The sequence below is a fragment of the Astatotilapia calliptera genome, chromosome 18, assembly GCF_964374335.1.
Source record: "Astatotilapia calliptera chromosome 18, fAstCal68.1, whole genome shotgun sequence".
Taxonomy (NCBI): Eukaryota; Metazoa; Chordata; class Actinopteri; order Cichliformes; family Cichlidae; genus Astatotilapia; species Astatotilapia calliptera.
In genome coordinates, this window is record NC_137439.1 from 28,736,925 (window position 1) to 28,791,006 (window position 54,082).

General features: G+C 40.5%; 4 protein-coding genes across 11 annotated transcripts; 2 read left to right on the forward strand and 2 right to left on the reverse strand.

Annotated features, from left to right (window-relative positions):
• Positions 1–1,169: 1,169 nt before the first annotated feature.
• LOC113010698 (serine/threonine-protein kinase OSR1-like) lies at positions 1,170–11,993 on the reverse strand. The gene is made up of 17 exons (XM_026149888.2): positions 11,763–11,993; positions 10,758–10,870; positions 9,672–9,780; positions 8,676–8,817; positions 7,923–7,978; positions 7,711–7,820; positions 7,484–7,585; positions 7,156–7,289; positions 6,972–7,020; positions 6,802–6,867; positions 6,491–6,613; positions 5,977–6,012; positions 5,712–5,861; positions 5,181–5,283; positions 5,016–5,084; positions 4,306–4,370; positions 1,170–4,149 (listed from the first exon to the last, which is right to left on the reverse strand). Exons 1-17 carry the CDS (start codon positions 11,830–11,832, stop codon positions 4,075–4,077), a joined length of 1,572 nt encoding a protein of 523 aa, XP_026005673.1. The 5' UTR covers positions 11,833–11,993; the 3' UTR covers positions 1,170–4,074.
• Positions 11,994–14,128: 2,135 nt separating this feature from the next.
• Positions 14,129–24,530, forward strand: LOC113009934 (1-phosphatidylinositol 4,5-bisphosphate phosphodiesterase delta-1-like). 3 transcript variants are annotated; one of them, XM_026148615.2, is made up of 15 exons: positions 14,129–14,177; positions 17,422–17,580; positions 18,152–18,380; positions 18,939–19,068; positions 19,333–19,561; positions 20,751–20,952; positions 21,821–21,965; positions 22,088–22,240; positions 22,362–22,505; positions 22,586–22,739; positions 22,809–22,925; positions 23,022–23,200; positions 23,292–23,424; positions 23,505–23,654; positions 23,881–24,530. In XM_026148615.2, the coding sequence occupies exons 1-15, from the start codon at positions 14,144–14,146 to the stop codon at positions 23,970–23,972; spliced, it is 2,250 nt and encodes a 749-aa protein (XP_026004400.2). In that variant the 5' UTR covers positions 14,129–14,143; the 3' UTR covers positions 23,973–24,530. The 3 variants fall into 3 exon arrangements, with proteins under 3 accessions (XP_026004400.2, XP_026004399.2, XP_026004398.2); XM_026148614.2 differs by lacking the exon at positions 14,129–14,177 and adding an exon at positions 15,176–15,712; XM_026148613.2 differs by lacking the exon at positions 14,129–14,177 and adding an exon at positions 17,034–17,207.
• Positions 24,531–28,136: 3,606 nt separating this feature from the next.
• On the reverse strand, positions 28,137–41,846 carry ctdsplb (CTD (carboxy-terminal domain, RNA polymerase II, polypeptide A) small phosphatase-like b). 5 transcript variants are annotated; one of them, XM_026148620.2, is made up of 9 exons: positions 41,153–41,846; positions 35,129–35,286; positions 34,884–34,916; positions 33,122–33,223; positions 32,429–32,485; positions 30,366–30,458; positions 29,677–29,862; positions 28,407–28,528; positions 28,137–28,323 (listed from the first exon to the last, which is right to left on the reverse strand). In XM_026148620.2, the coding sequence occupies exons 1-9, from the start codon at positions 41,226–41,228 to the stop codon at positions 28,299–28,301; spliced, it is 852 nt and encodes a 283-aa protein (XP_026004405.1). In that variant the 5' UTR covers positions 41,229–41,846; the 3' UTR covers positions 28,137–28,298. The 5 variants fall into 5 exon arrangements, with proteins under 5 accessions (XP_026004405.1, XP_080149330.1, XP_080149331.1 ...); XM_080293204.1 differs by lacking the exon at positions 34,884–34,916; XM_080293205.1 differs by lacking the exon at positions 32,429–32,485.
• Positions 41,847–42,788: 942 nt separating this feature from the next.
• On the forward strand, positions 42,789–50,869 carry hhatla (hedgehog acyltransferase like, a). 2 transcript variants are annotated; one of them, XM_026148616.2, is made up of 13 exons: positions 42,789–42,957; positions 43,944–44,071; positions 45,490–45,557; positions 45,656–45,769; positions 46,199–46,219; positions 46,458–46,652; positions 47,505–47,714; positions 48,044–48,215; positions 48,511–48,655; positions 48,765–48,800; positions 48,892–49,093; positions 49,965–50,106; positions 50,374–50,869. In XM_026148616.2, the coding sequence occupies exons 2-13, from the start codon at positions 43,966–43,968 to the stop codon at positions 50,514–50,516; spliced, it is 1,554 nt and encodes a 517-aa protein (XP_026004401.2). In that variant the 5' UTR covers positions 42,789–42,957; positions 43,944–43,965; the 3' UTR covers positions 50,517–50,869. The 2 variants fall into 2 exon arrangements, with proteins under 2 accessions (XP_026004401.2, XP_026004402.2); XM_026148617.2 differs by lacking the exon at positions 46,199–46,219.
• Positions 50,870–54,082: the final 3,213 nt, after the last annotated feature.

The window sequence follows — 54,082 nt, forward strand, 5'->3', positions numbered from 1 at the left end:
TTACTATTAGGAAATGGCTGCTACCTCAGGACAGCAGCACACTGGTACTGATTGTAGTTTCTCTGGGTAATGTATGATTTTTATTCGTTTCTTCATGAGACCAGTTTCTAGAAACACCTGCAGTCAGGAAACAATTACTCAAAGAATCATTTATGAAACTCTTAAGTGTTCAAATTTTTCTAGTTCCAAGTTAGAAACGACAAAAACACCTAAAAACAAAAACAACAACAAAACAGCTTTTTAACGAGTTTGGGTTTTTTTTGTTTATGTAATGATATGTAAATATGTAATGATAATAATAATAATAATTATCATTATTATCACTAATGGTCTCTTTATATGATTAAAACATGGGAATCACAAAAAACACACTAAATTCATTGTTTTGTTATTAATTTTTTATATGAATGTGGATCACCTAATAATTACTTTATACAGATTTTTTTTTTTAATTTAGCAGTGTTTAATATTTTTGTTTCATTTCTATTTATCGTGTCTAAAGGTTTTGAACTGTGACAAGCTGCTGCATGAAGGAAATGCACCAAAGAGATAATAAAATATGAAAACGATAGAACACCTGCTGAAGGTCCCACCCTCACATCGAGCTGCTCCTCTGTCAGGTTACGACCCGCACTCAGGATCCAGTCTGTGCTGCAGTGTCTCTGGATCTGACTGGATAAAATGAAAACTACAATACAAAACTTCATGTAACCAAAAAGAGTAAGCGTTTGAAAGAGACCAGCTTTCACATTTAAAAAATTGAAGAAAAGAAAAGAAAAAAGCTGGAAAGGAAGAAAATTTTGTTTTACTTGAAAAAAAAATTTAAAAAAATAAAATAAAAAGTGCTGGGAGCTTTTCCAATCAGAATTAGGTGTCTGATGGCACGATTGTGCCAATCTCATTTTGCTTTTCCAAGACATGCTCTATAAATCTCTATAGGCTCTTGTTCATGTGTTTATCTGTTTATTTAATCATTTCCATTAGTGTTGTTTCAGTCATTACATTATATGAAACATAGTATAACATGGCAATGTCTAAGTTTCTGTGTGTAGGAACTCATCCCCTCCCCCCACTCATTAACAGTTCTACTTTGGTGGGTGTGAGTGTATGAAAACCCAGTGCTACTAAAAGACAGGACACTTTAAATAAAAGCATCAACACTCATTGAATACCATCATGTAACTTTATTCAACAACTAAAATAAAATAAAAACAAAAAACAATCAGCTTGCATGTGCTGAAATTTACTGACAATGTATCAAACTGGTAAATCACCATTGCATCTCATCACAAATACTCTTCAAACTAAGCATGGGTGGATATACACATTTTATGATTAAGCGTATTTTTTTTTTTTTAAATATAGGTACTGATCTGTAAAACAAAGTTCATACATACATGCCAATCAATTGATTAAAAATAATACTAATCACTGAGTGCCCTCATAAGAGGCAGAATGACTTTTTAAAAGTAAACGATAAGGAAGATGTTTAGAAAGTCTTTGATAAGCAACCATTTAATGACCAAATCACACATACACACACAGAGGGTAGGGTAACCTGTGCCGTTCATCGTCTAGTTAAAATTATCTATCAATCAGCCTGTAACTGGCTTCCATGAGGAAACACTACATATCATGACATCAACGCAGAGTGTGACTTCAAGCCCAATGTAATTAAAAAAAAAAAATGTGCATGTTAACATATGAACCAACTGAATAATCCACACATGATTAGTGATGCTCAGGCAAAGGCCAACAGTGGAAAACACTACAAAACAAACTGAATTCTGCGTGCTGAACATGAGTCTCAATCTGTTTGCCTTTAATCAATATTTACAAGTAATATGTTCCTTTAATCTGACATGTACACTTCAACAGTCAATGCAACGACATCATTACATACAAACCTCATGTCTGTGCGACAGTGCGTGGAGTTGCCATCATATGTACAGTTACAACATGTTAACATACACCATTTACATCAGTCCTTGAACTAAGAGCTGTGTCACAGCCCTCTGCACATGGTCCAAAACCACCACAGAGCTACACTGGGAGTGATGAGTGACTTGGTGTTCATAAAGCAAAGACACTACAGTACTGAAACAACTTGCCCAGTGACAACAAAAGCTTCCAATGATTTTTAAAAGGTTGCTAGCTTTAAAGAAATTTGTGGGGGGAAAAAAACAAAACAAAAACAAACCAAGATAATGCTGTCATTGATTTATTGTGTTTTGGCAAATGAGTAAGACTCAAAATACGAGTGTAGGGAAGTAGAAAGAATCTGCAAAATAACTGAGCAAAGCTGCAATTATTTACATCACAAGTGTGTATTTTTAAAACATTTTAAACATAGTCATTACCAGTATTATGGTGACACCTTCACCGCACATTCTAACATGTTTTTAACAAGTGTATCGACCATGCTCACCTTCTCAGTGTGTTTGTGATGAGTGTTCGTGTTAAAACATTAAGTACCAGACAAACTGAAATTTGGACCAGATAGTGAAAAAAGAGGAAAAGACCGGGAGCAAAGCGGACAAGGAGTCCTTAATACCTGTGCCAAATTTAGTGACAATCCAATGTATAGTGGTCTGAGATCATTTAAACAAAACAAGAATGCCGAGCAGCTGCTTTGTAAACTCTCGTGCCAATCGAGGCGATGCCAAAACATTTGACCAAGAAAATAAAAACTTTGAGGACCACCAGTGTGCACAGAATATATAAGTATACACATGTAGTAAATTTCATGCCAGCCACTGATGAAGCAGCAATGCCATCAATCAGTGCTTGAAAGCAGAATCCCATTCATCTCCATTGTACTGGGGTGGAGGCAAATAAGCCAATAGCTATCTGCATGGCTAGCTGTCTTCCCCTTCTAAGCTTCATATGAGTATGTGCACCTTTACAGAAGTTCATCAGCACTCAAAACCAGCATCTGGGAATTGTAAGAACTGTTAAATCAGCTATTGCGAGATTCGATGACAACTTAAAGGGGAATAAAAAAAAAGAAAAGAAAAAGAGAAGCAGTCATTACCCGTGTTTGTGGATATGAAAGTTAAATCTTACAATGGGCTCTTAGCGATGTCAGTTTGGCTGGTTGACTCGTTATGAACTCCTTATGAGGTACGAAAAAAGAAAGAAAATGTATCCAACACAAAGGAAATGATTAGTAACCAGTGACCACATACCGTGAAAAGAAAACAGCTATTGCATAGTACAAGAATATCAGGCATTCCCTCAACCTGTGAAAATAATGTGTCTTTAATACCTTGGGATAAATGCCAACTGACCGAGGGTGGCACTGTGGGACAGAGGGGCTACAGTTGATTTAAGCAGTGCAGTTAGAGCTTAAAATCCTTGGTTATGTTTTGACAAAACCACCACAGATGCTGCGGAGGAGAGAGCTGATCACACTGCCTCGGGCTGGATCCTTTTTGACATAATAGGTAAAAGTTCATCGGAATTTATGGACTTTCATAAAAAACAAAAACAAAAAGCCTATGCTACGACATATCTGTATCGATATTACGGGGATTTTCTTAGGCGTACATGTGAAATACACAGAGTACACAAACTACCACCAGTTACACTGGTAAGGTCTAAAGTAACTAAGGCTGAACTTGCTTTTTAATTTCAATGTATCATAAAGTGCCACACAAAGGTGGCCCGACACTTCAGAGTTTTGTGGCACAGTTAAATGTTTGCTTTTTTTTTTTTATAAAACAATAAAAGGCAATCGTTTCCAGTACTGGCAGGAGACGGCTTGGATTGTGCTTGTGTATGAAGACAAAGAATGGAAACCGGAAGAAAATAGGAACTGATATCTGATTGCATCTCTTCCCCCTCGTATAAGCGCACTGTAAACTTTTCAAGAGTGACTCCTGTGATGAACTGAACCCCCTCAATGTGGTCCTCGTGCATGCTGCAGTAGTGTTACACTCCTACCAGGCTTATGCCTCCTTCTCTTCATCATTTCCTCCTCCTCCCTTTGGCAGAAGTGGTTTTTGGAATTGACTACAATGCAGCTGTGCCATACCATTTATTTCTGTCCTTTGTATCTGGCTCTGGTTGGACTTAACTGATACTGAGCTGCGCAAATCCAATGAGTTTAATATCATCGGGAATTTCAGACTCTTCCACTCCAGACGCCTGGAAAAAGAAAAAACAAAACTAACTGTTGTTACTAAATATCTGAGAAGAAATACTGACCCATACACACAAACTGTGTTAATCAATGAATATGCGACATATCTGTACCAGAAAGTCACAGCATTACTTCATAAATAACTCGGTTTGTGTGCTCACCAGTTTAAAGGTCACATTTTTGTTACTGTGTGGATCGTCAACAATCTTTTGCAAATTGGCAGCAACTGTAAAGACAGGAAAGTTAGAAAGCTGTGAGCAGACTAAGGCTACATTCACTGCAGACCTCAGTGCTCAATTCTGATTTATTGCTCAGCTCAAATTTTCCTTGAGGATGTGGCTAATGTCCTTTACCCACGTGTGCAAAGGAACAGCAAAGACATCATACAGATCATTCTGCTGCATCGAAGGAAACACACGTGGGTCGCCGGAACCAGCTTTCACAATTTAATTTGGATGTGTAATAGAAGCCTATGAAGTTGTGAGAAGATGACAACGATGACGAGACACCCTACAAATGTTAACAGCATTTGTGATTAATAGAAGTAGTTAGATTGTTTCCTAAATGCTGATTTTATTGAAAAGACCCAAAAGGATGCGAGCAACCGATCTGGAACAATATGAAAAAACTCAACAGATTTGCATTCTGCACTGTGAACTTTGCATCCAGCTGCTGTGATGCCCAACACCTAAGCGGAGAACTCTGAACACTGAGGCTGCAACAAGCTTTACTGATGAGCATTAAAACGCTTTCAGTTAATTGCAAGACTTGATACCATGTTTAAAGAAAGAATTGAATGCAAAACAATCATTAATATTGACATATTATCTTAGCAATAATATCACAACATGTAGGGCTCTGTCGGACTCACCGATGACTAAGTCCCTTCCATCAACCAGACCAGCTGAGACCAACTCCTGAGAAACTCCATCAGCAGAGTCTGAGGACACGAGTGAAAAGATAAACCACAAACAGAGTTAAGAGACTGGAGTGGAAGAGCGTGAGAGAGAAGAAAGAGCTTTGGGAATATTTCTACCTCTGCCAGGCATGAACTCAAATCTGATGTCATTGAGCTCCTTCTTGGAATTCCTCAATCTCAGGACGAGACTGATGGGAACGCTGGATGAGGCAGCTGGATCCTATCGAAGGAAAATAGTAAAGGACTTACGTTTGGGAACACGTGTCTTTGTTCTCGAGTTATCGCATTCACAAGCTTGGGTGTCCACATCGCTCGCAGAGCAGGGTGACTACAATTCCCATCCACAACTGTGCTTAAAATGCATTTGGTCTGGAGAAAACTCCACCACGCATCTTTAAAACACATGTAATGCCAAACAAAATGGGATTTACGGTCACAAAACAAGATACCAGTGAAAATATCAAAAACAGCAGGGGTGAGTTGGGGGAAACAAAACAACCTATGCTTCTAACAGGGAACTTATTCTTGAGAATTTAAGTGTAATTACTTCATGAACGAGTATTGTTGTGGATGCCTTCCCCACAAATACGCCACCAAAAATTCATTTGTCCCAAAAGCTCTGTTTGTAACTTTTTAGGTAACTGTTACCTGAACAGCAGGCCCGTGTGAAGGGCTCGCTGTCTGAGCGGGAGCCTGTGGTGCCACGTGTTCTCCTGTTGGACCTGCATTCGCAGATCTCTCATGTGCCACGCCAGGTGGCTGCAGATGTGCACTGGAGCCATCTGCTGGTGGGAAAAGCTACAAGATACCAATTTCAAAATTAATCAGTAGTCAATTTTACATAAATGCAAATCAAAGGGGGGGGGGGGCATAAGACAGATTTGCAGGTCATGTCCACTACAAGAGGACTTACCTCCATATTCTGGGGCCCGTCCTTTACTCTTGGTGACTGCAGAATGGACATGACAGATTATCAGGATTAAACACATGCAATTCTCCAAAAATGCCCCATGGACACATGCCATTTAGCATGAATTGTGATATGCCAATTATAATTCCAGCTCCTTTTATTTTTATTTTTTTTAATTTGTCATTTTGGGGGTAAAAATCAGAATCAGTAATTAGATTTAAAAAACAAAACAACACAAACTACAGTTCTACACAATAATTGCATCTTTACTTGCTGAAACCCCCGCTATTCTTAGGTCGAATAAAGTTCTGAAATCTGGAGTTTCTGAGCTCTAATCTCAACATGAATTAAGTAAGCAGAGGAGCTCACTAGTACTGCATTCCTGCTTGGCTAAACATATGCTCAAACTAACAGTAAAGCAGCACCATCTGCTGGCCAAAGGACGCTGTGCACTGAGAAATAGCAGCCGTATAAAATAACCTGGACTATCAGATGGCGCAGGCATGCAGGGCCTTACCCGCAGAGCTGCTACAGCAGCTTTGCCCTCCTCGCTCTCCTCATCCAGCTCGTCATCGCTCCACTCCCAGCCACCATCCTCCGTTTTGTGGAGACGGCCGCTTGAGCCAGGCACACGACGCACCTACAAGGCGCAGTGAAGAGAAGCAACAGTGACTCATTCGTCCTCTCTAGGAATTTCCCAGCAATCATTAGGCAGAGCGTTAGGAAAACTGGGACACGCCCTGGACGAGACAGCACACCTTGTCTTGATAAGAGCAATGCACAGAAATACTGGTGAGCGTGGATTCAGTGCATGAGTAAATTATGTACCTTTTTAGATCGCTCTGTTATTGTTGGACCCTTATACAGGAGCTTCTCATGTAGGAACTCATTGTTCTGGAACACAAAGGCAACCATTTCTTACAGGATCTATAAATACTCTCTTTGAAACCTACAGCAATATTTTCAGCTTATTTTTATAGCCGTGATGCATGGCTCACCTTGGCTTTCGTGAAGAATTTGTGCTTCAGCAACTCGGCAGCAGTTGGCCTAAATAGGAAAGAAACACGAGGCTTTTCATTATATTTGTTCAGCAACAGGGGAATCTAATAAGCAGAAAAATTAGCACAAATTGGGTCTGGAAGTTTGCTCAAAAAAAGAAAGAAAAAGGTTTTGCAGAGTAACCTTTTTTCAGGATCTTTCTGTAAACACAGACACAGCATCTTCCTGAACGATTTTCCGTACTTCTTCACCATTTCCTTATCTGTAATACCCGTCTCCAGGCAGGGAGGGTCATTTTGCAAGGTCAGCATCAACACCTACAGACAGGCAGAGATCAGCCTGAGCTGGTGAACAGACTAAAAAGTGAAGATATCCTTACAATGGTGATGTTAAATGTCCTGCAGTTTACACAGAATCAAACCTCTCCACACTATAAATGGTCTGAGCTTTGAGCTTTTTACCGTGGAACAAAGAAGCTGTTTGGATCACTGTAAACTCTGCACATATTTACCTTCATTGGTGGGTATTTGTGATATGGTGCTGCCCCAGTGGCCAGTTCAATAGCAGTTATCCCAAAACTCCAGATGTCAGCTTTGAAGTCATAGCCACGGACCTGCAGATTGAAAACAGAGCCGAGTGAACAAAGCGCTCGAGTTGTCCTTTTATATCCAAGCTTGTAGCACTGCAGAGAAACTGGAGAGAGGGAAAGAAGAGGGATAAAGCAAGCGAGGCTTATACCTGCTCCATGACTTCTGGGGCCATCCAGCACGGCGTCCCCACAAACGTCTTCCGAACCTTGTTCCTCGTCATGTCTCCACCTGTTGCTAGAAAGGCACTCACACCAAAGTCTGGCGTTTTGAGTGCATGAAACACAACAAATAGGAGATGATGAAAAACTGCCTCAAATGCCACAAACCACAGTAAATGCAGACAAAGCAGAAACACTTTACCAGCTATCTGCACAGAGCCATCATCCCCGAGAAGAATATTTCCAGCCTTTAGATCACTGTGCATGAAGCAAAGGAGGATTAAACCACAGACTACAATTAGAAGCCCACAAAGAGTGGCTGTGCCCCGACACAGATGTGGCTCGGCTCCAGAAATGAACAACACTCCAAATATTTTACTATTCCACAGAAACACGATAAAGCCTCACCTTTGATCAGGTTCATTTTAATCCACCTGTTTTCTGTTTGTATGCTTTACACCGAGTGGAAATATGCGCAAACAACTTGAATGGGTCACCCTGAGCCCAGCCTGACTGAATAATCATTCACTCTTAAAATATCAGAAAATCTAATCTCTCATGATTATTATTATTAGATTTATCTAATTAAATACATAATAGATTGCTGGAAATGCTCCTTTGACATTATTTTTTTTGTGAATGGGACTGTTAATTTACAACAAGTACAGTTGTCACACATCCAGGATACAGAGGCCTTTCTTTTCACTGGTGGTCCACAGTGTTCCTGGGAGGAACTTTTATGTAAAACAAACCTCCTCAATTATGCAGCTTCACTGTATTAAATATTGAAGGAGTGAGGTCTAGTTCAAACCGCACACTCATATGCAGAGATGAAAGGCCCAGAGCCTGACTGAGTTGAGATGGCAGTGTACGATGGGACATGTGAGCTACAGAGAGTGCAAACACTGTGTACAGTAATCACTCAGCTGCTGCGCAATAAATCAGCACAACCTACCGATGAATCTGCCCGTTTTTGTGGAGGTACTCGAGCCCCTCCAAGACTTCTTTCAGAATGGTGGCAATGCAGGCCTCATCCAACACACCGGTCTTATGCTCACCGCGAGAGATGATGTGCTTGATGATGTCCAGCACCGAGCCTGAGAAAGAGCGAGCGAGTGAGTGAGGAAGAGGGAAAGACAGGCAGAGGCTTGTCACAAGATGTGCTCGCAGCACATGGAGAGAGTTTCCAAGATGGCAGTTGGTTAAAAGAACATCAAGTGGAATTCAACCTAGGCTTATACTGTAAACAAACCCTGCAGCTGTGCCCTGTTAACTAAACAAAATACAACCTGCCAGAACCCCGCAGAGTACAGCAGCAACATGCACAACAACCAGTGGAATAAAGTAGTGGCAAATTTGTTTCCACTTGGTGGAATAGATGTGCAAACATTTACATATGCAAAAGACAACAGTGGCAAAAACTGTAGACAGTAAATTCCCTGACAACATAGTGCAATATGAAATTATGAACTTGTACAAAAGAGGGCGTAACCTCGATGGGTAAACCATCAATCAGTCGGTTAAAGCTGGTTTTAGACTCCACACAGAAGCACATATTTTAGCAAAAATATGAACAAAATAAGACCGACAGCCGGTCTGCACACAGACTTACTCACCATTACTATCAACACAGTGTGGTATAACATTGCTACAATCTCCCTCTCTATGCTAAATGATGGAGCATGTATCCTGCAGAAAAGATGCAGAACACATTAAGGTTTAAACAGAGAGTGTTAAATCAGTAGTGGATTTATCACATAAGTGTGTTCTCACAGAAATGATCGTGAAATTAAAGAAGCCCATAAAATAAATCTCAAGAACTGGTTTTGTGGGAAGTTAATCTCAATATTCATTCCAAGTTCAAACTTGAGCTTATTAGTAGTACAAGAAGACAGGTTAGCCAAGAGCAGGTCAAATTAGGAACAGGTTTCATCAGTGTAACAACACTTACCACCACTGAGCAGCTTCATCACCAGCCACAGCTCATCCTTCACCACAAAGGAGGTATAATAAGACACAATGTTTGGATGGTGGCACTGGCTCATAGCTTGAATCTCTTTCTGCACACAGAAGAAAAATGTTGGATACAAGGTCACCCAGGAAGCATCAACTGTGGCCTATCAAGCCAAGCACAAACTGAATCTTTATGTTAAACTTAAAAAGACAAACTCGATCTCAGTCACAGGATTTGATCTTTTCGAATATTTAATAAGAGCTGGCTCAAGTGAGAGCGAAATGCAACAGCTTAATGTGTGCTCTTCCTCAAAGACAAAATCTCCCCTATTAAAAAAAGCAAAACCTGAAAACTTCAGCTTCAACATTATTACAAAGCCACCAAGCAAAGACATTTTTAACCCAGCATTTAGACATAAGAGGATTCAGGAGCTTGACATTATATAAGAACTGAGTAGGAAGATAGTGAAATCAAATAAAATATTTACAGCAGACAGCATACACTGCTATGATGGTCCTTAAGAAGAAATAATCAACTGGGGATAAAAATGAAAAGACTGCGGCAAAGCCAAGTAATCTCTGGTGTTTTACTCCAACATCTCGTGATTATGATCTTTAAGTTAAACAAAATAAATGCTCTAAAATACTTTAAAGTGGTTGACAAAGGTCCTAAGATGTATAATGTGTGACAGATCCAGCTGATAAAATGTTGAGAGTCTATTTAAGATCCTGGATGAATTCTTACTTTCAGGTAAGTGATTAATCCAACAAGCAAACCTGTTACATGGCACTAACAGCTTTTACTGGAGTTTGCACTACAGCTATTGATTCAGTAAATATAAATCAATAGCAATAGTGAGGTATTGACTTGTGACGTATTGAATTCACTGGATTAAACTAAAGCTAACTTTCACTGATTATTTTTGTCTATTATTCCTCCTTTCAAAGGAATGTTATTATATACATCTTTCCAACTTTTTCTCAGATAACTGCTTAATCAATCTCTTGTGCAGATTGTATGGAAAACATTCTCAGCAAAACACAAACATGAATTTCTGCACCACCTTCCGCTGTAGTTTCTTACCAGAAGCTCATCCATGCTAGTCTGACACTTTTCCAGGTTGATTCGTTTGATGGCCACCTTCTCCTTTCTCGGCTTGCAGTAAGCTGCCTGGACAACTGCAGTGGCTCCACTTCCTGAAGAGACCAATAAAAAAAAAGTCCAGCTATCCCACTGTGGAGCGGTCTCTGATACTCAGTCAGCATATGACCGCTGTACTGGGTCTTACAAGTACAGAGTAAAGACATGTTTCTCACACTGGAGACTAGTCTCTCTCTGTAGACTGTAGTCCTTGTTGCTCTTTAAAAAAAAGTAACGGACATAAGAAAGCTACATTCAGTGCACACGTTTTGGGAAACTTTTAATCGTTTTCTTAGTTATACTTAATTCACACTGTAAATATGTTTCTTTATCTTTGTTTTTTGTTTGGGTTGTTTGTTTTTTTTTGCAAATATTGATCTTTGTGTGTTCTTATTCATGTTCTTAACCGGGAACTGAGTGCAAATTTAGTTTCACCTCATGTGAATACATGCCAATAAAATCCTTGAATAAAGTCATTAACTGTAAGAAGCAGGATCAAGCCAAACTCAACAGCGTTGTGAAAATGACCCTAACTCTCTAACTCTTCTGATCAAAGTCATGTTCCAGTTATTTGAACTTGTGTAAAGTATGACTGATTCACTACATGCCATATCACACCTTGGGCAAAAGAGCACCACCCATTCTAACAACGGAAGAATCTGGACGTACTTAAAGCTAAACTGCTTTAGCTAGCCGTTTAGCTTCGTGCCGGATAGCAGGAATACAACCTTACTTTATGTCTCCTGCTAGCAGAGACAGTTAATCGGTTTGCCCTTCTACGGAAAAACTTCTGAGCTGTTAGCGTTACTGCAGTGTAGCTATGGGTCGTAATTGTACTTCTGCTAGCTGCAGACATACAATGCTACTTGGCTAATAGCAGCTGACAGCCGACGACAGTGTAAGCCAGGGAAGGCTACAATGCTAACATTAGCAAGCTAAGCTTCTCACCTATCACCTCATTGAGTTCATAGTCATCTTTGTCGATGGACCAGGGCTGAGAGGACTGGTCATCTGCCATGGTCGTGGTCTAAATGGTATAAACAGCACTTCTGAATTTAAAAAGAGACGCCTGTTTGATGTTAGCTTTGTGATTACTCCATTCGATGAAGCTTGCTACTGCTCCGCTGACAACTCCTGCTGCCGCTCCTGTCAACACAACTTTACGCGCTACTGACGAATGGCGTGACGTATGGAGAGAGAGGAGGGACGAAGAAGGCGCCATCTTGAGTGGGGCAAGCTATAAAACTTTAAGGACGTTTAGTTAAACAAAGGCAAAATGTATAGTTTTCTTTAATAGATTTTAAGTGAAAATGGGTTTAGTATGCTTACGGATATTATAGTTCTTTCAATCAATTTTACCCGCACATTCAGAATAGTTTTCAGTTATGGGCGGCAGGGGGTGCTAATGAGGGGAATGTGACTCACTCCCATTGTCACGATGAAGTCGCGATAAATAGCAGAACATAGGGTGTGTTTTGTTTTTTAGGTTACTTGAGTAATTTATGTTACTTCAATGAAATACAGTGCAGTAAAAAGTGTTTTTTTACTTTAAAAAGTTTTATCAAGTTGTTCCACCAAACTGTGCTAATAACTCCTAAAAACTGACCGTGTTTTTTCCTAAAACGCTGAACTGACTCAGCAAAAAGCCATTAAATAAACCCGCCAAAACACAATAACATCACAAATGACTCAAATGAATTTAAGCTGTTACTTGTGGAACGACTTTACATATCTTCTTTAAGTAAATTAAAAAGAATTTAGCATGCCACTGAACCTTGGTGAGAAGATAATCCCATCTCATAATTTATACAAAAACACCATTCTGTTAATGACGACAGTTTACTGTATGTGCTGTTTCCATTTCTATAACCTGCTATATTTTGAATTTTCAATAACAGCTCACAGTTAAAGTATCACACAACTGGAGAGGGAAAAAATGATTTACATAAGCCATGTAAATTCAGATTATTATTGTATTATCTTTTTACAAATATCTATTTGCGTATTGCCAACCTAGGATTATAATGCCTTTTTTAACTTCAGTTCACAGAAATCCTAAACAGAGAGGAGACAATGAGTTCATCTGGCTCATCTCTCTAGCAGTAAATTAATACTAATAGGATTTATTCCATTTTATTGGCTACATCTTTGTTTTTAATTTGACCTGCATCGAACAACACAGTAAGAGCACACTGGGTTGAAGTAAGACACACATTTTGTAGTCCATTGTCTCGATATTGTAGTCTAAACAAAGCACACATTCAAGTCAAGTTAAGTCAGCTTTATTTGTATAGCATGTTTACAGAGGCACAATGTAATCAAATAAAAGAAAAATTAAGATAAATGAGGTAAAAAAAAAAACCCATTACAAAACATCCATATGTATGCACACAAGCAAACAATTATACACATGTCTATACAAGTATATATGTATATACAACATAAACACACACACACAGGACATGAATACATGTATACATATACACATCATCAAATGAGATAAAAGACCAAAATAACTAAGACCGAATAAACGCAGTTTCAAAGAGATCCAAAGGCCTTTGAAAATAGGTTGGTCTTCAAATTTGATTTGAAGGTTTCCAAAGAAGAAGAGAATTTTATAAATGAGGGAAGATTGTTTGACATTCAGAGTCAGATTTTCTCTTACAGAGGTCTCCTTTCCTAAGTCCTTATTAATTCCCCTTCAAACCTTTCCTTGACCTTGTGATGTTTTCAACCAAGCTCAAGTCAAAGTGATTAAACAAAGGATGCAGCCATTTTAGATACTTTATCACGCGTTGGATGTCAGTGACATTCCACAGTCATATTTTTGTAAATGCCAAGTAAAGAATGACGTAGTGAGTGGCCAGGTGGCATTAATTTAAAGTGATTTGCAAAAAGCAGGGTTGTTCAGTTGACGTCAATGGGTTATCTTTGTAAACTCCTACATGTTAAATGTTGATTAAAAAATGTATAATTTTGGTCTAAAACCTTCTTGGAATAAAGTTGAAGTAAACTACTTTAAATTAATTACAGTTCTTATGTAGTTGTATAATCTAATAGCCAATACCGAACCCCAAAAATACCATAGACTGGGTTTAAAAGACAACCTGTTTGAGGTATTTAGCAGTTTATAACATTCATATGTTGAAACACTGCAGCGATAATGAGAACCAGGTGTACTGTGTGCTGTGCCGTGGAACTGTAAACAGATAAAGGTGACTTTTAAACTATGTACTGCAGGTAAAACATCAGACAAACATCTCTTTCTGTAGTTCTGTCATTCTTTCTTTCATACAAAATGTTTCCTGTCTGGATTCCTGCTGCTGACTATGTCCTCTGGTAACACCAGGCATTGCACAGTCTGTGAGTAAAGCAGCACCCGTACTGCACAGGGGGTGTTTTGGGGGAAAGCAAAACTATGGATGGTATCAATGGTATGTGAGGAAACAGCTGGGCCTGTTCCTGCTTGTTTTGCAAGCGCAGACACTAAGCAGAGACCGCTTGTACCACTGAAAGAAGCCTCATGATATCTGCTTCGTTTGTTTTTTTGTTGATTTTCATTATCTGGTTAAAGTGATTTTCTTGGAAAGTTTCATTTTCCTTTGTTTCACACTTGGTACTTTATCGCCCACCTTTGATGCAATGACTTAAGTTAAATATTAAAGTAAATGCTAAAGAACTCACTGTCTTGTCTTTTACAGGAATAGCAGTGTGGAGTTCATTAGTAACCATAAATCTTGACCTCTGCAAATCTAGTCACGGTTATTTATTTATTTAATTTTTATTTTTAATCTTGTCTCCTTTCCCCACACCGCCTGTTTTCCCGACCCCCGGTCCCTGCGTAGATTTTGGAGGTGTCATCCCCTCCCCTTGTGATGGTGCATGAAAGCTCACTCATCCTAATGCTGACAGTGCGTTGAGTCTAAGCCAGGCCTGAAAGGGAAGTGCTGAGAGCCACAGGAGCCCCAGCACACCAGTGATTGCAGGGCTTTTATCTCTCCAAAGGAAAGCTGTGCATGAACAGAAAAGGGCGAAAACTTTATCTGCCCCATTCAGTGCAACGAATATGCTCAAAGTTTGTTTGTTTTTTTTGTTTTTTAAAAAGGGAAAAGAAAGAAAAGAAAACTAGGCTATGCGTAGTGGCAGTTAGCCAAATTTGCTATTCAGCCCCTTGGTGGAGTTTCAAAAGAGGAACAGGTGTCCATAAAAAAGAGAAAAAAAAAACACTGCAAAGGGCTTTAGCAGAAGTTGATTGTATTTCCACGGGTTATCTAAGCTTGCATGCTTCTCAAATGAACGACCCCTCCCTGTTTATTCACATGCAGAATTACCTTTTGGTGAGGAATAGACTCCGAGGCTCAGGGAGTGGTAGCTTAAGTCTTGTGTACATACAACAGAATTAGAAAAGGTATGCGGGATTGTTTCCCCCAATTTTTGGCTGCAGGTGCGCGGAAACGTTTCAGCTAATGACGACGTAAGCTCTGCATGCTGGCTACAAGGTCACGCTAACCAGTCCCATCGATGCAGGATGGCAGAAGCTCACCTAAAGGTCTAACCTGCTGTGACATCAGCACCGCGGCTTGAATGGCAGGCTCGTCAAACCGGTGTTGAAGCCCGCGGGAGTCACTGACACCGTTCAGACTGCAAGGAGAAACCCACGCGTGTGCCCGCGTTCGCTCGCCTTGTACCCAAACTTGGCAGAAGCCTGTTTTTATAAAAAAAAAAAAAACCAACAGCAGCAACAAAAACAAAAACAGGTTTCCGTTCAGTGTATATGGGAGAAAGAAGCGGCAACTTTTCACGAGAAGCTGCATGAAGTGAGTGGAATATTGGGCTGCGTAAAGTGGAGTGAACTCAAGACGGGATGGAAACGAACGGGCTCGAAAATAAACTTAAAGGTAGGATGCATTTTGGATTAAGTCACCATGTTAAAATATACTGTGCCTTTCTTGGATTTGGCCAACTTCCACTGTTTTCCAAATCCGATAACCCCTAAGACAAAGATTACATGTCAGCAAAGGGGTTTTTTTTTTTATACCTTACATTTAAAAAATCTAATTTTCTGCGTTGAAATATATCGGTCCTATGTATATTTATTTTTACTCTTATTGTTATTTGTTTTTTGCCGCTTAATCTAGCGAAAAATCCCAAGACAATCAACTGTGTGCATTTAAACACTCAAAAAGGTGTGGCACCTCTCATTCAGCTCGGTTTCACCTTGCTGCAAGCTCAAGGAAATGTTACCAAACTAAGGCGGTGGACGTACTGCTTGTAGAGTCAAATCAGCCTTTCACATTCCACTATAGAGGCTAGGGACGAGGAAATATTACAGGAAAACTGCTTGTTGTCCTGTAATCGCAGGCCTGTTTGCTTGTTTTATTTTATTTTTAATAATGAGAAGTTTAGTAATGTGGCGTTAAATCACGGCGCTTAGCAGTACCGCCTTGTCACCACTAGATGGAGCCCATAAGATAACTAATGCAGAAGTCAACACTAGGCAGGCTCCAGTGCAGGTATCAAACCTGTGTTTGTAGTAATAATGATGATGATGTTATATTCTTGGACTCTGATATTACAAGCCTCCTATTAGTTCAGCTTAAAATAAATAAATAAATAAAAATCTCAGCCTATTTACAGCTTCCTAGCAGCAAGCCACTGACCACCTCAGGGAGAAGCAATAATAGCGCTGCAATTTCACAAGAAATATGCATCACATACAGTCCCATTTGAGCCTCGGGTGGTTCTGACCAACAACAAACAATATTTTCCTTTTAATTGTATGGAAGTACTTCAACCCCTCCAACAGCACCATAAAATGAAAGGCGGTGTGTATTATTGAAAAACACCAGTCATTAATGATGTCACTGCAGTTGTCACATTTTGCAAAGCCATCACGGTGGCCGGATTGAGGGCCGGAGCCGCATGTTTGACACCACTCCTCTGCTCAAAGTCAAATCTTTTGTAATGCAGGCATTTGACGCTAATTATGCCCTGTGGCTGCTTTTATTTGCTAGCAGGTAATTTACGCTAATTAAAACGTCTGAAGTTAACAGTGAGTATGGGAATGCTGATCAAATCCTGAAAAATGAACACAGGAGCAATATTCAAACAGACGAGTATGGAGTCGCTTCCTTTTCCGCGATAGTGTTCCTGCACGAGCAAGCTGTCAGCTGACTGTAAACTCAAGGGGACGTGACGGAGCTGAGTGAACTTTGAGTGGGAATGGTACACGCCCTTCTCCTCCACACAGTGCCTTGTGAACACAGACAGTGTCGGCAGCTCCGGGTGGCACCATGTCGTGCATACGAAAAGAACCCGAGAAAAGCAGGTCTGAGGAGTTACTCCAGTATGCCAGGGGCCAGAAGGTGATACAAATGAACGTAAAGCTCCTAGGTAGGCTGCGCTGCCAAGCGGACGAAACCAAACTGTTATCCAGGGTCAGACTGCTGCTACGTTGTTGTCACAGCGTAAAACCTTTTGTGTGCGCGTGTGTTTGCAAAGCCATGAACTTTTATGACTTTCTAATGATGGCCTGCTTGTGATTTCTGAGCGTTTGCACTTTTCCTGCAGTTTCTCTAAAGTGGTCTTCTGTTCCCTGCTTCCTCAGGTTTGGAGGGTGATCCCGACCTCCAGTTTCTCCTGAAGGGGGGAGACCTCCTGAAGGTCCTCTCCCCAAGCTGGAAGAAGACTCGTTACTTCAGGCTCCAGGAGGACTGCAAGACAATGTGGCGCGAATCCAAGAAGACCTTCAAGAAAAATGATACCTGTGAGTGCTGCCCTGTCTTCCCAGCAGAATATGTGTGACGAAAACCCACACATGTGCAAACCCCTGGCACACATCTGTCTAATCTCACACCGTCTCTTTACTTTACACTTTTTATTACTTTGCATTAGCAAACACTTTTGGAGTTCCTCTCCCGCCACAACCAAAACTTTGTGGATTATAAAAGGATTGGATTGATCACAAAGCTACACAAAGTCCTTGGTATTATCATACACATCTGGGTTGCTCCTGATAGCGGTGTGGGTGTGTTTGTAGAGATAGTGATTTATTTTATAGTGTGTTGTGGAGTGGGAGTGGTTAGAAATAACTCTTATTGTATTTTCTGCTTGGATGACACCCAGAAACTGCTGTCACATAGTCATGTACATCCAACATCTCCGCTCATTACTGACTTCAGTGGGAGGCAGGGGAAATTGCAAACATCAGGCTTGTACGTGTGCTTGAAAATAAAGTGTTGCTTTTCAGCAGTGTGCCACATGCTACATGTTTGAATGACAGGAAGTGGATTTTAAAAAAATAAATGAATGTTGCATAAAATTCGTTCTGTCTTCAGTTTCGCTTGATGACATCTCGGCGGTGCAAATGGGCCGTCAGTCGGAGGGCTTGAAGAAGAACACGGAGGAGCAGGTGGAGGACCGCTGCTTCTCCATCATTTTCAAGAGCCGCCGCAAGAACCTGGACCTCGTCTCCAGCTCGGAGGAGGAGGGAAAGCAGTGGGTTAAAAGCCTGCAGAAAGTGGTCTCCAACCTAAACAACCTGAGTCGAAAGCAGAAGACGGAGCAGTATCCTTTTACACGACAGTGGAAGCTGTACTGTGAGCAAGCTGAAGCTGAGCTCAAACAGGTGGCTGTTTGTTAATAACCTGTTATTAAGACTTCATTGGTCATCACCTATCGCATAAGATGTTCCTGCACCTTATTTTCACCTTTTGGCTCCACTAGAATGACTTTGCCTTATTGATAGTTTAATTAATTTATTATTTATTTATTTTGTGCAGAGCCGGCTAAAAGTTTGAAGCCGTTTTAGTGCCGCTCCCTTTAAGGCCACCTTCCATGTTTGCCGTCTTTTTTCTTCTTGAGCAGAGCCGTGGGAAAACAAATGCTCAAACGAGTGCTCAGAGATTATTTCACATATTCTGATTCATTATTTAAAACTGTGACCTTGTGTAATATGAGCATCTCATCCACCACTATAACAGTATATATGACAGAAAAAAGGACAAAAGCACTCCAGGTCCTCTTTAATCTATCCTGAGCTTAGCTAAGCAAAGGTGGTATAAGTAAATAAGTCACATTCAGTTGGTACCTGTTTATCTCCACCTTAAATCACAAACCTTCCAGCTGGATCTTCAGCTGCTTGAGGAAAGCAGACAAGAACAAAGATGATAACCTGAGTCCGTCAGAGGTCAAGAGTTTCATGCATCTGATCAACATCGAAGTGGATGATGAATACGTGGAAATGCTTTTCAAGGTTGTTTCCTCAGAGCTTCTTAATGTTTCCTAATGGCAGAAACTGTTTTAATGCATATTCTTGGAGCCTTCCTGGCTAAGCTGTAGTAATCCATTGAAACTCTAATGAAATGCTCCAAGAGGAAATCAGTGCTAACTTGATATTTTAGCCCACATATTTTTTTTCTTTATTGTTAATAGCAAATCCAGCTTTTAATAGTTTTATAGTGCATTATTTTCAACTTAAAATGTTGACTAATCTTTGTGTTACTTTCCCCCAATGCAGAAATGTGACAGGTCCAAGTCTGGAACCCTGGCAGGAGAGGAGATCAAACACTTTTATGATCTGTTGACCCAACGGGACGAAATTGATGTTATCTATGGGGAGTACGCCAAAACCACTGGCTTTATGAGCGCTCAGAACCTGGTGGATTTCCTGCTGAAAGAACAGAGGGAGAAAGCAACGCTGGCTGATGCGCACAGAATCATCGAGACGTATGAACCAGATGAAAACGGTCAGTACACAGCCCTCTTTCAGGTCTTCTCAGGACCGCAGCTCTGCTGGTTTTCTTCCTGTAAAAATCAGTGAGCTGTATCCCGTGAATGGTCTAACTGCATATGGTTACCAGGGTTAAAAACCACTGTTTTCAAGCTCGTGGTTTCCAGCTGTGTATTATTCTGCGTTCTGTTCCTCTGGAATTGCAGTCTATGGCAGCCCGAGTCTAAGGCTCCAACACACTGCGACCTTTTGCTAATCTTGTAAGTTCATTCATGTCAGGTCTTCCAATCTAATAAACTTGGAATATGCACAAACTTTGATGGACAAAGATTGAACATAGTGGCTGTTGAAAGAGATGCTATGATGTATGTTCCTCTGCTTCTCTCAAAGCTTTGTCTTCCTTGGTATGTTCCCCACAGCTGGTGGACTAGATTTTCTTCTTTGTTGGAATTTCAAACATTTCTTTTTTGCTATCTGGGTTTGTTTTGTCTTTTTCATGAGTGTCAGTGTATTACTGCTTCGTACCTTCATATCTGCATTCCCAGTAGATGTAGATATAGCTGCAATCATGCTGTGAGATGGCAATCATAAATTTCAGACTTTGGTCACATGACTACTACTACATAGTAATTGTACAGATTTTGGATTTCCAGAGGTTTTCTTCTGCAAAGCTGGTTTAGGAACAGGAAGTGTGAATATGCATCTAAGCAACAGTTTCATGTAATGTCAAACCTGGATTGTAGCCACAATATAAGCAGAAGTAACCTTCATTCATTTGATTAGTCTGTATTCTTCTCAATAAGGTAGTCTTACCTTCGACCTCAGTATGAAATATTAACAAGGGAAATATAATTTTCTCAAGCTGGTCTCACACCTGCAGGAACATCCTAAAACAAGTGTGCCAAACATAAGGTCCGAGAGCCTGAATTGGCCCAGTAAAGACACCAATCCAGCCCAGTGGATGGCTTTGGAAAATGTGAACTGTATTTTGTTGTTAGTATAGTTTCTCAGCATTTCTTTATCATGTAGAAAAACTCAGATCTATTATTGAAATTGCACTTCTTTCTGTCCAAGATGTCTCTGGGATTAAGAGTCTCATGGAGTTTGTCCACAGATAAATTACTGACCTCTTGTTGTTGTTGTTTTTTTTTTAAATGCACTGTAGACTGATCTGCTGCATTTGGTGTGTATGTGTGTCTTTTCAGCCAAGGAGAAGAAGCTGCTGTCCAAAGATGGCTTCCTCATGTACCTGAATCACCCAGATGCCATGATTCTGAATCCAGACCACAAGGATGTGTACCAGGATATGAGCCAGCCCCTCAACCACTACTTCATCTCCTCCTCTCACAACACCTACCTCATGGAGGATCAGCTCAAAGGCCCCAGCAGCACAGAGGCGTACATTAGGTAACACTTTCCATCCCGAGATTCAGTAATTTGTCCTTGATGAAAGTTTTTGGCTAGTTATTTATCCAAACTTGATCTTTAGTCATCTTCCTATCGGTGTGCAAAGGAACCACAGAGATGTAATCTCATTTTTCAACCCCAGATCAGCTAAAAAATAACTGTTGGAAGCACTCAGCTGCACCATCAAAACAAACAACCCAAAACATTAACTCACAGTGCAGTCACTAACATGAAATAGGCATGAAAAGACAGCAGCACTGTTTTTGTCAGTAGGAAGTCCATCACTTTTACTGACTTTAAATAGGACCTTTCATACTTGTTCTTGTTTTTTAGTTCTATAGTTGTTATTACAATGGTGGAAGCTCAGCATTAAACATGGCCAACACTTAAAATAACGAGAACAAAGGTCAGACATCAGATTTCTCTGATCTGTTGATATATATCTGTCTTAGAGAAGGGGTCTTCCAAATACCCCACCCATCTGTTCAAATCCTGCATTTGTGAGGGGCAGCCAATCAGAAGAAATTTACCTTAAATGGAAGGGAACTAAAATGGCTTGTTTCATTTAAGACAAAAAAAGCTCATTTTGAACTGCAAGTCATGCGAAGTTAGTCTACTAGAGTCAAAGACTAAAAATGATGATGTCCTTTAATGTCTTGGTTAATTGTGCTAAGCAGGCAGTGAGGGTAGTTTGTGTTTATGTGCCATATAATCTGTCAGTTCTTGAATCACTGAGACCAATTCATTACAACTTGGAATTTTAAATAGTTTCTTGTAACCATCTCTCGCCACGTTGCGCCGTTTCACTGATGGAACTGTTAGTCTAAACAGCATATTTGGTCACTAATGCTCACTCCAACACTCTCAGGGCTCTGCAGAAAGGCTGCCGCTGTGTGGAGCTGGACTGCTGGGACGGATCGGATAATGAGCCCGTGATCTACCACGGCTACACTCTCACCTCAAAGATCCTGTTTAAAGATGTGATCAAAGCCATCAGTGAGCATGCCTTCAAGGTATGTTTAGCATCTGTTGGTATCCAGCATGTCTTCACTCAACATCCAGCATGTCTTCACTCAACATCCAGCAACACACTTATATGTGTTTGTTTTGGGGGGGGTTGCCTGCTTTTCCTCAGACATCCCAATATCCAGTGATTCTCTCCTTGGAGAACCACTGCAGCGTGGAACAGCAGGAAGTCATGGCCCGCCACATGAGCTCCATCCTTGGCAGTGCACTCATCACCTCTCCTCTGGGTGATGGCATGCCCACAAATTTCCCATCTCCTGAGGTTAGCATCCGTTTCACTAGTTTTATCAGGATTGTCAAGGCTGAACCGATCATAGGAGATAAATGGTGTGTGTGTGTGTGTGTGTGTGTGTGTGTGTGTGTGTGTGTGTGGGGTCCCCCAGGAGCTAAAGGGGAAGTTCCTGATCAAAGGGAAACGTTTAAACAAACTGGAAGACACTTTTGCTGAGGCAGCTGCAGATGACAACGATGTGACGGAGGAGGAAGAGTCGAATGATGAGGATGCGCAAAAGGAGAAGAATACAAAGGTAGTCGAGCCCATGAAAATAAGCACATTACCACACACGTGATGTTTACTCACCCTTAAATTCTGCGCAATATTTCAAAGAAAAAGCTGAAGCTAGCGAAGGAGCTGTCCGACATGGTCATCTACTTTAAGAGCGTCCACTTCCACGGCTTCGAAGATGCCCAAAAAAACCTGAGCTTTTATGAAATGGCATCCTTCAAGGAGGGGAAGGCCATGAAGCTGGCAGAGGAGTCGGGTAAAGGAAGAGAAACCCACAAACTTTGATTAAGCACTGTCAATAAATCTTGTTTCCTCCCCCCCACAGCAAACGCCTACGTGCGCCATAATGTGGAAAAGTTTAGTCGCATCTATCCAGCTGGCTCCAGGACCGACTCCTCAAACTACAACCCGTTGCCTCTGTGGAACGCTGGCTGCCAAATTGGTAATGGCTAACAGAGGAATAACAAACACTGATAATTATACAGCAATGGCCAAGAGCTCATGTTCACTGTATTCTCTTTTTGTTTTGTTTTTTAAGTGGCCTTAAACTTCCAGACTCCCTGTACAGACATGGATATGAACCAGGGCAGATTCCTAGTTAATGGCAAAAGCGGCTACATCCTGAAACCAGCCTTCATGAGGGACGTAGCCACAGAGTTTGACCCCATCACCCTGACCCGAGGAGACTGGCTGACGCACAAGACCCTGCATGTCATGGTGAGGCCTTCATTGTGCAGACACACACTGGAGTTATTTGATTTCCTTTGAGTCCCGTTTAAAGTTGAGATCATTCTTCACCTGCCAATAGGTCATATCAGCTCAGCAGCTTCCCAAAGTGAACCAGAAGAAGTCCTCCATAGTAGACCCGCTGGTTAAAGTGGAAATCTATGGAGTGCCAGCTGATGTCGCAGAGAAAGAGACCAAACCTTTTGATAACAACGGTACCTCACGTTCACGTCCTTTGTTTTATTTTAATGTGTCCGCAATGAATCAAGACAATACAAAATTTTCTGTTTTGAAGGCTTTAACCCTTCCTGGAATGAGAACTTCCAGTTTGACGTGTATGTGCCGGAACTAGCATTGGTCCGCTTCAGCATCGAAGACTATGACTCCAGTTCTGATAATGACCTTGTCGGGCAGTACACGCTTCCCTTCAACAGCTTGAAAATGGGTGAGTTTTGCTGTATTTGTCAAGTCTTTTTTTTTCTCCTTACTATAATCCAGTGATGTGAAACCACTGATAGTCAGTTATTCATTTATGAAGTGTGAAAACAGAGATGGGGAAGTGTCCCTTCTCTGTGGTGTGACATAGAGAACCCAATTCATCCGCTCCACAAGGAGCACTTCATGTTGTCCTGTGCCATCACTGACCGCAGCCCCTTTGTGCTCCCACACAGGATACAGACACGTGCCGCTGTTCAATAAGAACGGAGACCTACTCCCCTCAGCCGGACTTTTTGTACACATTATGGTCCTGGATGCCGAATAAGAAGTCTCCAACTCTAGGACCTCCTCTCTACAGCCATGTTTTAAAATTTTCTTTCATTTTGGCTTCACAGTTTTAGCTCATGATTAACTTATTACTTTAATTCTAATCAAAGTCGAATTGCGACTTTTCTCTCTTCAGTCTAGAGATTCTGATTTGCAGCTGAATGTTGGTTGTATTGGGAGGTGGGTACACATGCACACACTCTAGGGCTCCCTAGACTTTATAACACTCCATGTATATATGACACTTCACTTTTACAAATTGGATTAATTCGTACAAGCAGCACTCACTACATACCAACTTCAGTTTGCATTAGGATGAAACTTTTTAAACTGCTTGTCCCTTATTTTTAGTCTGTTCAATGTCTTTTTTTTTTCTTTTTTAAACCTTTTCATCCAAATGACAATTTTGACTTTTAGAGAAGCACAGGCCAATGTGAAAGCTATAGTCTGTTTTCATCAGTAATTTTAGTCATCCATTATGATCATTTCTCATGTAACATCTTGACTTTGCCTCTTTTTGTAAATCAATATGAACACATAAAAATGTTAAACACAATCATCATCAAGCACTGTATTCATCTATGACTTAACAGTCCTCATCCAGTGGAGCCACAATGAATGATGCAGCATTATAGTCCTTATAAACCTCCCCAATCTCCCGACTCTGTGACAGCGACGATACCTGTATATACCAGTCTCCGGCTGAAACATCTTCATGAACTATTTAATTTTATGCAAACAATACTAGAAACCAGTTTGCAGTGAGCCACATCTGCCTTTCCCTAGAAGGAAACTACCTTGTGAACTTTGGATACACCCTATGTAAACAGTCACAGCAACGATGCACACAAACGGAGAGCTCCTGTTGAATGAAAACCTTTAGGAGTTATTTTACATCTTAATTGTGTAAAGTTGCTCAAAAATAGTTTGTACAAAAACGCATCGCAGGACTTCTTCCAACAGACAGCTATCCTTTCCACCGTCATCAGCTTCACAAGAGCGTTTGGTTGTTGCCAGACTGGCAGTTTTGTTAGTCAAAGCTCTAAATATCCACCGTACACTACCAAACAAACTGAGTTAACCATGTAGTACCTAAACAAGGTTAGCAGAGCCCAAAGGTTAATCACGCCGTTACCATCTTTCAGCTTGTTATAAGAAAACATGAACCCACCGCTGCCAGCTCACTAAGACAAAACAGAAACAGATGGTGTTAGTCTGATGACAGAAGACAGGCAACAATCCTCCAAAAATGTGCTTTTATTGTGACATGTCTGAAAGGAACGGTAAAAATAAATCAGGTCGACTGTAAAAGACAGAAAACGGTGACATTCTCAACTTTCAGTAAACATACCATATGAGGTACATCGGAGATGGTGGAAACCGCAGTCACGCCAGACTGAAGTGAGGATCTTTGGCCTTAATTCATGAACCACATCAGATGTGTGACAGGGGGCAGAGGAAGAAAAAAAAAATAAAAAGACATGACAAAATTGTTTCAATGAAGCCATTTATTAAAGAAAATAAAGGGGGAGAAGGTGATGCTCAGAATGACATGCTGCCAAAGTAGGAAAAAAAAAGTGAGGAAATTGATTAAAAAAAAATAAAATAAACTCAAGTGTTTTAGAACTTTGGTGTTAACTTAGTACAAAATGAAGAATGTGATTATGAGTGAAGTGACAAAAGGAAAAGTGAAAGGCAGCACACATGAACGAACATACACACACACATGCTCACAATCGTCCCGATAGGTGGGACGAGACCTGACTTATTTTTCTTACCAAAGGCAAGAGAGCAGGAAAATACCGATCTGAAAGGATATAGGAACAAAAAGCTGGATATAATGGGTAATATGCAACTTTTCAAACCCAAATACTGACAACATGTAGGTAGAAAAATATATCACAATGATACAAACAACATTTTCAGAGAAAGGTCATCATTGAGAGGTTGAGAAGACCAAACGCTCCTTATTTAAAAACAAAAACATTGCACTGAAACCATCGTGAGCTGCACACTCGCAACACAAATGCTTATGCGAAGAGAATGAAAATGTCTGAAGGAGCAGCAGCCTTTTAACTGGGGGCGTAAAGTTGGAAATTATTAGTGTCTCTTAAATATAAACCCCATGACCCACAAACCAAGCAGTAAAGGTTTGTTGGAGGCAAACAATCCCTAGATGGCACCATAGAGCTTTTCACATCCTCCATTTTACTGTTACACAACCCACCAGAGCCAAATATGCTCTACATATATGGCTGATCACTTTTCGCACTCCATAAGAAAATACTAGAGATGATGCTAAAACAGGGAGGTGTAACCTTGGAAATAATGAAGAAACATTGCTTTGTGCCTCCACAGGCAGTAAGGCATTAATGCCATGATGAGGTTGTTCACAGTCCTGATGCAGTGCCCCAGTAGTGTTTCATTTAGAGCTGGACCCAAACATTGTTTTTGGAGGAGGGGGCTGTCTGGATGGGCCCGGACTGAGCACCCATCTGCAGGCTTGGAAGGCGTCCTTTTGCTCCACAACAGGGGTTTCTTACTATAGAGACACAGGTAACCACGTTTGGCTACAGTTTCTGAGATAAACCAATCAAAATTCAAGTTGTTTCAGCACTGCAACACTTACATGTCACCAGATCAAAAAACAAACAAGTAGATCTAAATATTATATGGATGTCCGGTTTCTGGATCCACTCATGTGGACAGAGAATGTTACAGTGGTCTTACTTTAACAAACCCTCACTGGTTAATTTATTCAAGTGCTCTAACCCAAGTGCCCAAACCACCCTCCCCCTCCAAAATAAAAGCGGTTATTGCCATGGAAGCTAATGTTGCAGCATTCGGTTTGCTGGGCTCCTCTCATATGTAGGCACTGAGGTGAAGAGCAGTTTAAAAAAGGAAGGGGAAAAAAGGAGTCTGGGAAAATAAACGCCACAGGTGGCATTTCCATTCGATTTTTTTTTTTTTTTAATTACGAGGGCTGGACAAGGGCAGGCCACCACTGTACATCAGGGGAATGGTGTGATTTAAACACTGTCCAGACTCTGACACTCAACCCTATTCTGTAAAGACACTGATGACATGGAAAAACTGAAAACATGGCACTCGACCTATTTGCTGTAAGATCCTGGACCAGTTTAAAAACACTAAAGAACACCTTTGCAAATGTGTACAATTTCAGAGGAAGTTCTGCCCTCTAAGGGTGAAGCTGCACCACTTGTGTGCATGCACACACACAAAAGTTTTTTTTTTTTTTTTTTTAAAGTGATTAAAAGCTAGCCATCTGATCTTGTAATATTAAAACAAACAAATTTGACATCTATTTGTCAAAATAATAAAACCTATCATGTTATTCTTACAACTAATAGACTAACAGTTGTAGCTCAACCCTGGTACGGATATGAAGCCTGTTTTAAAAAAAAAAAAAGAAAAGAAAGAAAAGTTCCTTATTTGGCAAATTATTAAAAAACAAACAAACAAACAAGGAAATGGCACATCTTTAGCAGAGCTTTCAGATGAAATTATCAAGCGCAAAGAACTACTGGACTTGCTGCAGGTGGGGCGTGAATGTCACAACTGCATACATCCTCCGTTTCCTAAAACAAAATCAACCATTTCTACTTATAATGAAAGCTGAAAGAAACAAAGTCACATCTATATAATGGCACAAGCTTACTGGGAAAACAGAAGAACACTATGAGACAACTGCCCAGCGTTTGATGACCAAAAAAAACAAAATAGTGAATTCAAACTTTCATATAAAGATATTTGTGTGTCCGCTTTAAAGCATATCTGTATGTGAAAAGACCAGAGTACTCTGGAAATATGCCATGTAGAAAATATCTCCCCATATAAACAACAGTCACACAAGGCACTTCATTAAGTATGAAAAGAGAATCACAGTCCTTTCTACTACCAGAAATTGCCTGCATAGCAACAATATGAGGACAAAATCTTTTCAGACTTTTGTGTGGTACCACAAAAGAAGTCTCAGACAAAAAGTTGTTTTTGTTGTCGTTTTTTTTTTTGTTTTTTTTTTCCTTGCGTTTAAAATAAGCACTTCACCAAATAGTAAAACTTGGTTGATTTGAAAATAAAGATTAAAGTTCGTTCCTCTTAGTATTTTGTCCCCGATATTATCAGCTTAGGACACTCTACATACTTTCTGGTGTGGTTTTTATTATTTTTGTGAGACACAGTGCTCCTGGGATTTTGAATGTTTTTGTTTTTCTGATGGCACTCAGAAGGCAGCCGGTCGCCAGGAGATGAGATCAGAGACAGGGTTATGATGTTTTCCACAGTGAGACTCCAAGGCGTCCCCTTAGTGTGGGAGGATCTGCCCAAGTCTGAGAGATACGGTCGTAGAAAGGAACAGAGATCAATACAGGAGACTGGTGGGCACAGGCGGTAGTGTGGGCTGTCCTGCTACCTGCTCCTTAGATTCTGCAGGACTCCGTAAACCTCTTCTTCTTTGCTGAGTCCCTCAAAGAAAGGCAGCAGGTCCAGGAGTTCTGTGTCATTCATATCGTCAAACCAGGACTGAACTGGGACCTGAGGAGAGGCACAAACCACTGAAAGTTAGCCTTAAGATGTAGAGCTGAATGACAATTACAGCATAAAAATGCAGACACGTTAAGCAAATTAGGAAAAGTACACTACTGGAGAAAATGAATTCTAGTGCTCTTAATAAATTATTCTGATCCTGATTGATAAATACCACAAGAAACCAAAGAAATTATGTAACCGCTCAATAACATGATTATTTTAAAGACGAGAAGCAAGTACTTTAAAACAGAAACTAATCACTGACACACAAGTCAGAAACACAAAACTAAGTTGTATAATAAAAAACAAAACAAAAACAAAGTATGAACATTGTTATAAAATGATCTATGAGCACAAGAACTTTCTTAGTGTCTGCCCTGCCTCACAGCCAGGGGAAATGTGATGGTGAGACAAAGCTAGAAAATGGTGTGGAAGATCAGTGACCAACTCAGCATGAGTCCAAAACACAGCTGCTGCAGAAATCAGAAGAAAGGCTGCAGAGGCCATCCTCCTAAAATGATGCCACAGGCAGTGAAATACCTACAGATACAGGTATTTTGCATAATGTCACACTCTATGAAGGGCTTCGGGAAGAAAATAAAACCAAAAGGCTTAAGACTGTCACGTCTGGCTCAGTGAAATGTATCTGGTGTAAAAATGGCCAGGATCACCAGAGACAGTGAAAACCAGAGGTGTGAGTGTGATGATGTGAAGCAGCATGAGAGCAAAAGGTGTTGGACAGACAAAGACACAAATGACATTTAATAGGCGGCACTGTGAATGCCTGAGGCTACACCAAAATACTAACTGCAGATGTTTGACAAAAGAGAGGATTATTCCAGCCAGGTGACGTTTCAAAGCACACTGCTAAAATTACACGAGATTCTAAAGAGAAAAAACTATGTCCTGTACAAGTATGAGGCTTATTTAAATCCAAAAGATCACTGCTGGGATATTTTCAAGAACCCCAGAGCAACTCAGCTTCTGCAGCAAAGAGCAGCTGAGCAGCTTTTTTCCCTCCTCTTTCTAACTTCTGTTGTTTTCCATCATCATATTCAGCATGCAACAGAAGGCTACTTTGTAGCAAGAAAAATTCAGAGTCTAACAGATGCAGTGCTGAATGTAACAAATATATTGGAGGATTGGGAACTCACAGCATTTTCTGGATGGAAAATATAAGAAGCAGGTGAATTATCAACAATGATAACATTGTGGAGTTCTCGCCCCAGCCGGCTAAGATCTTTGACGTAGTTGCCTCGGTGAAAAACACAGGATTCTCTGAAGAGCCGCGCTTGAAACACGCCCCACTGGTCTAGCAGGTCTGCCACAGGGTCTGCATACTGTCCAAGCAAAACAAACAGAGGAGAAGCAAACGGTTTTTAAAACAAGGAATATAATAAGACTAATATGACTTGTGAATGTTGGGACGATATACATCACATCTTTATGATCACATGTTTCAACTAGAAACAAAAACAACTCACAAAAGCTAAACGCTACACTAGGTTTCCAAAAGGAAGCAAAGCATGGTGTCCCTCATAACTGCACTTGATTAACAGGGAAGGTGCCACTATGCCATAACACAGAAAAGCGCATTCTAGCTTTTAAGGAATATCTGTTTCTAGAGAGGAATTATTCCCACAGCACAGTTTCTTTTGCTTCATTCATTACACTTACCCATGCATTACTGGCTAACATGATGGAGTGACAGATGCAGAGCATAATAACGGAGATGTAAAATTCAGAAAGCAGAAAATTAACGATGTTCACAGTTCCACAGGTACCACTGGCTTGTAACCAAAGCACACATAAAAACAGAAAAAATGTCCACATTTGAACATACCTTGGCAAGACTGGCTGTGAAGAGCACACATTCAAATAGTTCTCCCATCTTTTGAAGAAACTCATCCACGTGTGGTCTTTTCAGCACATACACCTGCAAGATAGATCATCGCTTTTAAGACCAGGGGTCCGTTCTTCGTACCTCGCTAAGTAAGTTAGCTGGATTTGATTGTTGACGATTTCGCGTGATCTCCGAAGCTCATCCGGGACTTGCTGTCATAGCAACAGATCCGTAAGCGTAAACCTGCTCGGGAGCAGGCTCACTTTATGTAAACAGGATTAGATCGCGGCCACTCAGGTATGTCCGCTTCATTTATACAAAAGCAACAGCGATATTTTACCACTGTTTTTCCATAAATAAATATTATCAATGTAACTAAAGATAATGCAGTATTTGATTCTTTTATTGATTCCATACAGATACATACAGGTCATTTCCTAAAAAAAGGGAAATGTACTATTAATCATTCTATTTCATGTATTTGATTATTTCAGATGTAATTCATATGTTAGAGTTGTAATTGTAAATTACTTCGTGTAATCAAGATGAGAGACCACGGCTATAAAAGCGAAGGTGGATTTGGGAAGTCTGCCGCAGCCATGTCCTGTCCGTATACGCGAGCAGCCCATTGCGGAAGGTGCAAGATTGATAAGGAGAGTCCTCAGAATTCAGCGTATATTGCGGGATAGACAGGATCCTTTAGCTCAGCGCGACAGTGTGCTCATTGAGAGATATCGATTTTCCCGTGAGGGTATTATTTACTTAACCAACTTGTTGACGAGGGGGTGCAGGACCACCACCTGTCTTTTTTTTTGCTCTGCCCTTTTCTTGGTTGCGGTTATAAACAAACAGATTATTTCAGGGACTCTTTTCAAGAGACTAAAAGCAATACAAGTGATAAATATTACCATTCTGTAGAATATTATATTTCACTTTTACTTGTTCCCATGTTCTAGTGGGCCCTGTTGTGGCTCTAATGTGAAAGAGGATATAATGTAATATAATATAATATGATATAATGTAATATAATATAATAAATTTACCCTACCGCCTACTGGTGTTGGCCAGAGGGGCCGATGGCGCGATATGGCAGCCTGGCTTCTGTCAGTCTGCCCCAGGGCAGCTGTGGCTACAAGCTTAGCTGCCTCCACCAGTGTGTGAATGTGAGAGTGAATGAATAGTGGTATTGTAAAGCGCTTTGGGTGCCTTGAAAAGCGCTATATAAATCCAATCCATTATTATTATTATTATTATTTAATTACTTCCGAGTTTAATTTGTCAGCAACTTTCTGCCAGCCCTCTCTCCTTGCTTTTGCAGCCTTTGCAGTGTTCCCTTGGGTTTTAATTAAACTCTGAAACTCGTGAAATCCCTCAATCAAGAGTTCTTGCTCTGCTGCCGAAAAATACTGAGCGCGCTCCTTCGACATTTTCGCCGACCAATCAAAGGGTTGCCGATCAATGTTTCTACTATCGATGCGTAGCCCCTGTTAAGCCACCCAGTGATCTCACATTACTTCATCCAGCTGTACTAATCGTCAACAACAGGTGTGTTCGGAGAACCGGAATAGCGAGCTCAAAGTTGGCGCGATGATTTGATTTTGGATGTAGTAAGCGAGGTACGAAGAACGGACCCCAGATTTCAAAACAACAACAACAACAAAACAAACCGTGGTGTGACAGGAGTGTCAAACACTACAGATACATTATCTGTACTGAGGGCACTTTAGGTGAACAGTGTCATTTATAAGAAAATATATGCGAAAGCTTCAGGATGGCTACAAAATAATTCCTGTTACTCATTTCTGGAATTATTCAAAAGGATCAGACTGTTTACCATGTCACATAACTTTAGATGCCCCCCACATCCCCTTCGTACAGTGGCTGCCACCCAGTGCAAGTAATCACGAATAGGCCATCCAGGATACACACAGCCTATCCTGGATTACTTGAACTGGATAACAGCCTTTTCTTCAGGATCTTCACATCAGAACCAAATGGAATCCCCCCTATTAAAGAGACAAACTTCAATACAATTTATTAGTTTTTAAAGAAATCCACAATACCTGATGAACTGTACCATCGATCTCTACTGGGACAATGAAATCAGCGTTGCTGATAGGCTGTGGGAAGAAAATACAATTACTTTTGTCGTACTACCCCAACTGACCCCCAGAGGTCGTACTATTAACACAAACTCAATTTCCAGACTGTCTAATCTCTGAGGGCAAAAAAAAAGTATGTTTTGCTACAACAACCTTTATCATCACTGCCCTCCTTTAACCTCTGTAGTAATTTAAGACAGCAGACAGAGCATTTGACCTCAGGCAGAAGTGGACAGCTTGAAGATTTAAAAAGAAAAGAAAAGAAGAAAGTGCACAGAAAGTATTCTTCAGTGCAAAAAAATATGTTTTATCGAATGGAGATGGTTGCCAACACAGCCTGGTTGTCTGCATTTTCCTGTTACAATCATGTACCCATTATAAGCCACAGTCAGTACTGTAATATTACGCTCGCTCACATCCTCTGCCACCTGCTCATCTCGTTCTTTTGTGTACACAGTGATGTCATGGATTCAAACAGCGTCAACTTCCTGTGTATCATTAGCGGAACTTTGGAAATAATGACAATGTATAGACATAAACTAAACAATGGTTTGCAGAAATATAGGCAAACCTAATATTGGCTTTTAGTTAAACCTGGTAGTAAAAGTGCTCATACTGTGCAGAATTTCAACAGTAGTTTTAGCCCCTTCTTACCTTAAATGAACTGTGGACAAGTGTTTCATCCAAGTCAATCACCACACACTTTTTGCCATAGTCAGATATTTTCATCTCTGGTAGGAGGTATTTGGCTGGCGGCTATAGGGAGGACAAGTCAGATAATGTCAGAGAGCAGTACATGAGAGAGAAGGACAGGCAGAGCCAAAGAGAGAACATGAATGCTGTACACTTTGCATTAAGTAAGATTTAAGCCAACAAAAAGCCAAAACCATGTTAGAGGAGATAGTTTTTTGAAAAACCAACTGAGATCAGTGACACTACAGAATTCAAGCGAAAACAAACAAACAAAAAACCCTTTCATCTCTTTACATCTTTATTAGGTCAAGTTAGATTTCACAAATCTGTATCATGCATAAAGCTGTCTGCTGCTGTTAAGCCATCCTAATTTTGCTGGGATCAATCAAACTTAACTGTTAAGTTTGGAAATGCCAGTACACTATATGAGAGTGTGAAGTGAAGTGAGAACTATGGCTCAGTGCTGGAATTGACTGGATGCTCTTTTAGAATGAAATTATATCAAATCACTGTTGGTTATTCTCACCAACTTTTCCTTGGATGGGTCGCAGATCACCAAATCACATCTCAGTCCTTCCTTGAGTGTAGGGCTGTGCGATATGACCAAAATCTCATATCCCGATATAAGAATTCTATCGTCCCGATAACGATATAAATCACAAAAATGTAACATTTTCTGTAAATTCTATGAATCTCGGGCAGCTCGACTTGCAGGAAGTGTTTCCAGCTGCGCGTCATGTAGCTGGAGTCGAGTGTTTTAACCGATGCATGAAACGATACATTTTTAGACACAAGTTGTAACGGCCGCCGTTTTCTTTGTGAGCATTTATTACACAGCTGGCTGCGGGGAAAGTCTAAGGTTTATTTTTTTAGCACCTGGCGGCTCTTTTTTACTTCTCATCCGTAAATAATCTGCTCTTTCACGTGATTCAGTTTATTTTGAAAAGTCTCAACAGGATCTTGAGCTTTATTGTGAAAGGTTTATGTGGAACATAAACAAGCGGACACGCGATCGTGTTACCGTCGTTGTTGCTAACCACAACGCATAAAAACAGGCGCTTGTCCATCCGTAGTGTGGTTATATTAAATATAAGAGAAAAAGAGAACTTTAAGAAATTAATATGGCCACTACAGTGACCATCAAAACTATGAAAAAAAAATATTGCCGTAAACAGTTTATTTTGCGACACCACGAAACAAACTATAGCGTAAAATGAAACGATAGACGTTTTTATATCGTCATCCGATATATCGTTATATCGAACAGCCCTACTTGAGTGACAGGATTAATTACTTTAAGTCTGTAGCTGAGTAGCCAAACTGAAAGACTAGGAGCTAATGTTAATTCTCACTCTCAAAATTACTAAACTGCATAGATAAGTAGCACAATAAATGGTTTAATGCCTTGCGTAGAAGCTCCGGAGGCAATTAACAGAAACAGGTTTGCACTTAAAAATGTTAGCTGGTTAGTGTTACAGTGTTTCTGAGAGCATACAAACCACAAAATGTCACTAATGCAGATGAAGCACTGAGACATTAAACCCAAAGGTGCACGTACACCTTCTACGCAGCCAGACAGTGCTACCATCGGCTGAGAGTGAACTGCGGTACGGTAGCAGAGCTAGAGCTCTCTGAGGAGCAGTGGAGCCCACACAGACAGGATGTGCCACCAGCCCACTCACCCTGCATGCAAAGGAAAAGAAAAAAAAAAGGCAATACATACACTAGGGACAGGGATGACCTCGACCTGGTCACACTACAACACATACAAAAACAGGGTGAGGGATAGGAAGTAAAACAAAGGAGAAACCCCCCAAAAAACAATGACACATTGACAGAGATAGCACAAAGAGAAAATACTACTCACAAAAACAGACAGTTTACAACAGATGGAAAAGACTTGCAAACTGATATTTCTAGAGTTCTCAACAGGACAACAAGCAACAGTTTAGTGGTGGAACAGCTCACCTTGGGAGGCGATCCGTTCTCCTCAACTGGTGGAGGCGGGGAGCTGGCGTTGGTGTTGGTGGCTGGAGAGTCCACATTGTAGTTGCGGAAGCAGCAGAAAAACGTGCTGAAGATGCCTCGGCTCCTCTGCTTCTTTAGGCTGCTGTTTGACTGGGACGCTGGCAAAAATAACAGGAAGAGGGTGGAAGAATAGAGGATGAACAAGCGGATATGCAAACTGACGTTCTACGATAAAAACGCAGCAGGATGAAACTGTGCACCCTTTACATCTGAATATTTGCATGCCAGGGTGTAGATCCTGTTTTAATAAAACAGGCCATGTGTTAGCCACAAATTTTCCTAAGTGGCCACAGTGGTGTGAGCCATGCTGAATGACAATAGGGGAGACCTTTACAGTCTGATTAAATGGCATTAGGTTTTGTTTTGTGCGCTCGCCCTGGCTGAACCACTGATCAGAAAATAACTTAGGTAGCCGGGTGACCTCATCAGTCACACTCAGTGACAGTTCAGAGCATGCTCTGCTCCGATTCCAAATCGCCTCTCATTCCTGAACCACGAAGCGCGGCCTAAATGAGACACTGAGCTTTTATTAATAGTGACAACTTGGAGGGTGTACACACTTCATTCTTTTGTTCTCTCTCTCCTTTATTTTTTCGTATTTGCTTTTGTGGCTACCACCATTTTGAAAACTTGACTTGATTCCCTCCAACATTTCAACTGGCAGGTGAGTGACTGAAGCAGCCTGATCATGCACAAGAGAAGAAGAGAAGGAGGTGGGAGGCCCTCAGACCCCTCAGAGCCTATACAAGGCTGCATTCCTCTCCACCCATTCCCCCTGCCCAGCCCACCAGAATGCCTTTGCAACTGAAGACTGTGAAGAGTGAATAGCATTATGTCATGTCTTTTGGTATCTTGATATTGTGGCACTTTGTACTACAAACAAATGTGTAAATGTCTAAACAAAAAAACAAACAAAAAAAAACCCACATTCGGAGCAAAATATTTCTGCAACTTGCCATCTCTGTCTAGTGCTTTATTATAAAACAGTTTTGTGCATCAGAGGATCTTGAGACCACAAAAGCAACAACAATCTTTTAACATGTTAGGATGTGGAGCAAGCACATAATGCGTTTCAACAGATTAATAGCTCGCTCTTACAGTAAAGCTATCAGAAGCTGACTGACTAACAGCATGTCACAGCTACATTAAACACTTTCTGCACTCCCGAGCTTCTCTGTCATTTCCCTCTATCACGGTCTTCCAGTAATGTTAATTACAGCCTTTCAAGCAAGGGCATGTTTTACTGGGTATCTAAGTTGTATCTTATCAGTGCCATAAGCTCTTCCAAGTCGAGTGGACTATAATCTGCAGCCATCGACAAGGAAAAGAAACAATAACAACAACAACAGATTTATTGTGTCTTCTAAGAAAGCCGAAGCATGTGGATATCTTGCTACAACCCAATGTTTCAGAGAGACCCAAACCAGCAAAAACAACATTGTAACTACCACGAAATACCAAGGCAGCAAACACATTTAGAAATTTGTTTGGAAAATTACCAGCTTGAAAATGAAGAATGTTTTCTTCAGAAGTTTTCAAATTACTCTGAATCAACATTGCCCACATTGTTCTCTGTGTTTTACAGGCTTAAGTTAAAAATACTCAAAGTGGCTACACTGAGCTCAGTTTTTATCTGGCCATAATCAGCAGCACAATTTTTTTTTTTTTTTTTTTTTGCTTAAACAGGGCTTTATGTTTTCATTTCAGCTCTGTAAAACTGGGACAGAGAGGCAGTTGTCAGCTCCCTGTGACTCATCACTACAACCAGCCGTGGTACTGACTCCTGCACAAAGACCCTTAGCAAATTCACAGTCAGGCACAGAGCACAACTGTGTCTCAAATATATCACTCACCTGGCATAAAAGCAGAGCTGTAGTTCACTAATGAGGTGCTGAACTTCACAAGCACAAGTACCTTTACTCACAACACATTCCAGAAAAACAAACCAAACACCTTTTGGAAAGAGCAAAAATATTCCCAGTGTTGTTTGACTTTTCTCTAAGCTCAGGTAAGAGTCAGACCAAGGGACATGACCTCTCATTCTACTTGATAATTCTTTTGTTGTTTCCTAAACTGTTTCCATCAGATCACACTGAATCAGGAGAATGCCATGTGGATATTTTACACAATTGTCATTTCATAACAGTAGTCCGCTTCAAACACATTGACAGTACTGGAAATACTGTGTGGTATAAGCGAGACAGCTGCATGGGTGCATGTATACAACATTCAGGAGACAGCACCACGCACTGAATGCTCCAAATTATTAACTGCATTATTCCCCACACTGACACAATATGACATCACATGGACATTATACTAGTGGGCTGCAGGTTAAATACTGCCTAATGTCCGATCTGACTAATGTGGTAATTTGCTTCCATACATGCATCTCAGCTGAGTGATGAAAAAAGGTCAGCCATCCAGCGCACATGTGACAAAATCTACCGACTCCTGGGTGGGTTTGTGACTGTTGACACAGTCTACAGATTTGACCAAGGATTAGTCAAAGAGAAGCCTAAACATTTCCACACCACCTCCTGTAAACAGTGCAATCTCCAAGTTTCCACGGCAAGAGACGTTTTTCTAAACAACACCTTTCAACTCTTTCAGTACTGATACCTTTTTTCTGCTCTGTTTCTGTGTTTTTAAGACTGTTTTTAGATACAAGTAATAAAACTGTTGCATTGACTGTGAAAACCTATGCAGAACTGTTTTTTGGCCAGGCAGAAAACTGATCAGTAACCCATGAGAGAACCGATAGACTTCTGACCAGAACTGATAGTGCCATTAAGACTTTATTGATAGCCAACCCAAGTCCTGTGCTGTTTTTTGTTGTTGTTGCTTTTTTTTCTCCCTTTATTGAACTTTTCTTAGCGCGGAAAGGGGTCTTCTTTTAGTAGATTCCCCAAATGAAGACTTTTAGTAGCTTAAGTGAGGATATGTGGATACTCCACTGCCGTGAGTTTGCTATCACTCTTTTGTAATGTGCAGCCCGCTTTAAAGCAAACAAAAAGATCCTGGCATTGGCAACTGATAAGCTTGTAGGCTTATAAATCCCATGGATTGGAAAATGTGAAACTGGCTGAGAACTAAATGGGACCAAAAGAATTAAGACAGTATTTTAAACTACAACTAAAAAATGTATTCCTGCAATTTTCCCACTAAATTTTGATTCCATTAGTAACCACAGAAAAACCAAAACTTATTAAAAATTGAATGCATAGTACAAAATATAAGTAATTTCCAATAGATACATATATTTTGGTGCTTTTCTAAACTATTATTAATATTAATCTTGACAAGTTTAATGCTTGGGAAATATTTATATCCTATTTTGCTAATCGAGGACTTAATTAAAGCTAAATCTGTAGCATATTTGAATGTATTTAGTGCTTCCTTCTTTTTATTTAAATTCAATGTGTTCATGAGGTTAAACAAATATAGACAGGAAACCCCAGAACTTAATAGCAGAAGAGGCTAGAAGAGGGCTCAGTCAAGGTCACCCCATATGAATCAATCTTCCAACACTATTAGCAAGGAATTTATCGTAACAGTAAATGGATCATGTGTAACACTCCATCCATCTCACAGACATATTAATAAGATCTCATTACAACAATCTCAGCTGAGTGGCAAGTTTAAGTTGTTGAAATCAACAAGACTCTTCAAATTCAAGAAAAAGACCCACAGAAATCACTGCTCTGATGGCCTCTGTTTGGAAATGAAGAGCTTTTTTGTTTTTGTTTTTCCCTTTCAAAGTATGTCTGTGACAACACAGAAAATGATCACTGTCATCTTACAATTAGTTACACTTGGCTCTGGGGTTAGTGCCCTTCCCAGCAAGACTGTAGGTCTATATATAGGCTGCTGCTGCTGCTTGGGAGCCAAACCAGTGTGAGAGGCAGGCACATGTTGTAAGACAGCCAGCAGAGGAACATTAAGAGCAAAGGTGGTCAGTTTTTGCCCAGACAGTTTGGCGCCTGTTCAGGCTATTGGAAGACTACCTATTTAATTCCTTTAAGACAGATGGCCGCATGGGCTACATGTTAGGTGATCTCCAATAGATAGATGACAATCTGACTTTGTATTTACATTAGAAAATGTGTATAGAAATAATGCTGTTAAATATTTATAGACTTTTTAAATTATGTGATTATAAACTTCCACCAAGTGCCAAATGTGGACAGTTTTGTTTGGCAAAATATTCTATTCTATATAAAAATTCTATTCACAAAACTGGCTGCTAATTAGGAAAGAAAAAAGAAGAGAGACTGAAATAAAAACAAAAAAACAAGTGCTGTTACCACATGTTTGTTGTAATTTATATGCACAGTCCTTCTGTCCTGCCATCTGTTTTGCCCCACCTGTATCTTGTGAAGACCCACCTGCACCCTATCTGACTTTTTTTTGCAGATTCTGAAATTGAATTGCCATTTTTCCAGATTAAGAACAAAGGGGAGAAAGGACAAAGACATATACAATTGTTATAATGATTATATTATTTGTTGTGAGAAGCGAGCATCCACGTCACTGCTCTATTTCATCCGGTAACTCAACTGTGTCTTGTTGCACGCACACTCTCGCACCTAGTCTTATATTATTTCATGCAGCAACCCAACACACAAACAATGAATTCTAGCAGAGTGAATGCTTGTACTCGACCGCCTCTGTTGGCAAACACACTGAAATCATACTAAAATACTACCTGGGTGCAGTAAAGTGCATGTCTTCAGAAGCAGACCAACTATCTGTAACAGGCTTGCTAAACATGGTATATGCTTACTGATCTAGTAAGCTGTCTTAACACTGTTATATCACCGTAGTGGCATATGATTAGTTTAATTGCCATATAACTCCACCTTAAGTGTTAAACTCCAGCACACATGCAAGAATAACCTCCCAAGACAACCCACGTATATTCAAGTGACACAGAATCCACAGCAGTTACTCTGGGTCACTTTTATAGCTTACAGGCAAATGCATTGTTGTGCTTCAAAGACTCAAGTTCTCACATTACTGATGGTCTGAGAAGAGAAGTTTGAGATGTGATATTGATACACACCCTATGCACCAGGGTGATCCGGTGCATAGGTAAAGTGTCAAAGGGCGCCAGGAATGAGAATCACTGGATATTAGAAGCTATGGGCTTGTGGAGAAGTCATTCACGTTTAAGCAGCACTTAAAAAAAACCCAAAAAAACAAACCCATCTATTACAGAGGACAGAATATTGTTTAGAAGTGATACATATAGGAAAAGACCTAAAACTGGAGGTTAATTTCACTGCATAACACACAAACCTCACAAGAAACAATAAGCGCGGATAAAACAGTTTCACTGTTTACATCTCAGACAAACCGAATAAGTTTCCCATAAGCTGCACAGATAGCTTTGCTATGTGCATGAAGTAAAACTGAATCGATACACAACACCAGCAGCACAGTTCTCTTTAGTCCGCGTATTAGCTTCGTCCTTAGGAACTTCTTGCCAATCTCAATCCAAACCACCGAGAACTCGATCCATACATGAATCAACTGTCAGAGCTGTCAGATCATATGGTCCCGTTATATAGTCCAAACGCATAAAGAGAAGTGTACTTTCCAGATGTATTATTGCAAATACTTTTACAAAATATGCGTTAATTTGATGCAGACAGTGAATTTTCGTTAATGTTAAAAGGGGAAAAAAACGCGCTGGAGCGCTTTTCATTTTGAAAACGCAATGAACAAACGTTATCCTAGTTGGAGAACTTACCCGGGCAAGGCCCCACTGACAAACTTGTTGCGTAGTTGAGTTTTTTTTCTTTTTCAACAAAAGACGTGTTTCCATCTTTTCACACAAAGGCAACTGAGGTCTTTAACAACTACAACAGCTAGCAAGTGCGAATAAAAGCTAACGTCAACAGAGAAAAGTAGTCAGCCAGCTAGCATTAGTTATGTACCGTAAATTGACTTTTTCCTTACCTTTTTCCTGGTTAAATGATATTATTTCCTCCTCCTTGGGGTTAGAAACTTGGGTTATTATGGACATGTGGTCCATTTAGACGATTGGTTATTCCTGTTTTAGTTCCCACAATGTCAATAGTACAAGCGCGCTTGCTTCCTTTGCTAGCTACTGTTAGCTAGCTGTTTAAAAGATGAAGGTAACCAGCTAGCCCACGAAGCCAGGAAAGCGTCCGAGGCGAAGGGGTTGTGGCAGCGGTGGTAGCCAGCCAGCTAGCACAGTGGTGAATGGAAGCCAGATAATGTCTGTCATTTATGGCTTTCCGAAAACTACCATCGCTACAAACAACTATGTTTGTGGGCAACACGAGGAGCGTGCGTGACTATAAAAAACAAATAAATAGAAAAGACGCTGAAATTGCTAACTAACTGAAGTTAGCAAGTAGCTTAGGTTAGCGAGTTAGCCGCAAACCTTCGATTATCCAAAATGCGAGGCCGTGTCTGGAGCACCGCTGAAAATACTTGGAAGCCCAGATGGTTGTTCTAGTTCAAAAAAATGCAACGACCGCAGGTTGTTCGGCGTTAAAGTTACCAGACACTTTTAGGCAGTCGGTTCATATGTGCTGGCCCTACATTCCCTGTGCAACATGGAGGCTTTATGTATTTTGAGTTGCATCTAAAGCGGGGGCACCGTGAGTGGGAGGGGGCGGTTTGTTTCTGTGATGGATTCTCTCAGGCAGGCAGCACAAACTCGCCGCACTACATTGCTCAAACCATGCAGCTGGCTGGACGCGGCTTTCTTGGGCTGTAATTACTGATGTCCGCAGGCAACAGACTCTTTACTATTAGCATTTGGGGGGAAAAACTCTCCCAAACAGAATATGCTTAATGGGGCCGTTTATAGTGACACTAAGCTATCGATTTAACACTGCTCCCAGGCAAACAACAAACCGAGCAAATACTTGACGTTGATCCAAAAACCCCTGGTATTCAGGCACCCTTGTCATTTTTAATAAACCGGGAGCGACACCTAGTGTCTAAATGACAACAATGCTGCCTTAGTAACTATGAAACAGCGCCTGCATGCATTCAATCCCATCAGTCGCAGTGTGATTTGGAGTGGGTGGTTTCTTGACAAATGACATTTTATGTTGTGAGTGATTAAAAATAGAAAGACTCAGATGTGATGTGTGTGTGCTGAAATGGGAAAGCACTGACTAATATATGAAAATTCCCCAAATTCCTTAGGCATTTAATGCGTTTTATAATATGGCGGTCTTCGACGATATCACAGAGTACAGGAAATTATTTTTAAAAACAGAAAAAACCCAATTTCTTTCAAATTGTAGAAACATTGCCTTTGTTGCATCTAACCGGAAAACGTGAAAGACTTGGGTCTGTAACAGTAAGTGCAATCATATTTCATTGCACTTTTAACATCCGCATATAATTTATCAAGTCAGATTCATTCTATCTTTGATTGGCTCTCAATTAGGCTAATTGCTACTGATTGACTTTCTTTTTTCGACGTTATAAACCATGTTTGTGAGTAAGATCCGATGGACACGGTGTGGACCACCCCTCATTGCGGTGCAGTAGTGGTGGATAAATATATCCCCCCTCCTCCTCCTCCTCCTCCTCCTTTCGTTGGGTCCGCAACATCCTGACTGCCAGAGGCTGGTGATCAGAGGCAGCGGCAAAGCCCCCGCAAGACGAATGAAATGAAATCTGCTTTTGCCGCCACCTGCTTTCCCCCAATTTCTTTGGTCTACTGAAGAACTGGCTGTAGTGCTGCCCTCATCCTGACAGTGTAAAGCGGATATAAGGTTAGTAAAACAAGTCTTGTATTAATGCAAAGTGATAAATATGACGGAAACCACCAGGGGGGAACAATCAGAACAAACAGCCGGTGTGTTATCGACTCTGTGCGCACAGAGCATTGAAAAAGTAAGCCTCAATTTGTATGCATGCCGCTTTGCGGGGGATCTGCATAGCCATGGTTACATCTTGGCACTGGCATGCCACACTTGTTCGTCCAACTCCTTTAAGTTCAACTCAAAGTGCGCTACATGAGCATGAAGCACACGCCCTAACACAGCCAGGAACCCGGGCTGTCCACCTGAAAACTAACGGTTTTCCCACTCCAGTGCGCCATTCTTGGCCATTCCAGTTAGGGCTAATTATTCTGTGAAGTGAGTCCCCAGCGCCTCCCAGATCACATAGCACTGCAGCTGCCCTGCTGTACAGCAAACCAACTGCAAGACAGTACTATAATAGGAAGGAGAGGTAGGGTTGCGCAGCTGACGGTGCTGATTCCGAGGAGCCAGAGCTCTGAAGTCCTATTTAAGTCACTGGGCTGTCGATCCGGGAAGCTTATTAGTAAAATACCACCTCGGTGAAACACCCCGGTCTGTCTCAGACCAGTCAGGAACTTGTGTTATTACTGCGCTGACCCGTTTTTGTGGGTGTATAGTTTCTATAGGCACAGGCTGATTTCCACTGGGTAACACTGCCAAGGACATCTACCATAAAAATTAACTGTACTGGGTTTCTCCTCATGTTTTGTCCGGTTAATCCTGCGGAGCATTTTATTTATCGAGGAACCTGTCAACGTGCATGCTTTCATACTGACATGTCACAGCAAACTATAATGTAACAATTTCCAAAGAATAACCTGGTTCAGTAAAATAAACCTTTTAACCCTGCATTTCTCTCAGAGTTTTCCTTTTTTTGTTTTGTTTTCTGTTCATTTATACTGGTTCCCTTCACTTAGGTCTAACATTATGTGGCTGATTGCTTTTCAACCCATTAGGCTTCAAGTGTGCAGATTCACCATGGGGATCAAGACTGCCCTCCCTAGATATGAGCTGTATCTCTACACAGCTGTACTTGCTGTGGCCTTGATATGGGCAGGCAGTTGGATATTTGAAGCTTCAAGTGGTGAGTGCACAACGTGTCAAGAGATGTCCGGAGTGCATGCATGCGTGCGCGCACACACACACACACACACACACACACACACACACACACACACACACACACACAGGCTGTCGGTGTAACTGAGAAAGTCCGAAAAAAAAAATCAATATCACAGTGCTTTAACATTTATAGAGGTTAATTGAAATCAACTGATATTCCCTAAAGTTGGAGAGAATGGACACTTTTATGCACCTACTATCAGCTTTAGGAGCACAATTTTCACTCATGATCTGATAAATGTCACTGAAAGCCAAGTGACAATGCAATTCAATTCCAATGCAATTTAAAAACTGCCTCAAAAAGCACCGTCCTACATCCTACAACAGTGCTCTATTTAACCTAAAACAGGGCAGAACAAAGTTCATTTAGTAGATGAAAAGAGACTGCTTCCCCCCCTGCGTGTTCTTATTATGTGAAGACAATTTGAAAAAATGGTCCACTTACTCTCTAATTATTTCCCAGATGGAGATATTTCTGACTAAGTTACACTGAGCCAACTAACTCCAAACCCTTCATCCTGAAATAACACCAAATGTTTGCATGCATTCAGACTATGACATGCTTCGACCAGCCTCTTCACAAACTGATCTGAGTGGACTGAGTGCAATCGGGTGACTGGTGCTGTCTGTCACCGTCTGTGCTGTCATACAGTCTAGATGTCAATCATCATTTTAGTCCAGATATTTTTTCTCCTTCAGTCTCTGTCTCTTAAAATGGTCATTTGTAATACTCAGGTCTGCATGCTACAGTAGCACTGTATACTGGCAATAGTAGTTTGGCTGTGTTCCCAGAAGTAAGAGGCTTTCCCCGAATGACCCTTACATTTTGAGGCTTCTCCAGCTTTGGCTGGAAAAACCTACTCCCCACTGTGGTGGTGGTGGTGGTGTAGGTTGATCACATTTGTTGCTACACTGATTGCTTCAACTTTGGTCACCACTGCGATTGTTTTTGGTGTTGTGTTTGTCATTTATGTGTTAGCGCTTTGTTCAGGTTATATAGAAAACTACTCTCCTGCAACAAGATTATGTCTACATGAGACTAGATGTCAGCCTCAGAATAGAAAGTTCTGCAGTGAGTGTATTATGTAATATTTGGTGTTATAAAATAGACCAGAAGTGCTCTCAGGCCCTTAAATTTGCAATAATCCAATGAACACACCAAAGCTCTTCAAGCTGTGACTATCTGCACGACTGTTTTCTTACAGAGGAATAACCAGCTCATATAAAAATGCCCAAAACAAAGCTGCTCAAAGCCTGGATTCCCTAACACAGAGGCTTTACAGTGTCCTGCCATTACTTAAAGCTGTTTTGCATTATTAATAAAACACCTCAGCATGCACAAATGGAGATTATCGTTTTTTTGTTTGTTCGTTTTTTCAGAAAATGCAAACAGAAAGACCTTCAAGGAAAGCGTCAAACCAGGATGGCATTATTTTGGCAGGAAAATGGTAAGTCCCTCTTCTTCATGTATTCTCTATACAGCTGCACAGCGCCATGTTAAGCGAGCGGTTGTTATTTGATCCTAATGCATTTTTCCTTGCTGTAGGATGCTGCGGACTTCGAATGGGTGATGTGGTTCACGACATTCCGCAATCATATCCTTTTTGCTCTCGTTGGTCATGTGATCTTTGCCAAGATATTTTCCCTGGTGGCTCCAAAGGTGCGCGAGTGTGAATGCTCACGAGATACTCCTGGGTTTTGAATAAATACACGTGCGGGCTCATGGTGTTTTCTCTGTAAATATGTATTTCACACATATTTGCATGTGCTCAAGTGTGAAGAAAGATATTACAGTAAATGCAAAGCTGCATTCTGCTGATGTGAACAGAAGGCCTTGAAGTGATTAATTAAATGTAGTTTTATTCCATTTTTATTCAATGAGATGTTTTTCTGTTCCAGAACAAAAATGTTTCTCGTGGCTTTTATTTGAACCTCAAGGCCTGACAGAGTGACTCAACACAGCATGAGCTGCTTTCTTTGATACCAAGTTCCCATCTGTTGCGTCTCTGCTGTGAATATCTGGACATATTTAAAACAGTTCATCATGTTTTAAACATGTTTTCTGTCTTGTTTCATGTTTACAATGAAGATTGGTATAAATGGATGTAAGGTAACATTAAAAGATCTTAGAATTTCACAACATTTGCCATGCATTTCATTTAAATTGTGCATATGTGGACTGTAGATTTGTTTTCATTGCCCTGTAATTTAATCTTCCCATCCTTAGGTATTTTAATTTTTTGCAGTGTCATGAGTGTTATTATACTAACACCACTCTTCATGTGTGTTCCTGAATTCTGAACTATATCCTGATATCTTGACTAATTCTGGCTCCTTCTTATCCACAGCACAGATCCTTGGTCTTTGGGGTGTATGGAGGTTTGGCAGTCCTGGTAACGATGGGCTGGACTTTCTTGGCTCTGGTTCTTTCTCATTGCATCATACTATACAGCGTGGCTATATTCAAAAGTAAATGGATGTGCTTCGCTGCAGGCTTGTGTACGCTGGCCTCCATCAAGCTGGAGCCCTTTAACTCCTGGCAGGTGAGGGAATGGTAGCAAAGTAGAAGTTTAACAACTTCACCTACTTCCAAAGTCCAGCGACGCATGTAATAAATACTACAACATTTGTGCTCGACCACCACATTTCTTCCTAATGATCCTAATGGAAGTTCTTTCTGCCCGTCCCTGAGCCTGGTTCTGCTGGAGGTTGCTTCCTGTTAAAAGGGAGTTTTTCCTTCCCACTTTCTCTCAGTGCTTGCTCATAAGGGGTCATTTGATTGTTTGGGTTGTCTCTGTATTATTGTAGGGTCTTTACCTTACAATATAAAACACCTTAAGACAACTTCATTTGTGATTTGGTGCTATATAAATAAAACTGAACTGCAACTTTTCTGGAGTTTAGCTGAGTTTGTAGGGGTGTTTCCAGGATTTTCCAAAATGTGGTGATTCAGACTCAGAAGCAGTTATTGAAGCCCACTGGAAATAAGTGAGGTTTATTAGAAAGAAACAACCAATAAAACCATTTGAAAATTGGTTGAATTTAAATGCAGACAGACCTCCAGCCTCCCTAAACATGCACTAGAAAACGTGAATGCCCTGTAGCATCATAGTTTTCACATTGCTACACACAGTTGTTGTTGGCCCCCCTTTATCCACACCACTGTGAAAGGTTTCAGCTGTAGGTGATCTTAGAAGCGTTACCAAACCGGAGAACGATCCCGAAACACTATAGATAACATTACAAATTATAGTATTTGGTCTAATATGTAATGTATGGACACATGATTACAGTACTGACAGCATACAGCTTCTGCCAGATTGTTATTGTCGTCCTTATGCAGACTGGTGTTTGAGGCTCAGAATAACTTTTATCCCCCCACTGCCCCACAACAGGAAGCCTTGGTAACTGGTTCCTTCAACCTCCAAGATATCCTGTTCTATGGCGGTTGTGGCTTCAGCATCATGCGCTGTATGAGTTTTGCTTTAGAGAACTGCGAGAAGAAGGAAGGCAACTACACGTTCTCAGACCTGGTGAAATACAACTTCTACCTCCCATTCTTCTTCTTTGGACCGATAATGACATTCGACCGGTTTCATGCCCAGGTGAGGATTGAAATCAAACGGAATATAAAGATAAACTGGTGTTTTTTTAAAAAAGAAACCCTAATATTTCTTTTAATCAACAGTAGGTACATCTATTCTTTAATTAACTATTTTATTAATGTGAATAATTAATTGGTCCAAAAATAGTTACAAATCTGTAACTCTGCTATTCTGAATGGAGTAATCGTCAAATATTCAAGTTTCTATGGAATATGGCAGGGATAGCTCAGTAGGTAGAGTGGTCGCCCCATGATCATGGGTTCAAATCCCCTGAATGGCTACCTGAGCAAGGTACTGTCCCTAGTTTAGTGGAAGCTTTTGTTCTGCAGGCAAATAACACTCAGCTGATCCGTAAAGAGAGGGAGATGTGGAACATCACCACCAAGGCCTTGTTGCACCTGGGAGGTATTCTCGTGGTGGATGTCTTCTTCCACTACCTTTACATTCTGACGATACCCAGTGACATGAAGCTGGTCGCTAAGCTTTCTGACTGGTCTCTGGGTGAGTAATTAAATCCAAAGCTTTTTCCTTTCTTTCGCACTTGCACTGAAGTTTTCTTGCTTCAGTCATTTGATTTCTTGTGGTTTGAAATAACATTGTTATTCCCTAAAATCATACTATTTCCAAGGAAAATCAGTGAAAAAATGAATAATCTAAAATTCTAATGAGACATCATTTCAAGTTAATCTGCTACTGGAGGTTTTCTCAGAGGCAGGACTTTAAATAAATGCCTGAAAAGACTGTGGGATATATTCTAATTAGGAAAGATTCAGATTTGTTTTTATGTGATTCACAGCTGGACTGGCTTATTCCAACTTGGTGTATGACTGGGTGAAAGCGGCTGTAATGTTCGGCGTCATCAACACCGTGGCAATGCTGGATCACCTGGACCCTCCTCAGCCTCCCAAGTGTATCACCATGCTTTACGTCTTCGCTGAGACGTACGTGCGACTTGCATCAGCAGTGTGAAACCACAGTGTAGTTTCTTGGTTCGCTCTGCAAAACCGTAAAATGTGTGAAAGTATTCATGAAACTTTGTGTCTTTTGTAGGCACTTTGACAGAGGCATCAATGACTGGCTGTGCAAGTGAGTGCATGGATGATTTAAATTCATGGGCATAAAGAACCGAACGTGGTATAGACAAGAGGATTTTGACTCATCGTTGTGTCACGTGCAGGTATGTTTACGACTACATTGGTGGAAATCACGATCAAATCTTCAAAGAACTTCTTGCAACCATCTGCACTTTTGCCGTCACCACCCTGTGGCTGGGCCCATGTGAACTGGTTTATATCTGGTCCTTTTTCAACTGCTTTGGTCTCAACTTTGAGCTGTGGGTGGCCAAGTTCTTCTCCCTTCCACCACTTTCTACCATAGAGGTGAGAAACGATAAGGCAAATAGTAATGCCCCTAGGCATGTTTGAGCATGGATGAAAATTCTTGCCTTGAATAACAATTTGTGTCTGATACATTTAAAGAAGAAATTAAATTACTTGGTAAAAAAATTCTTTAGAGTCTTGACACAAACACACGAATCTATCAACATTTTGTCATCACATTTAGTCACTGGATACAGAATCTCTTCTTCATCACTGATAGTGATCTTGGTATTTAATGAGCACTGATTTTAAGTCACTCTATCACACTTTGTGGAAGCTGCGTAATGGACTGAGACAGAATAGTGTGTATTTGGTTCCTGTTTCCCCGTGCCCTTCTTGTTTCTCTCCTCTTTCCCCCAACACCCCAACTGGTCACGGCAGATTTCTGTCTGGCTCTACCAGAGTTCTCTTCCTGTCTAAAGGAAGTTCTTCCTTCTCACTGTTGCCAAGTGAGCCTCAGGGGCTATTATCTAATTCTCTTTAATGTTGTACCTTTCATTATAAAGGGGAGTGAACTGGCAGTTAATAAATAAAACTGGTGGTTATCAACTTCACAGATCCATTTCTTAGTTTGATGGGCCTTAATACAGTACTGACCTGAGAGCAACAAGATCAAAAGTAAGCTGAGCGACACGATTTTGAGGTGTGGAACTATTTTTATTCATTTAAAAAGCCATTATTAAAAGAAGTGGATCTATTATATTTGCCCCAAGAATATAATAGACAAGAGAAAAGCAAAACAGATCCTAATTTAAAGATGGACTAAGCATCTATCAAACATTTCACAGGTCTGCAGGATGGCAGCAGAATTACATTTTTTCTTTTTCTGTGTTAGTTGTAATTTTGTGCTCTGTTGTGTGTCTTCTGTTAGAGTGCCATGGGTGAAGCCATGTCACGCAGGATCCGCGGTTTGTTCAATGCGGCCAACTTCTGGGCTATCGTCCTCTACAATGTTCTCTCCCTGAACAGTTTGGAGTTTGCCAAAATGGTGGGAAGGAGACTGATTTTTAAAGGTGGGGAACAACATCAGTATGAATAAAAAACAGGGTTTTTTCTCAGTTCCAAAAGCACAGGAAAACAAGAAAAGTAAAAACTTGAGGGGCTTAATGCTCCACAGATCATTTGACTTTAGCATCGCTTCTGTTTTCTTCATAGCATTAAACATTCTGTGACACAACTCTGACAGGGCTTGTTCACTGGATTATCTGCAGTATTTCCTTTAAAGTTCTGCTTTAATGTTCTCACCCCCCCTTCCTCCTTCTTCTTTGTCCTATTGTTAGGTTTTCCTCTGTCGACCCTCTCTGTGTTACTCGTGACCTACTGTGGTGTGCAGCTGGTGAAGGAACGAGAGAGACAACAAGCCTTGCTGGAAGATCCAGAGCGGGTGAAGCCAGTAGATGGTGGCAAAGAAAAAGCCGAATAACCTGGCAGAGAAACAGTTTCACAGACTTAATGGTCAATGGGCGCTCACGTGGTTCTATCCTCGGCCTTGCATGCTGTAACAGAACCATGCTGGTTAACAGCCATTCAGCACCTATATTGTTCACAAGCCGGTGTTTTTCCTTTTGTTTGTCGGAAGCGAAGCAATGATTCGAACTGTGAAAAATCCGCAAGTGCACTTGCTGTTGATAATCAACACATACTTTGGCACAAACCCACCGACAGTGCATTTAGTATTTGTATCGATCTGGACTAAAGATTGTTTAAAATCTATCTATCTATCTATCTATCTATCTATCTATCTATCTATCTATCTATCTATCTATCTATCTATCTATCTATCTATCTATCTATCTATCTATCTATCTATCTATCTATCTATCTATCTATCTATCTATCTATCTATCTATCTATCTATCTATCTATCTATCTATCTATCTATCTATCTATCTATATATATATATATATATATATATATATATGTTTAAAAGTACTTAAGGACATATAGTATTGTAAAGGAAGAATTACTTTTGGCCTGTGTGGTTCTGTTCTCCTTCACTTTTATTTCTTCTTCCTTTTTTATCACCATCTTTGTTTTTTATTTAATTGAGATGGTTGAGATCCAATCTTATTGATCTGTAATCAAGCTAAAAGGGTAAAACTTGAAGAAAACTTGAAATCAGGGCGTCATAAATGGAGTGCAATAAAGAAAATAAAAAGGGTGCTATGGAGGTCCTCCACATAGCTTGCAGCTGATTGTAATGTACAGTATAATTGTTTTACTCTTACTAAGAAAAATATATATGACGGTAAAGCACTGGTATTTTAGTTTGATTATGTATCAGATCTCCTGTGATTCTGAGTACTGAATGTAGCTAAGTCACTGGAAACCATTCAAAGAATGACTGCCTTACTCTACTACTGTCCACAGGAGATTACTGTGGGTGTGGCGTTTTGGTCCATCTCTCCTCGGCCCTCACTCACATAATAAAGACCCCCACTTGAAAGGCCAGAAGCCCAGCAGGGGACATGGGTCAGTGTTATGCTGCCTGTCAACAAAACCTGCTGTGTGTCTTCAGTGCAGCAGTCAGAGAGAGAGAAAAACTCGATGCAATGTTTTTTCCCACTTTTGGGTATTCATTAAAGGTGTTCATTTCAAATGTTTGACTTGTAATAAAGTGGTGTTTCGTCCAGAAGGGACACTCCTGCTGTGAGTTTGTTTGGTTGCTATTTGCAGTGAGATTGCTGTGTGTACATGTATGCACCTATGAGCTGTTCAGGACGGTCTGCATTAAAACATTTGAACAAATTCATTCTCTTTGAATGGACGAAAAAGGCTCTCCTGCTGATTTGTGAGACACTGCCATTCATCACCACCAGATGGCCCAGTTTGTCCAAAGTTAATTTCTGCTATTTCCTTTGTGGTTACAGCATGGATGATTAAAAACATCCAATGTTTGCTAAACTTTTCTTTTGGCCTGTCCGACAGTGTAGCAGTTGTTGTCTGAAGGCCAAAAAATGCCACACAGATTTACTTTCCCACGTGGACCATTACTGTATTTGCTATAATGGTCCACTTGATAGTTATATTTCATTAGAATTTTATCAGGATTTTTAATTTTGAGTTATTATAATGACAATGGACAAGACTGAACAGAAAAGAAAACAAAGAAAGAGAAGTTGGGAAGAAAGAAAGAGGGAGAGAAAGGGACAGAGAAAAAAAACACATCAACAACAGAAGTGGGACAAAACCACCTCTTTGCCAACAGGCTACACTACATGTCAGGATGGTTAAAACATACCCTTTTAGAAAAGCCCGGGCCAAATTAAGTAATTCACTTGTATTTGTTGATGAGTGTTCCTTTTATGAAACCAGTCTGGCCAGGCCGTATTATGAGGTGGGTTATCTTTTCTAATCTTTTAGAGTTTTGTGACGTCAGTAACCAATACAGTGTGACACCCAAAAAGCATTGTTGGCTTCATGTTGAGATTTACTGGCACAGAGCACAGAGAATTATTTAACACGATTACCTAAACTTTTGTTATTTTTTTTTAAGCTGCTGGCAACCCAAAACGTCCGCTATGCTGAAGCTTTATGCAGCTACAATGTGTCGTCTTAGTTTATTTGTATAGTGACAAAAAAAGAAGAAGCTTGGCAAAGAATAAGGCTATGTGAGATTTTAAACTTTGAACTGTTTTGAGTTTGAGGTTCATAAATCAGACGCTGATGCTATAGTGGTGTAAACCTTTATATGGCCCGCGCATGTCAAACCTCTTTTATCTTGTGGGCCCAGAGAGCGCACTTTGAGCTTGGACCAGTGAAACTCCCCTTTCTATCATTCAATTACACGTTTATTCCCTGGGAAGGATTAATGTGAGGGGAAAAGGTGCATTTACGACAGTATTTCTTAGTTTTTCAACATGATAAATGGATTATATTACATAAAAGTTTAGGTTTCATTGCCTAGACAAATGTTTTAGTGCATATCTGTATGGTAGGTGGTGAAAAACAGGAATCTTGTTTTTGTATGGTATGGGCCGTCATGTGGGAGGTCTTTAACAATAAGAAAAACTGTAAAAGCTGTGAAATTATAGATAAAACTTTTATATCCTCCTTCACATTTTCCAAAGCCTTTCAGACCGTAGTCTTTGCTGGGCTGATTCTGGTACCCGGGGCTTTTGTTAGACATCCCTGATCATGACTTTTAATTCTATACCAGGGTTAGGCCACTCCAGGCCTCGAGGCCCGGTGTCCTGCAGATTTGAAATCTCACCATGGGTAAACACACCTGAATCAGATGATTAGTTCATTATCAGGCCTCTGGAGAACTTCAAGAGATGTTGAGGAGGTCATTTAGCCATTTGAATCAGCTGTATTGGATCAAGGACACATCTAAAACCCGCAGGACACCGACATTCGAGGCCTGGAGTTGCCCACCCCTGTTCTATACCTTCTACATATATGTGATGCACTGGTCACATTTTTCAGACTCGCTTTCAACCACTAGATGCCAGTACTGTTTGTCACTTAGTATACATTGTTGTTGCAAATCACTTAATGTTGGCACATGTATACATACATACATATGGAATAAGTAAAATGTGGGATATCACATAATAATAATAATCCTCATTTATACCAGATGTATAAAATATTAAAACTTTTGCTTGTTTTTTGTAATTGTGGCTGAAACAGTTTGAAAAATATTTTAATCACAATGGAACTAACCCCGGCACTGTTTTTATACACCAACTGTGAAGATTTCAGTTGAAGGAGCAACTACAGACTGATGATCTGGAAGGGATCTGTCAGAGCTAGAATTAGGAAAACACAGTACAGGTATTACGATAAAAAAGAGAACACAAAGCAGTTGACCCACAGTCCATCAAAGCCTCATCAGGCGAGTCATATTAATTTTTTAAACTAACAAATATTAAAACTTCGGATATTTCCTCCCTCTGTATATATTTGTTTTATGATATGAGTCGGCACTACTCATATACTCCTATACCTCTATTAATATACTTACAATATGATAAACTGACTCT

Excerpts from the sequence above, each read along its gene's own strand:
- LOC113009934 (XM_026148613.2), top strand. The coding sequence starts at position 17,108 with ATGTCGTGCATACGAAAAGAACCCGAGAAAAGCAGGTCTGAGGAGTTA. Across the intron at positions 19,562-20,750 it reads GTATGAACCAGATGAAAACG|CCAAGGAGAAGAAGCTGCTG; the intron begins GTCAGTACACAG and ends GTGTCTTTTCAG. Across the intron at positions 22,241-22,361 it reads CAAATTTCCCATCTCCTGAG|GAGCTAAAGGGGAAGTTCCT; the intron begins GTTAGCATCCGT and ends GGGGTCCCCCAG.
- LOC113010698 (XM_026149888.2), bottom strand. The coding sequence starts at position 11,832 with ATGGCAGATGACCAGTCCTCTCAGCCCTGGTCCATCGACAAAGATGAC. Across the intron at positions 10,871-11,762 it reads TGAACTCAATGAGGTGATAG|GAAGTGGAGCCACTGCAGTT; the intron begins GTGAGAAGCTTA and ends TGGTCTCTTCAG. Across the intron at positions 4,150-4,305 it reads AAAATGTGACCTTTAAACTG|GCGTCTGGAGTGGAAGAGTC; the intron begins GTGAGCACACAA and ends TTCTTTTTCCAG.
- ctdsplb (XM_026148620.2), bottom strand. The coding sequence starts at position 41,228 with ATGGACCACATGTCCATAATAACCCAAGTTTCTAACCCCAAGGAGGAG. Across the intron at positions 28,529-29,676 it reads TTTTCCATCCAGAAAATGCT|GTCCCAGTTCAGTCCTGGTT; the intron begins GTGAGTTCCCAA and ends GCCTCTCCTCAG. Across the intron at positions 28,324-28,406 it reads CTGCAGAATCTAAGGAGCAG|ACTTGGGCAGATCCTCCCAC; the intron begins GTAGCAGGACAG and ends CGTATCTCTCAG.
- hhatla (XM_026148616.2), top strand. The coding sequence starts at position 43,966 with ATGGGGATCAAGACTGCCCTCCCTAGATATGAGCTGTATCTCTACACA. Across the intron at positions 48,216-48,510 it reads GCTTTCTGACTGGTCTCTGG|CTGGACTGGCTTATTCCAAC; the intron begins GTGAGTAATTAA and ends TGTGATTCACAG. Across the intron at positions 49,094-49,964 it reads CACCACTTTCTACCATAGAG|AGTGCCATGGGTGAAGCCAT; the intron begins GTGAGAAACGAT and ends GTCTTCTGTTAG.